Below are 61044 nucleotides of genomic sequence, written 5' to 3'. Positions count from 1 at the left end.
TGAGGTAAACCTTGGCATACCCATTTATTGTGAAATCACGTGACCAGGATATCAAAACTAAATACTAAGCTGTCATCAATGTAGAAAACTTCAGTATTTTTAACAACGTTTTATAAAATGTGGGAAAATAAAACTTCGATCGAAATTCATACAAGTTGTCTGTGTGTGTTATTTCCCTTGACCCCATTCGTTATCAGATAGTAAACCGACTACGACCTAGTTCATCAAAACGCTTAGTTATCTTACTGAATAATGAAAACATGTTTCTGTATCCACAAGTTTCTTAAAAAAAATTGTACATATATTCAACTTGTAAATGAATGATTTAAGAATTCAAATTATATTCTTTTCTTCATTTTTTGAGATTTTACCAATAATTTATCAGTCTTATATTAATTGTTTTACTTGTTAAACTTACGTATGTACCTGAAACCAGATGTGCGCGATAATCCTTTGCACCTGGTTACGTGGCAGTAGGACACTCAGGACATGAGTAAATTCCAGGTTCAGGCCGTCACATGCATTTTACCTGTTATCAGCACTTCGGAATTTAGCTATAGATGAATCACATCTAAATGACGTCATAATGACATTAGATATTATGACCTGAAGATATCGTAGATATTATTGATTTTGCTATCTATAATAAGATATCCATCTGTATTAAGATGCATGATATTCTCTTAAGAAAGCTAAAAAATATTCGAAGCCATATACTGATAATTTCTTGCCGTTTTCAAATAAAATCATAGACTATTTCATTTTGTTTATTCTGATGTTTTTTATACATTTTTTATACATTCTCTGTATCCATTTACATCAATCCTATTTCCTGTGCCCTGTTACCCTACTCTATAGTAAAATGTCTTGCCTTTTTGTGTTTTCAAGATGGCTGCCACCCAGATCACTGTGAACAGCCATTAGTGCGAACTTTAGGTAAAACGTATGATAGTCATACAGCCCATTTTTTAGATGGGTGTCATAGAAGTAATCTTCATCTGTGATAAACAAAATGGCTGACCTATGCGGCCATTAAATATATATTGTGTGACCTTATACAAAAAATATATTTCAAATTAAGTTATGTTAGAAAATCGATGTCATGTGTTAAAAGGCAACATATGTGTTTACATAAGCTGTGTCTATTGACTGTATAAAACAATCAGAAAGAATATTGATTACATGTTGGAGAAAGATCAGGAGGGGGAATGTGGCGTATGTGTGTGTGAAAACATGTCTTTGTAATTGTATCATACATTTGAATATAATGAAAGAGGTATGGCACGTAACAGTCTGATTTGCCATAAGTAAGTCCAATACTGAAACTGATCAGTACATAAAGAACACGTGGTCCAACACTGAAACTGATCAGTACATAAAGAACACGTGGTCCAACACTGAAACTGATCAGTACATAAAGAACACGTGGTCTAACACTGAAACTGATCAGTACATAAAGAACACGTGGTCCAACACTAAAACTGATCAGTACATAAAGAACACGTGGTCCAACACTAAAACTGATCAGTACATAAAGAACACGTGGTCCAACACTGAAACTGATCAGTACATAAAGAACACGTGGTCCAACACTGAAACTGATCAGTACATAAAAAACACGTGGTCCAACACTAAAACTGATCAGTACATAAAGAACACGTGGTCCAACACTGAAACTGATCAGTACATAAAGAACACGTGGTCCAACACTTAACCTGATCAGTACATAAAGAACACGTGGTCCAACACTGAAACTGATCAGTACATAAAGAACACGTGGTCCAACACTGAAACTGATCAGTACATAAAGAACACGTGGTCTAACACTAAAACTGATCAGTACATAAAGAACACGTGGTCCAACACTAAAACTGATCAGTACATAAAGAACACGTGGTCCAACACTAAAACTGATCAGTACATAAAGAACACGTGGTCCAACACTGAAACTGATCAGTACATAAAGAACACGTGGTCCAACACTTAACCTGATCAGTACATAAAGAACACGTGGTCCAACACTGAAACTGATCAGTACATAAAGAACACGTGGTCCAACACTAAAACTGATCAGTACATAAAGAACACGTGGTCCAACACTGAAACTGATCAGTACATAAAGAACACGTGGTCCAACACTGAAACTGATCAGTACATAAAGAACACGTGGTCCAACACTAAAACTGATCAGTACATAAAGAACACGTGGTCCAACACTAAAACTGATCATTACACAAAGAATACATGGCCAGTGACATAAAATATAAATATATATTGGCGAATGTAAAGAAAGACAAATGTCGCGAGCGTTTGGCTAGGGTGACGAAAGACAAATGTCACGAGCCTTTGGCGAACGTGAAGAAAGACAAATGTCGCGAGGGTGAAGACAGACAAATGTGGCGAGGATGAAGAAAGACAAATGTGGCGAGGGTGAAGACAGACAAATGTGGCGAGGGTGAAGAAAGACAAATGCGGCGAACGTGAAGAAAGACAAATGTGGCGAGGGTGAAGAAAGACAAATGTGGCGAGGGTGAAGACAGACAAATGTGGCGAGGATGAAGAAAGACAAATGTGGCAAGGGTGAAGAAAGACAAATGTGGCGAGGGTGAATAAAGACAAACGTGGTGAGGGTGAAGACAGACAAATGTGGCAAGGGTGAAGAAAGACAGATGTGGCGAGAGCGAAGAAAGACAAATGTCGCGAGGGTGAAGAAAGACAAATGTGGCAAGGGTGAAGAAAGACAAATGTGGCGAGGGTGAAGAAAGACAAATGTGGCGAAGTTGAAGAAAGACAAATGTGGCGAGGGTGAAGAAAGACAAATGTGGCAAGGGTGAAGAGAGACAAATGTGGCGAGGGTGAAGAAAGACAAATGTGGCGAGGGTGAAGACAGACAAATGTGGCGAGGGTGAAGAAAGACAAATGTGGCGAGGGTGAAGAAAGACAAATGTGGCGAGGGTGAAGAGAGACAAATGTGGCAAGGGTGAAGAGAGACAAATGTGGCAAGGGTGAAGAGAGACAAATGTGGCAAGGGTGAAGAGAGACAAATGTGGCAAGGGTGAAGAGAGACAAATGTGGCGAAGTTGAAGAAAGACAAATGTGACGAGGGTGAAGAAAGACAAATGTGGCAAGGGTGAAGAGAGACAAATGTGGCGAGGGTGAAGAAAGACAAATGTGGCAAGGGTGAAGGAAGACAAATGTCGCGAGTCTGCCGAGCCACTATTGCCTTTGTCCCGAGCACACAAGTAATTGCTTCGCACGGCAATATAGTCCCAAACTTCATCTGATAAAACAGCGATTTAATGAATTTTCATAGATCAAAATGTCCATCACAACATGTTAAATCGCTGATATCAACAACTATAAATATTTCTACACGGACGTGCCAGTCGCAGGATAAATATGAATACACATCGTACCTTTCTTTCTCAAATCATCGGCCACATCTTACGGGAAAGCATTTCATTTAATTACATACAGAGATAGTAAGTGATCGGGAACATCTAGGGTAATGTTGAGGTGGTGTCTCTCTATAAAAGCTGGTGACTTTCTCATGGAATGTCATGCAGGAGGCCCGTCACATGCAATCTATCGCAATAAGAATATCTGTCGTACTATTTATAGGGCCTTGGAGTTAGCGGATAAGGATCTTTTCTATTCTGTACAATATCTTTGATGTTTGTTTTGTTTTGGTCGGTGAAAATACAACTCTATATGTCTTTTGAAAGACGAAACACTTTAACCGCAAACTGCTTAAGAAAATGCTGCGGGGTAATACGATGCAAGCCTTGAATCGATTATAAATATAGTAATTATAGTGAGGTAGTGTTGATGTCACTTTCATGGCCAGGTGCAGTTGACGTCAAAGCGGCCACCTGGATAGTGACAGTTCGTACCAGATGGGAATATCTATACTGTGTATATAAAAAATGTTTGTTTGATTTCAAAATATCCTAGAGAAGGTTCAACAGCAATCACATCATATTTAGAGTATACTCTGTTATGTTAACATTTCATCAGTATGAAAACATGATTTGATTTAGCCGAGGTTTTACATGTAGCCTTCCTATTGCTCAGCTGAAACTTTCAGGAGCGAAAAGTTAGAAACATTTATTGTTATATAAAATAAGAACGATATAAAATCATTGAAATCAATAATAAAAAAAAAACTTGGATGGTCGGGTGGCGCAGTGGTAATGCACTCGCCTTTCATCTAACCGTCCGATGTTCGCGTCCCGGAACGGACCTGAAAAAGTGAAGCGCCTGTTACACCTACACATCCTTGCATGGCGTTCGTACCACGTGTTAATGGTGGGATGGGCTGTTTGTGGTCTGCTCAAGGACGGGGTAGAGCTTCACAAGGACGCAGTATGGGTTACCGGCAACCCAGTTTACGCATAAAAATCAGCGTTCTTGCGTCGTCCTAGTCATTTTTTGAGAACTTCAACACCAGCACATGAACAACATACGAAAACGTGTAAGTGTGACAGGCCCTTAAGGAGTCACCAGCCCGACCATGTGGGTCTTCCCAGAATACGCCGGTTTCCTACCACAAGAAGACCTCTCGCGCGCTTACATTCGGTCCGACAGGTGATAAGTACTGTTTCGCAATTGTAGTAAAATAAATAACTTTTATATATAAACTTGGAAACAGTAATTAATCAGAATGCTCAATGACAATATGTGGCAGTTTCACTGTGGGAGTTACAAGACGTTGAAATCCAAATGCTCACCATTATCCTACTTTGGCCTATACAATAACCATATTCCGAAATCCACGATTTTACCGCCGAAAGTTTTACCTACGTGTAAATGTTGTTTGTTTAATCGTTAACAGTGTAGAGTTTATATCTACATCACAGGACATCATATATTATTACATTCTGATACTATTAATCCAAAACTGATCAATTTTAACTAAAATATTTATATATTACATCTCTTCTTAAAACAACGTACAGTCTTAAAAATGAGTGTCAGTTGTATGTCCTGTTTGATCGTGGGCCTACTTCACACTAAATAAGTGTATGCCGTTTCGGTGTTGATCAGAAAAATCTTTACAGACTATGATTTGCTTTGTTCTAATCAGATAAACCTTGAGATACTGGACGAAGTACACTCGACACAATAAAATCACAGTGAACGTTATGTTTCATATTACAAAACGACAAATTCACATGGCGTAGAGACAAAAGTTTTAGGTATACATGACTTTCACAATTGTCTCTGTATATCAGGTATATTTTTCAGAAGCCAAAAATTCGACATAAAAAGAGAGAAGATGGGAAAATAGGAAACATGTATTTTTTGTTTTGTCTAAACTTGACTACAATTGTTGAATGAAGTATGGACTTGTGTGTGAATAAAAAACGTCAGTCAATATTTAGGCTATCTTCCATCTGTAGTTTTTTGTTTATACAGATCTTGTGTGATAATGATAGCATCTATATACAATGTGTGTCGACAGCTATGTGTAGAGACTATAAAAGCTTACAGAACTGAACGTGGCGGCAATGAATGAGCTTACAATTTTTGCACAATGTTTCGTACACAGGTCAAAGTGACATAGATCGGACATCAATGTTCTTCCCATAAATCAAAGACTCGTCAAAAAGGGGCCAAAGGATTTCCGTTAACCCCTTCTGTCTGTATCGCGAAACAAATGTACTTTTAACCCACTTTAAATAAACAAAATATGAGCGTTGTTGATGAAAAGTTTGTTTTGGGTATTTTAGAGTAACAGTACACATACATGTTCCCATCAGTTTAATGTCGTGTAAATGTGTAATTGACACCGTATTTATCCTGAATAAGACCAACAGGTCAGGAGGCCAGGAGAAATCTGATGTAATACCTTTAACGAGTCGTGTCTAACACGACAAATCTGAGGTTAAAAAAAAGGCTTAGGACAAAACAAACGGAGGCAGCCATTTTATTATGTTAATTTCAATTAATGACGTAAGTGTTTGTATTTTGACATCACAATCGATTTCTAACTTGAACATCCAATAAGAAACACGCCAGGATATATTATATTAGTGACGCAGAGGAAACAAGAGGCCCATGTTCATTAACGATCATCTGACTATATACACACACATATATAACTGTAGTGAGAAAAGTTATTGAAACAGTTCGAAACGTTTTAGTAGGGACAGGAGAAGTAAAAAGTTCCTTGTTTCTCAACATTCGCTTAAAATTCCAGCTCATTGACATAATTGGAAAAAAAGGAAAAAGTTCAAAATGTGTTTTCAAGATTGCGGCTTTATTTGATTTCAAACCGACACGAAAAATAACAAGACTTGGTAAGGATCATTTCATGGAACTTGAGAAGAATTGGAAAAAGATATTGTTTAGAGAATAATTCTGCAATTATGTTACAAAATGGTTTCCATGGCTACCATATCTATTTGATAAGGCCGAAAATACCATATTTTGTCGGTTTCCATTCCTTAACATTCAAAATAATAAACTGGGAAAGACATTTATTCAATTATTTTTGTCAAAACGGTGAACATGGCGGACGGCGGATGGTGAATTGCGCAGAATAATAGTCGACCTGAAAAATATCTCATCGTTGGAATTGACCAACTTTTTAAAAACAATTATGCACTGTAAATTTCCATCCATTTCAAAATTACAACATGGTACAGTAAGTCACGTGCTGCATGTGTATATATTGTACCGTTTAGAACACCTCGGCTGTTTCTATCTATTGTTGAAATGGAAGAGTTACAAAAAGTAGGAGAAAACCACAGGCGTTTGAAATTCTGCTTGTCATGTAAAAATATTGGTATCATTTACACAAGGCCCAATGAGTCTTCCACTTGTTATACAGCCTACGCAGAATACTTTGTCGGTTTTGAATGTCAATTTCTGTTAATTTGAAAACCTTTTCCTCAAGTATGCTATTATACAAATACCATGACCTAAGAACTTTTCCTTGTTCAAAAATAATTCTTAAGTTCTGACATTTGATCTCTGTGAATTTAAAATGGACCAAAAGAAAAAAAGAACTTATTAGCCTTTCATCCAATGATATTAAAGGACCAGTATCAGTGCCTGGACCTTTGGTTATTGACAAGTTGTTTGAAGATCTTAATACATTTAACCCTTATGATCTTGAAAATGGGTCAAGTTCATTCATTTGAACAAACTTGGTACCCAACTACCCAAGCATGCTATAGGCCAAATATTTGTACTCTTGACCATTTGGTGAAGATTTTGACACATCTAATCTCTGTGACTAAGAAATTGGGTCAAGGTCATTCATGTGGACACACATTGTAGTGCTTCAACCCAGCATGCTGCACACCCATTATTAGTACTCTGAGGCTTTTGGTTTTTGAAACGAAGTCATTTGAAGACTTAACATGTTTTACACCTTACCTTGAAAGTTCATTCCTTCAACAAACTGGGTAACCATTCACTCCAGCATACTACATGAAAAATATCAAAAGGCTGGACCTTTTGGTTCTTGGGGAGAAGTTGTTTGAAGATTTTAAGATATGACCCATGTAATCTTCACAGAAGGTCATGGTCACTTATCTGAACAAATTTGATAGCCTTTTATCCCATCATACATCAGAACCAATATCAGCTACCTGATAATTTTAGTTATGGAGAGGTCTCTTCAAGACCTTGTTTACACATATGACCCCTGTCACATTGGGAAGTGGGTCAAAGGTCATTAATTTTAACAAACTTGGTACCCATACATTCCAGCATGCTACCAGCTCAATATCTGTTACCTTGACCTTTTGGTTAAATAAGTCATCTGATTGAAATGCTTATGCATAGCACCTGAACAAAACATTATGGCTATAGGTCGACCTGACAAGATGACCTAGATATTATATGGAAGAATCACCAGATAAGAGGAAGGTTTTGTGATTAACTGAGTAATGACACACCTATAATAATATATGTCCCATGTCAAATGAGTCAACTTCAATGAACATACAATGGAAACACCAGCATATATATTTTTTAATTTACTTTAATAAAAGCTGTTTAATTAATCAACTATAACTTAATCAGATTATCTAGAATACGACGTTTATTACATCAACACTCATCCATGATTCAATCATTTTTCCTTTCAAAATTTGCAAATTTTGTAACAATCAATCACAGCAATAATAAAATGCATTCTTTCCATTCCATCCAGTGATCACTCTTCCAAAGCCTTAAAGATGGGAGACAAATTCAAATGACCCAAGAACAACAGAATATATATATGTGTATACCGCCCATGATACAACAACCGAAATCAGATACATTGATTTAATATGCAATGTTTAAAGGAAAACTCTTAGAGGTTAAAAGTTATATCAATATTGCCTGAACATATATATACATGCCAAGAACATTTGTACTTTTAACTGAAAAAAATTTAACAATTCAATATGAAGGGTCAGAAACGGTGCTCAAGCATTTTCTCTTTCATTTTATAAAATTACTTAATGATCATACATTCCCTCACATTTTTGTCATAATTCAATCCTTTACTGTACTTCATTCATCCAAACATTCCTTATTCACAATAACAAAATTAAGAGAACAGTATTTACATTAAATCTACCCTCGGAGGAAGATTTCTTTCACTTAGTGTTCCCCTTTTTGTTTTTGGTTTTTCATAATTGTACCCCAAGCAAGGTACAATGGCGTCTGTGAAAACATGGGATGCAAGTCGTAATTATAAGTGTTTTATATATGTAACACAATGTCATGTACTGTGAAATAATGCTTTTTGGTCTATTCTCCTACAAGATGGTCACACAAAGGAGACAATCATTCAATGGACCAATAGTTTCCCAATAATAGGAAAAGTGAGAAACACAAAAAGCCAGACTGGATGTAGAGGATGGGCTTATTACAGGACAATGAATGAGCATTGGTTGGTTATATTACAGTACAAACATGTGTATAGGTGTTATTACCATGTATCGTCTTATTGCCAGATAATATACATTTACACATATATCTTTTACAAGAACAATTAGCAAACACTGACATCAACACAACAATGAGAGAAGTACCAGGTACTACAAACAGTCAAAGCCTCTAGATCTGGCAGGAAACATTTTCACTGAATTAGCCCCCTGTGAGGGAAACAATCAAAGGTAATTAAAAAGACACAACCTGGTTATTTGTTTCTGGTTAGTAAATAATTACGTATCAATAAAACATGTTGGGAAAATCAAACCTGAAAAAAAAAAGAAGAAAATAAAAACAAAAGCGTGTAATATCTCCACTCAGATTGCGTAAATTGTGTAAGATTTTATATAACGCACCCACGACCATATTGATAGCACTAATATACATGGTCCCATATATTTATTGTTTAGCAGAAGCAATCGTATTTAGACACTGATTACATACACAAATATTACACAACAACAATACCTTTAAAAAAAAAATATCTAAATTCTAAAACTTTCATAGAAATGGGTCAAGAACAAGAAGTGGACTTTCCAAACATGGTAAAAATGTTTACAGTATACAGGTAAAGGGGAGATGTTTACAGTATACAGGTAAACGGGAGATGTTTACAGTATACAGGTAAAGGGAAGATGTTTACAGTATACAGGTAAAGGAGGGATGTTTACAGTATACAGGTAAAGGGAAGATGTTTACAGTATACAGGTAAAGGAGGGATGTTTACAGTATACAGGTAAAGGAGGTTTGTTTACAGTATACAGGTAAAGGAGGGATGTTTACAGTATACAGGTAGATGTTTACAGTATACAGGTAAAGGAGGGATGTTTACAGTATACAGGTAAAGGGGAGCTGTTTACAGTATACAGGTAAAGGAGGGATGTTTACAGTATACAGGTAAAGGAGGGATGTTTACAGTATACAGGTAGATGTTTACAGTATACAGGTAAAGGAGGGATGTTTACAGTATACAGGTAAAGGGGAGCTGTTTACAGTATACAGGTAAAGGAGGGATGTTTACAGTATACAGGTAAAGGATGGATGTTTACAGTGTACAGGTAAAGAAAAGATGAGCAATGGGGCTTCATATGGTTTCAAAGACACAAATGAAGCTTTGATACCTTTTGCAAGTCATAACAATTGAGAAAGAAAAAGATGGTGGATTAAGTGTCGAAATCACTTTCCACAGCATCTACATGAGTTCAAGGTAAAATTTTGCTAGAAGAAATTTCCAATGATGCTTTAAATATCTTGATAAAAATGATCACATATTTACAATGTAAATTCATCTGGTTAGTTTGCATAGTAAAGAAACAAGCTATGCAGTTCACTGTTCAGGAATTCACAAATGTTCATTACATGTATGTAGTAGTACTTCCAAGACTGTCATTATCTTTTTGGTTTTCTTGAATCAAAAATTTTCTTTGGTTTAATACTTCTCTATGACAGCATCACTTTATAGAGATTTTCCAGTTAATTTTTCAAAACTTTAAGAAATTTCCAACATTTCCTACTCCAGATATATTCTAAGATAACCTTAAAGGACATCCTGCATCAACGAATTCCAATCAAGTGCAAGGTCAAGGGAGACAACCATTTTGTACATCATCACGTTGACCACAAATAGAAATAGATTCTCTGCCAGGTAGGAAGATACTGAATCAGTGGCCCTGCAAAAATATACAAATTTTATATGAGTAATCTTTATATTTTCAGTATACTGAAGTAATTTGATCTATACTGTATTTTGTTTGTGCTGTTAAAGATCTGGAATTGTTTCATTTCATTGTAAAATAAAACTGTTGGTATAACCCTAGCCTTCTCCTCCACTTTGATAAGACATAAAAAGTATATTGAACATGGGATACTGAGGATGTGTTGACATTTATTTGCTTAATATTTAATTGTGATAATTTTTTCTCTAACAAAATAATTTCATACTAAATGAAACAAATGCTCTATATCTACCAGATATGACTTCTATAACTAGTAACCTCCAAATGATCATTCATGTTAGTTTATAAGGTTTTGTTTCTTTTTCTCGTTGGATGACTGAAAATTTTAATATGCTTATATTACCATAAACAATACAAGGGAGGTAAATCTGTATACTTCTGTACTGTGTAATACTTCCTTTCATGCAAAAATATTCTTTAAGAGACTACTTACGTAAGATAATCCCAACCAGTGGAATGTTTTCTGCCAGCATGTGTAGAGCAAAGAGGATCTTCATTCTGTGACACAACAATCATTCAAATCAGAATAAGCGATCACCAATGTCATCGATATAGGGGTGACATAGGGGTGTATACTGATGACAGTATTATATAGAGTTACTAGGAGTCCTAATTGATGATCTGTATACTGATGACAGTAATATATATAGTTACTTGGAGTCCTAATTGATGATCTGTACACTGATGACAGTAATATATATAGTTACTTGGAGTCCTAATTGTTGATATGTACACTGATGACAGTAATATATATAGTTACTTGGAGTCCTGTTGTTGATCTGTTTACTGATGACAGATCTATATACTCACTTGGAATATTGGTCGTAGAACGGTGACCTGAGTAAGTAGTACAATAACATGATGGTACGTTTCTTCACCTCCGTCTTCTCATGTGGATTAAGGTTTTCTGTGTCACCCATCATACACAAACTATAAAAAATAACACCAGAAGTGTTATTATCAAAGGGAGATAACTTTTATAGACCTTACAAACCCTTTATAGATGAGTGCTCTATTATGAGGACAGTAGAGTGTTACATTAAAACAGCATGATGGATAGACCTAATCTTGGCATGTGTCAACAACTCTTTCAAACTATCTCAACAAGCACTATCATGTATTAATCTGCAATTGATATAAATGACATTGTATACAATTTTCTCTCATTTCTACCTGTGTAATATTGGTCTGTCCATGGGCAAAACACCCAGGTTCACTGTTCTTGTATTACACACCCATCCATGCAATACAGGCATGCATGAGTAGAAATATAATGTGTTCCTTACTAATTGACGTCATCACCTAATACAATTTGTACAAATAGTTATTTTTAGTGACTATTTACATTTTGTTTTAATTTTCTACAGCAAACTAAAGGTATGGAGAATTCATTTTCTATGTCAATTTGTTGATTGAGTGCATAATAAAAAACATGATTTTTTTTTTGTAATATGGCGTACTTTGTAGTACACTGTCAGCGTCTGAAGCTATTTTTTCCAAAATCATAGAATGAGTAATGAGAGGAAAAAACTCATTGATATGTCAGAGTGAAAGATGGCATATTTCACCCTCAATGTAAAAAAATATGGTAAGACCCTACTTGTGACTCCTTGGGTGGAATATCCCTTCGCAACGACCCAACACATGAAAGAGTCTTATATTGTACATTTCAAAAAACAAAATGTAGAAACCCTGACATATCATCAAAATATCTTCATTCAAACTCAAATTTAAAGAAACTGAGGCAGTAATTCAACATTTACACATGGTGTACACATGTAAACAGTGCAAAATGAACTACTAACATGTCAGAGAGGACTATTTCGCTTAATAATGTCAAATATTTACCACTTAAAAATGTAACATTTGACCATGACATTTGACCAATAACCTTGAACTTTGTTCTATTTTGCTACATAATGTCATAACAAAATATCTACTTCCTTACAATTGTAACATTTCATCATGGCATTTGACCAAATAAACTTTAGCGTTGGTCAGTTGAAGCCTTGTCTGATTGTGAAGAAACTTATTTAACATTTGACCTAAACCTTTCAACCAGATGACCTTGAGCTAATTTGGTTTCATGACAAAATATCAACCAAGAAAAGAAATGTAACATTGAACCTTGACCTTTGACCCAACGACCCTGATCTTCAATGCCAGGCCCTCATAAGACCAAGTGTTGTGAAAGGGTAGAGGCAGCGCCCACAATGATATAGACAAGTGTTACCAGTATAACATTTGGCCTAATTCAACATCTACATATCAACAGTCAATATATCTTATCATATTACAATGCAAAACGTAATCAAAACTTAAGGACTCAAAGTATGTCTTTGGGGCCAATTAAATACTGCTGAATACAGTACTTACCTTGAAATGTCTATGCCGCCTGAAATGAGCCAAGGTTTCCAAGACTTTACTCCAAATAGATACATCGCCAGTACTGGTCTGGTTAAGGTTATAACAGATGTTTACATGATCTGTGAATTCATTACAAACCAAAGATAAAACATTGGTATCATGTAGTAGCTTCCCTTGGTCCCTTGTCAGAATTGTCTCTCCTTGAACAGCCAAGGTCAGTTTGAAGAGGAGTTTCCGAGTAGTACCAGATGGCTACCTCACAGAACAAAATCAGCAGGACTGTTGTATACCATACAGAACTAAGTACAGGACTGTTGTATACCATACAGAACTAAGTACAGGACTGTTGTATACCATACAGAACTAAGTACAGGACTGTTGTATACCATACAGAACTAAGTACAGGAGGTATGTTGTATACCATACAGAACTAAGTACAGGTCTGTTGTATACCATACAGAACTAAGTACAGGAGGTATGTTGTATACCATACAGAACTAAGTACAGGAGGTATGTTGTATACCATACAGAACTAAGTACAGGTCTGTTGTATACCATACAGAACTAAGTACAGGTCTGTTGTATACCATACAGAACTAAGTACAGGTCTGTTGTATACCATACAGAACTATGTACAGGACTGTTGTATACCATACAGAACTAAGTACAGGTCTGTTGTATACCATACAGAACTATGTACAGGACTGTTGTATACCATACAGAACTAAGTACAGGTCTGTTGTATACCATACAGAACTAGGTACAGGAGGACTGTTGTATACCATACAGAACTATGTACAGGACTGTTGTATACCATACAGAGCTAAGTACAGGACTGTTGTATACCATACAGATCTAATGGGGTAAAGTGTCTAGCTATGGACACAACTCTAACTTACTGTGTAACAAAAACTGCTAAAGGTAGGAAACATCAAACTACACAGCTCAGATCTTCACCAGACATGTAGCTTTATCCTGGACAAGACACTTTACCCCAGATTTGGAGAGTATGTGACAGGCCCCCAGTATATTAAGTGAGGTAGCCATTAGGCAGCTAACACAAGGAGACTCTGCCTCACTGGCATATTGAGAGCAAAATAAACCAAGCAAACATGCAAATGAAAATTTCCTAGTTAGGGTTAAGATTTAAAGGATACAGTGTGCAAGAGGGCGTGTGATATACAGAGTCTCCGCCCACATTCTTTGAGATGACAACACAGTAGGTGTGTACATTGTAAGCTTGTTATTGTGGTTATCGTCCTGTAAGGCAGCATGCTCTTTTGGAACCTTCCACGATCGAAAATTCATAGGCGGTGCTACAAATCAAAATCAGAAATCTATAATAACATAGGTCGCAACAAGAATTATAAACATTTTGATCATAGATGGCACTGTGAGTAACAAACAACATATTATTCGGAACACTGCTCCCCTTCCTGACAGTCTAATAGAATAGAATTAATTAGCAATTCAGCTCCCATCAATCACTGCTTGAAAGGCATTGACTGGAATGGGATATACAGGTATTTTTACTTTGCAAAAAGATAAAAGAATAGATGATTTTATGCAAACACACCTCTCATCTCAACATTTTGAAAAAAGACCATAAGGATAAAATCAATCTCTAGGTAGGCATACTGGAAGCTACAACTTTCTTTAATAAACATCAATCCGACATCTGTTTACTACAGGCGTATGTATATGTATTTTCAAAATCAAAGTCTGCAGTTCAGTTAACATAAATGTAATATGAATTTATTTGTAATCAATATAAAGAAAACAAACCATGCTATTTAAACAAAGTACCAAATTTACCTGCAGACAATTTTCTTATCTGTCTTCCGGATCGTTTCAAGCTGTATGTTGATCCATTGACAGACTCTGACTCCGTCTCCAGATTCTCCTCAAATTCATTCAGTTCCTGAAATGTCAACCATAAACTGATACACACACTTACAGAACAAATTGTGTAATTAATTTCTAATCAAAAAGAATGGTGTGGTTGCTTGTTGAAGTATCCAGAAAGTATTTCGCAATGAAAGTAGATAAACTGATCATTAAGGGATTACTGTGACAAGTCAGTATGTTTGTCTATCTCACCTTCGCTGTACTTGTCTTGTACTGCATCTGTATCAGTGCATCACGGTCCAGCGCTTGTAGGGGAGGTGATGGCTGGATACCAGATTTGTTTACCCATACCATCATCAGTCGTAACACAGACCTTTAAGTTAAATTTACTCAGTTTTGTTTACGGTACTGTTGAACCTAGCTAAGTTTGCATTGATAACTCAAATATATGTAACAAAGTCATAAAACAGTGATACAAAAATTCTTTATCATTTCAGGACAGAAGCAGTAGTACAATGTATTTCTTACCAATATAAAGGACTGGTTTATTAACCATTAATTAGGTATGATATTTAATTATAACCAGATTGTGTTGCAGTCCTCTATGTCTTATATTACTATTATTGTGTTACTTGTAGAATGCTATCATCATATCGTTGAGCTACAGCGCAATAAGCATGCATAACATGGATGACAGAAATATCTTATATCTAAAAATTAGAACAATATCAGACTCAAAAACAATATAATCAAAAGGCTGTTACTTTGTTATCTGTAGAGCAACAATTAGGACCCAGCGACCAGTTTTACCCCAGTATTTTGCAGCAGACATCTCAAGGAAAACTTCAGCATACTGAAGCACTGTAAGAAGCTTCTGTATCCTTTCTTGTGACAATGACTGAAAACAGAAGTATTATTTCTATACGAACACTGATTTTTAGACTCTAACAATTCAGTCTATTTTTCTTTTTCTTTTGTACTAAAAATGATGCTATCAATAACATAACATTACTTCAAACAGTTTTATCTGTTAACTATAGAAATCATTTTGTTCCATTTGTGTACAAAAAGTGATCACAAAAGTTTATCAACAGTTCCAGTGATTTTTGGGACTCAGATATTTGAATCTCTGACTCCTGCTTTTCCTGTCAGACTCACTCAAATTTTGAGAACTGACTATGTCTCTTAGTATTGGGATGCATCAAAAGTTTGGAAATGATGTTCTGGACTCACAGGAAAAAGTCCTAAAAAAATTATTGAGTTCTTTACAGGATTCCAATGTTACTAAATATATCCTGTTCTGGGGACATATATAATCTGTGGATTTATGTAGGGGGATGGGCTTATAAAAAAAAACAAGGAGATAGGTGGCCATATTGACTACAATTGCAAAAGAAACAAATGGGCTTTTTACCAGGCACGGGCTTAATAGATACACACATCATACATCATACCATCAATATTTTATTCAATAAAACAAAACATCCCAGATATTTACCAATTTTGGAATTAGTTTGGCAGAATTCTTCAAGATCTGGTCATTGAGGAAAACCAGGAGATTGGAGGAAAGGTAAACTAACTCAGACAACACCTGAGAATCATCGATCCGACCTGTGATAGAAAAAAGGTGACAATGTATCAATAAATATCTAATAGATATATTGATATAATGTTAATAATTTTGCTTCATTTCATTATGGCCAAAAACTTTGAGCTTTGGGAAACCTGATGTTACTATACAAGTTGTACAAAGACAGGTAGGAAACACTACACATGTGGAGCACCAACACCAGGGATTCTATCAACAGTGACTTTCTTTAATTGTTCATATGTTTTGCATGACTAGGTCATCAGTTATGGTTGCAGAATCCTTCTTATTTACGTTCCTTAGGTGGAGCTCAACTATAATTCCTTCAAGGTCATCTATCCATCTCGAATTCCTACACCGGTACACTCACTTATTATTTTCCATAAGATGTTGGATCACCCAATAATTGTGCATTTATTGTTATCTAAATTGCATAAATTGTTGGTGAGAGAATGCCTTGAAATAGGACAAGTCAAGAAGAAGCAAAACCTGTAACCAACCAACCAGTCAACCAACTGGCATGACTCTTCTTTTTTATAGAAAATGCTACACTTTTTCAAGGATATGCCTTTTCCATTTTAAAAGGTATTTTCTGATGACACTTTATGTCGCATTTTCATATATCTGTATCTCATTTGCTTTTGTTTTTTCCTCACAGACACAAATGAAATTGTTTTATATTCAAAAATTGGCCTATGAAATGTATTAAAGTTGTTGACAATTTTCAATTGTGAAATAGTTTCTCCACACATTTAGATATAGATCTACATATACACCACATCAAATGATGATGTGGTTCTACTGTGGATAGTGTCATTATGAGTGCAAGACAGCCATTCCCTAACGAGACTAATAGGATCTTTCCATAGCTGGAGAGTAGGAGATTTTATGTTTTTGTACAAACTGACTAAAAACATCAGAGTACACATAGCTAAATTTTAAAAAATAATGCCGAGAAAAAACGTATAAAACATCAAGACTACTGGTCGGATCCCAATACATACTGCTTCAGTAAGGTAAAACGAAAGTTGGAGTGAAAAGACTAGAGACCAGATAAACAAGGCGACCTTGTTGATTAGTAGAGCCAAAATAGCATTGCTCACCTGCAATAATGTAAGACAGTACGCGAGACGTCGTTTCAATTTGACTGACAGTCTCCGGATTATCGCTTATGAGTTGTTTGTATCTTTTCCAGCCATTCTCCACGATATGCGCCATTTTCCCCTCTTATCGGAAAGGCCTCGATTGTGTGATATCTGATGTTCTAAAAACTAGAGGATACCCGAAAGTATTAGGGATATACTAGTTTCAGGAATTATCCAAAAGCTCCTTAACTTTAGAATGTAGTATTAGATTAATCTTGTAGTTTCTTTCAAAGTTTTGAGATTATATTATTAGTTGTTATTTTATAAGAGTCTTGAAAACTTCCAAAATACCTATCTATAACTATTGAATATATGACAATACTTTCGGATGTTCATATTCATCTCAATAGTGTTATATTTAAGCTTTTAAAAGATTCAGATTTGTTGTCATCGTGGAGTGTCACGTCAATTTTGCTGTTTTGGCATGGCAGATTTTAGAAACAATCGCAATGGTAAGTTATTATCAGAAGGTTGGATTTGCTTTAGCGGTTGCTGTATGTTATGATTTACAGTTAGAAGAACACCTGTCTTTGCTGGGTATTGATTTACACATGGCCGAAGCATAACTATAAATGTCTTGATTCTCTTACCTTTACTATTTAGTGTAGACCTGTATACGTACGTACCTACTAAAGACTATAAACTGTACTGGTTCTGCAGCGCATATGCCTAAATACTAATGTCTGGTTATGTTTTCCTTAATTCCAGCTGATAAGTCTATTTTGCAGGGTTGATTATATATAATGAACACATACGGTATACTGATGGATATACTTTGTCAAATTTTAGTATTAGGATTCTAATATCTCTCTCAACTTCTTCTTAAAGAGAATGATACCTATATCATAAGATAACAGAACTAGTGTAACTTCTTTAAAGTGAGATCCTTTGATATCATGACATAAAATAGAAATCTGGAATATCAAGCTAGTGCAAGATTTTAAAGAAATTCTAAAAGAATGTTTCAAAGATATATTAAAGGAGAATAACCCTTTGATCTACACGACATTTACTTCTATTTAAAAGCCAGGGCATGGTTTACTACAGATAAAGATTAATTTGTTTGTAATAAATTTGTATCACTGAAATAAATGTATGAGTCAGCTTTTTTTTATAAGGAATAGCAGGGACGAACAGATCTGTATTATACGTCCCTGGGAATAGGCACATTCCAAAACGATTGTTATCAATAATCAATTCTTTTCATTTATATTTTGTAGGGTTGGCCCGAACTGAAGAGATGCTGGATGCTGAAAATCAGCAGCGGGTGGAGATGTTATCCTCCAAAGTTTCAAGGCTGAACAATGTTAGTCAAAGTCATTTATTGTACCTTCTCTGTGTCATGTCAGTAACTGTATTAGCTACTACAGAAAGAGCTTGTCTGGGAAAGTTAACTGCTATTCTTGATATTATGAATAAGTTTTTACCAGCACTAAGTAAGAACTGTTTTTAGTTTATCATTGTAGACCTACTATAAGGTGTTGGGAGGAATTAATTCTATATCCAAGAACTAATATGAAAATCATTGTAATTTTACAGATTGCTCTGGACTTACAATCTGAAACAAAAAACTCCAATCTCTACCTTGATGATATGGTAAGTTTCTTATGTATAGATATAACAATTTTAAAATGAGCCTTTTTTTTCTTTGTTTGAGAAAATGAAACAGTGCCATTTGAAAATGTAGAATGTAAAATTTTCAAAGATGATGAATGAACCAAGGATTCTTTTATAATTTCACTGAATCTTAAGAATACCTGGTAAAGTAAAAGAATAAACTAGAATACAAAAATTAAATGAATAGATAAAATTGAGATAAATGAAAATAATAATAAAAATATATGTAACAGAGGTCATTATTTATTTCAATGCCTCCGCTAGGAATCGAACCTGGGAGCCCTGGCGTTCTCTCTAGCCGAGTGGTATATTGCGGCCAGTATTTTACCAGGGTTACATATATATGAAAGAACAACAATTTCTTAATTTCAGGGTGGAGATTTCGAGTCTACTCAGGGTCTTCTCGGAGGAACTGTCAACAGATTATCCCACATGGTCTCCGCTAACAAGGGAAACCGTAAACTCATGTGTTACATCGTCCTGGCTCTTGTATTATTATTCTTCTTCTTCTACTATGTCATAGGCAAAGTGACTGGAGGATGATGGGAAAGTTGGACAGCTAGGGCAGGGTCATCTGGGAAGGGGTAGGGAGTTGGAGTATTTATTGAATGATTGTTTTAAGAGGCATTGCATAACCCCTATGAAACGATTATGAATATTTCATGAAAGTTCATGAAGAGTTTATGAGGGGTATTTGATGAATGAACTATCGGTATGATTCATGAACATTCATTAACTCATGAATACCATCTCACAGGGGAAGATTGTGTATTATTTTGTCATGCCATGATAATGTATATATTTTTTTCATTTTTTTTTTGTAAATCTTGTATTCAGTATAAAACATGAATGTGAATATTAAATGTCAGATAGATTTGTATGGCATACAATCCCAGAGTTATGTTGATAGCTGTAATAAATACATCAGTACTGGACCAATTTTTTACAGCTTGGTACATATCCTCAGAAATTAGATAAGATATACTGTGTTTGTTTAGTTTGTTGTCCAAAACACTTGAAATATTGATGATTTTGAGGAATATGTAGGAGAAAAAAACAAAACAAATTTACTGTTTGTGTTAATGTCCATTTCCTAAAAATCCATGTGGAACTGAACTTTTTGGCAGCATCAAAAAAATCTTGATGCAAGAAATCTGCTATATATATAATGCAATTGAAGAGTTGTAACATAAAGTGTAATTTAGTAAGCTTATGAAGAAGTATGAAACCTGAAACACAACATTTATATTTATCGGCTTATCAGGTGTGGATCAATTTGTTGGAATTTGAATCATAAAGAGGAACACCAGATCATGGTCCTGTTGTTATGTATACAAGATAGTTTTCAAGAAAATCTTGCTTAAATTAAACATTACTTTTGAAAAATTCATGTTAATATACACATATATGTTACAACACAACAGACTCATGTGTTATGTGTTATTGGTTTTACTTGTATTGGGTGAAAACCAAAGGTGAGTTCATTTAGATAAATGTTAATTTACAATGGACATTATCAATATGACAACAAGTTTCTGTGTACAGTAGTACCCAGGTTTACAGATGCATGTGTATTGAGAGATTTGTTCAGGATTCTGTACTTCACTTCTATTTCTTCATTTAACAAAACCCACTTCAATTAGTCAGAATATCCTTGTAAACTTTGGTTCCATTGTATATCAAAGGTTGGAAGACTTATCTTTTCAGGATTTTACTTTTGACTTTCACTGTGATTTTCATTTATAGAAAATTTTATGTACCGGTATATGAATACACATGTTAGTCTTTGAATAATGAAGGATTAACTTTGCAGTATATCATTGTTATTGAGCCTTAGCACAAAAGCAAAGTGTACTTTAAGTAAGCCCTATATGCTTAGAGTACACTCTGTTTTTGTGTTATTGATTAATAATTAAAGATAATTAATCCTTATGATTTAATCACAGATTGCAATAGTTTGGACATTTATAGTGGAACTTTTTCTTTGACAATTTTTTACATTGACTCATCAAACGTGACACTATATAATGAAATCAATTTTTTGTATGTTACAGTGTGATAACAAAGTAATTGGTCCATGAAAATGCTGGTCTCATAGAGGATAAAATGATTGTATTATGATGGACGATACAATGGGATTACAGACATATCAAGGAGATTTGTTGTTTGAATTTCTCCTAAATCTGTGTAACAGATACAATACACAGTGGTGGGAATTTGTCCCTGTGTGAATAACTGTTTTCTGACAGGTGTATACCATTACTTATCATCTTGTAAGGTTACAACGGGTTTACATTGTGGTATAGATATATGAATATTTTGTATAGTCAAATTAGTGATTCTACCAACATGAAATAAAAAAATTAAAAGATATGAAATTTGATCTTCTTTCTTTTAATGTTGAATCACTTTATTTTTGAATTTCAATATTACACTGAATATTCATTCAGGTGTCCTGTCACTGCATTGTATAGATCAGAAATAAGATCTGATATGTTGGGGAGATCTGGTGTTCAGTTTTGGTGGAATACAATGCCAAAGGAATGAGAAAACACAACAACTAGAATAATGTGACTAGAACTTGTTTTGGTCAGGTGATGCAGTGTTAACACTGTTGCCTTTCTTTTAGTTCTGTTCGAATCCCTGATCAGATGTGAAAACTTGACATTTTTGTATCGGTCTGGAGTAGATGAACTCGGCTTTATACTCAAAACTTCCCAAAAACACTCCTCCTGCCCAATTTTGAAGTACATTATGTAATGCGAGATCACTTAACCAATTTCTAGACACTTTTTAAAGATAATTTTACATAAAATGATTCTCTGCCCTAAGAAGTCAAGAGACTTTGATTGTCCAGTCGGTAGAACTTGGTTTACACAAACTCGGGTAAAGGACGGACAACACAAGCAGCAGTATGCCGTAAAGTCACTTCGCACTTTGAGCCAGGTCAGCGGGAAAAAACAACAACTTGCAAAACCAAAATGTCTGTTGAAACTTTTTTTATTGTCTGCATATCATTTTATGACATTATGATATTGTTATTTACTATAAATATTGTTTACCACTTGCATATATAAACATAACTCAATTCACACATGATAGCTACAATAAAACATGTTTATTATAAACATGCTGTATAACAACCGTAATCGGAAACATGGAGTGAATTATGTAACAAGTGTTTACCAACCAATGCATCAGTAATCTTGTTAAGGTCTCTAAGTTAAAATTTTATAGCACTTTTTCCTGCGAGAATAAGTGGATTAAAACCATTCAAACCAGATAGATAAAAACTTTGGTTTAAGGTTTCATATTGAATCACTTATCCTATCGTTTCACAACCTCACCTGATTTTGTCAGGTCAACCTGATATTGGCCACCTCCTCCTCTGCTTTTACTTCTGATCATTGTTTCCAAATCGGGAAATTTATTTTTGAATTTACATGTAATACAATCAACATAATGTTCAAACATGACGTCATCTAGATACACAAAGACGTGATAACTATACAATGTGGTTGGTGATAAGGTATTTCTCCTTCATGACCCTTTGCATCATCCTTGATTTTGAACCGCTATGACCAGATATATGACTAACAGTTATTGGTGTGCTGCTCCTTGTCAAGGAAAGAATCCATTGTTTACCCAATTTTAACATCAAAAAGCAAAAGAAACAAATCCATTCAAATACTGCTAAATCAGCATTTGATGGCTGATTTGGAAAATATCAGCAGTAATCCAGATGCAACAACAAGATATGATTTTCCAGCACCAGTAGACTATGGAACATCTGCCTGCCTGAGTGATCAAAAGGCAATTTATTTCATTTGATTGTTTTTCTATCGCAACTTTGAACAAAACAAATATCTCAGCATCTTCAAAGGCATTTGAAGGACAAAGTATATAACACATACCTGTCTATAAAGGTCACATCTCTATAGCAAATACCAGTATGTAAAGGCCTCCTGTATGTAACAAATACCTGTCTGTAAAGGCCACTTGTTACCAGTCTAAAGTAGTGATGTTTAGACAATTGAACATTGATATCAATACTACCTGAGGCGTTTACTCTGCTCCCATGATTTAACATCTATAAACATGTTTGACTGAGGTGCAAGTTTAATTTAACCTTTTCTGTTAATGCAAATTTTTGTTGTTTTTTTGATGTTATAAAATTCTTAAAATTAGATGTTACATAAAAAACAATGACGAAGTTTAAATGGTCTGGTACCCACTTCGCAGAGTGAGGGATTTGTTTCTAGCTTTCTTGATGCTAGATCATCCTTTCATAATACATGTATAACTGTATTATATTAAGGAGAGACATAAATCCCAAAATATAAAAGTGTATGTTTTTGGTTATAAAATTTAAATATGAACAAGAACTAGATATCAGTATTTTTTTTTTTTTTTACAAAAAATAGTCTACAGACAAAGTTTAGGACTAGATACAAATCTGAGTGTTTCATATCAGTGTAAGATATTCAACATTTTCATAAAATACTTTTACAACACCATGAACTTTTTATTTCTATAAATAAAAGTTTTCTCCCTCTCAGCTCATTCATACGCACAAGAAAAACGTCTCAAAAAAATATCAAGGTTTCTTCCAAGCCAACATTTACAGCTTTCATCAAAATATCTCTCTCATTCGACAGTCCCTGAGGTTAAAAAGAAAATTAAATCTCCTTTTTTAATTCAAGTTTTAATTTGATGCCAGTCTTACCAACCAGCCTTTACCTCACACAGCACTTTTAACATAGTATTTTTATTTCCCTAAATAGTTACTGTAAACTTACTTATTTTGGCAGAATCAAATTTTAGTGTAGTAGTATTTGAAACAATTAGTACAATGATGAATTTGTACATATGCAATAATTGGTATATGAAGAACATACAGAAATGGCAATTAGCACAATCATATTTCAATGAAATGCCTTTTATGTGAAAAGTGCTAAAATAAGATTACTCCAAAACTATGTATGTTTACAGTATCTTATACATATACACCATGTAAAATGTATCCTTTTCCATGCATTCCTATAAAAAATAAACATTTTATACATGTTTATGTACATTTCTATATACACATCACCACAGTAACATTAGGTGATTATCTACTTCTACTGCCCTGATCATTAAATTCCAAGTCTTCAATCAAAACCACAGAAGAGTTATAGGATAGGACAGACTTGTGGATTTCATGATTATCAACACATTCCATCACTTTAATTGTTAAAATCAATGAAACAATGGTAGAATTTGGGATTTAATGTGAAAGTATAGCTATAAAATTTAAAATCGCTGAATAAAACTGCCATTTGTAAAACAGTATGACGATCATATTGGTAATGGGATGTTCTAAAATGTTTGAATCTTTGAGCATCATGTTCATCAGATCACATTAGTTTGATTTTTCAATTCTAAAAAAAGCATTTTTAAATTTGCCTACAATAAACTGTGTAGACTAATCATTCACATACAATGACAATCTGCAATGCTTCACATATTTAAAAATCACATTTTTACATATTGTCTTCAAAGTGCAATACAACAAAAAAACACAGATTTAAACTTAAAAAGTGTGAGAATCACATGCACATAGAATGTTTAATGCAAAGATAATACTGACATTTTTTAAATCTTAATTTTGGCTAACTCTGTGATTAAGTGCCCTATGAATTTATTTAGGTATAGTATGGTTTCAAAAAACAACAAGTTTTCTTGATAAATGTCACATATATGTGATGGATCCTACCGCTCCACATTCTTCCCATTCACAGGAATGAGCTTATATAATCCCTTACTTATCAGATATTGCTTTTAAACTGAAACAAAATTCTGATAATGTAATGTTCCAACAGTGTCTCTACAGCAGTACTGGCTGCTGTGAAAATTACATGACAAACAGCAGAACACCGATCCCACTGCATTCATAGTACAATGTATTATGAATACTGCAGGACTTTGAGTCAGTAAATAAATATATTATATTAAAATGGTTATGTAAACATACATATTCATACACATTTTGTAAACGAAGGAATCTACCACCATTGAACAATTTCATTTGAAGAAAACTCTATAACAGTCAGTTCTGTATAACCCTTACAGAGGAATATAATCTGAAGGAAATATTTACAATTGTATATCATAAAAGGTAAATCCGATTTAACACATGACAAAATGATAAAGATGATAATTCCGTCAGTAAGAGTAAAAGGCGTGGAAGTCCAATAATAGACCTACATGTATGCCTCTGAATACTGCAAATATCTTAAAGAGTGTAAATATCACAGGGACATAACAAGAGAATTACTACTTCTTAAATGAAGTCCCTGTGATAATTCACAGAGTATCCTGCCATCTGTGGTGGATCACTAAATGATCACATCTATATTTTCAACCCGTTTTTTTTATTTCAACATCTGTTTTTAAAATTTTGTGGAATAAAACATTAAAAGAAAGAAAATAAGAAATTCAACTCACAACTGTTGAAGTGCACATAAAAAGGTCATTAATGACAAAAGCAAGGGAAATCACATACACCTATGTCTTGTTCTGTTGACAATATAATGTTGGTGATAATTGATTTTTACATTATATACAGTTAAATATATACAGCAGTTAATGTTACATAAAAAAATTACACTGTTTTATTGAGTAATTGGAAAAGGGAATGTAGAATTAACTAGTATTTCGATGTACTGTTAACTTAGCCAGGTAGTGTTAATTTTTGGGAAAATTTGGCATCTGATTCAGGAAAACATTTGTGGATCCCATCATTCAAGATAAATGTGAGTCAAAGAACATCTTTACCAAGACTTATATAAACAAGAGACCCATAGGGCCTGTATCACTCACCTGATAGAAATTGATTGATTTTAACTAAGGGAAAAGTATCTAAAACACTTGTATCTATTTACCCGTAATAGTCTTGACCCTCCTCCAAATGGGAATTAGATGTAGCTGTTTGTAAAAAAAAAGTTTTTTTTTTCCCCAAGAATATCTTTAGTTAAAACATTATAAATATTTTAAAGAATTTGCCGTGCTTCCAATATTTGGCCCACCCCTCTAACCCCAATGGACCAGAAATCGCTGTTCATACAAAATTGATCTACATTACCAAACAGGTCTTTCACCAAATGGTGACAGGATCCAAGCATTTCTACTTAAGAAGAATGATATTAAATAACATGTCTTCTTCCCTTGAAGGGCCCCACTACTCCCACCTAAAAAACTGATTCTTCTTCACCCAAGCATGCTTCAGGCCAACTGGAACATCATCTAGAGAAGGCAAAGGATTTTAAAGACTTTACCTTATTTCCTCTAGTGACCTTTCCCCACCCACCCTAAAGGACCTAAACTAAAACTTTATGCAAAACTCTCATCAAATAGAAATTTGCTCTATTTCTCCTATTGGGCCCTGCCCCTCTGGTTCCAGGGGACCGAGACCCATCGTTTATAAAAAATTGATTTCCCTTCACCAATGCTTCAGACCAAATTTGGACCATGTCCTGCAATTCATAAAGGAAAAGATAAATTTTCAAAAATTTGATAGATTTTCCTTATTGGGCCCTGCCCCTCTGGCCCCCACCCCCAACCCCCACTCCCCAAGATGCTTGGTTTATACAATGCTGATTTCTCTTCACCAAGTACGCTTCTGACCAAATTTGGACAATATCCTGCGATTCAGGAAGAACAAGTTAGATTTTAAAGAAATTAATAGATGTTCCCTATAGGGCCCCGCCCCTATGACCCCAGGACCCACCCTTTATACAAAATTGTTTCAGACCAAACATCATTAAAATCTGCTCAGTTGTTCATGACTAGCTGCAATTTATAGAAAAATTTGACAGAAGATGGATGCTCTTCGGATCAGGTGAGGTAATACGTTGTTTTACAACAATTATGAAACAGGTTTTATTAAATTTAATCACTGTTATCTATCTAGATGGATGATGCATGCAAGGGTCAGATGACAAAATACAAATGTACAAAGAAGGCATGAGGATGTCAAAAGAAAACTCACTAACTCCAAACATTCTCACATCCATTTAGTACAGCAAATTCTGAGACCTCTTGGTGAGAGGGATGTGCTTCATCACCACATGCACTAATCCAGATTCCCATTATTATACCCAATCTTACTTACATAACTTCCAGCACACTATTACTACAATACTATAGGCTTCCCATCTGGGGCCTGTTCAATAAGTATGTGGAAGATTTGTAAACTGTGGTTACAATCCCAACAAAATGAAAAACAACAATACTAATCAAGCATTAACTGTAGTGGAGCTTGTTACATAAATTTTAAGTCTCCCATATTTAGCAATCCATTAAAAAAATATCAGAATGATATCTTATATGTGAATTCCACTCATAACAAAATTAAAAACACCAGTTGTAATTACAAATTGAGGCTTACCACACAGAATAAGTATCAAATCGCGAGTGAATTTTGAAGGATACGTTGTATCAAGTAAAAGATAGCATCATTATTTAATTAACATAGCAAGACTTACATAACAAGAAAGAAGTTGACTACCAGACAAAATATAATCTGGAATGTTATATACTGACGTATAAAACTGAGAACTGAATTAAAAGATGGCAAGTCATCAGACTCGTTACAATTCACATAGTGAACAAACAAGGATTATACATAAAGCTTCATACTGGTAATTTTCTGGTTGTAAAACCATGTTTGTAAAAGGTCAAATTGTAATTCAGTCAGAAGACTGCATAACTTGTGGCTAAATTTAACAACCAAATAATCAGACACATAAATTCCCATGGGGAGCCACATATTTGACCCAGTGACACGAAGAAAAAATATACATCTTTTATTTCATTTAATTTGAAATTGTAAAATAATGTAGACAAAACAATTAAGAAGTTAATATTTAACAAAGTTCTGAGCCAAGTTGTTTGTTATCTTTCAGCGTGTTTTGGCAAAACACAAATGCCCATCATATACCATCTCAAAAAAGGTTAAATTTTTAAAAAATTGAACACATGAAATAACAAATTTATTGCAAATCTTAAGAAAAATTTAAATCAAGAAATTTGTGTCCATTACATCATTGAGTTCCACATAAACAAGGCTTTGCCTGCTCACATCTTGTTTTATATGACAAAGCATTAAGGCTATGTGAGCAGGACATGCATATCTAAAGCCATATTACCATCAATAATCAAATTAATAAAAATTCAAAAATACCGGTACCATAGTGTTTTGGGATTTATAGTGATCGTTACTTAAAGCATCACAAATGTGATGACAGGATGGCTTCATTCTTAAATTTTTTTGTTTTTTTTTGTTACACCATTTTTGCTTTCAGTTAACCATGAAGCAAATGGCTTGTGGTTAATTCCAAACGACATATATTTGATGATATACAAAATACAATGTAAATCTATTTGGAATGTAGCTCAAAAACTATTCAAAAAAGATTTTTTTCATTTAAAGAAAACACCAAACAAACAAATGACATACAGACAAATATTTGTTCATGTTATCAAAGAAAAATTAAGCAGTACTGCATTAACATGTCAACATTATCTTCCTGTTCAAATGTTACTCTTGAAAAACTAAGGCATTGACAACAGATTACTCTTCAAATGACTTGAAAAAAATATTAATTATGTAATTTTACTGAAATCACTATGATGTAATATTCTTGAAAATTCCCAGAGATTTTAATATAACTATCAGTATATCTTTTCATTCTGGATATCGTAACAGTTATGTTGATAATTAAATTCCTTTATAATTTCAGTAATTATAAATGCATCCATTACTTCTACTATCAGACGTCGTTCACTTGATGCCTTCAGGGAGGACCATGAGATTGGTCTGATATCTTCTGTTCTAATGGCTGAAGAAGTAGAAAATACATTTTTGTGTTTATCTATTCTAGTTGATGAGAACAATGAACTAGGATGGGTATTTCAGTGTCACACAGTCCCATGTGAAGTAGGCTCCACCTCAGGGGCATTGGACAGAGATGACATCTGTACACCTTCTCTTGAACTAGAACTGCTATTTTTTTTCTTCTTAGGTTTCTGGGAGCAGCAGGTATCAGGATGACAGGTCTTCTCCGGACCACACTCCAGTCTACAGCTTCGTATGTTCTCTTGGTTAACCTTAATCAAAAAGATTTTAAATGTAGCGCTAAATCAACAATTTTCATTTAATGTTTTGTTTGTTTGTTGTAAATGTTATTTTATTGCAGAATTCTACACTTATTTCTATTAATGATATGAAAATCAATTGTACTAATGATATGAAATATTGGTGCTGTATTTTAGTTACAGTAAGAACACTGACAGGCCAGCTAGGGAAACACTGTCTGTTCTTCTGTACATGTGTACACTGACCAGTCAGCTAGGGAAACACTGTCTGCCTGGCTGTACTTGTGTACACTGACCAGTCAGCTAGGGGAAACACTGTCTGCCTGGCTGTACTGGTATACAGTGACCAGTCAGCTAGGGAAACACTGTCTACCTGGCTGTACTTGTGTACACTGACAGGTCAGCTTGGTAAACACTGTCTATCTGGCTGTACTTGTGTACACTGAACGGTCAGCTAGGGAAACACTGTCTGTCTGGTTGTACTTGTGTACACTGACCAGTCAGCTAGGGAAACACTGTCTGCCTACTGTCTGCTTGGCTGTACTTGTGAACACTGACTGGTCAGCTAGGGAAACACTGTCTACCTGGCTGTACTTGTGAACACTTACCAGTCAGCTAGGGAAACACTGTCTGCCTGGCTGAACTGGTATACAGTGACCAGTCAGCTAGGGAAACACTGTCTGTTTGGCTGTACTTGTGTACACTGACACGTCAGCATGGTAAACACTGTCTGTCTGGTTGTACTTGTGTACACTGACAAGTCAGCTAGGGAAACACTGTCTGTTTGACTGTACTTGTGTACATTGACTGTCAGCTAGGGAAACACTGTCTGCCTGGCTGTACATGTGTACTCTGACCGTCAGCTAGGGAAACACTGTCTGTTTGACTGTACTTGTGTACACTGACCAGTCAGCTAGGGAAACACTGTCTGTTTGACTGTACTTGTGTACACTGACCAGTCCGCTAGGGAAACACTGTCTGTTTGACTGTACTTGTGTACACTGACCAGTCAGCTAGGGAATCACTGTCTGTTTGACTGTACTTGTGTACACTGACCAGTCAGCTAGGGAAACACTGTCTGTTTGACTGTACTTGTGTACACTGACCACTCAGCTAGGGAAACACTGTCTGTTTGACTGTACTTGTGTACACTGACCAGTCCGCTAGGGAAACACTGTCTGTTTGACTGTACTTGTGTACACTGACCAGTCCGCTGGGGAAACACTGTCTGTTTGACTGTACTTGTGTACACTGACCACTCAGCTAGGGAAACACTGTCTGTTTGACTGTACTTGCGTACACTGACCACTCAGCTAGGGAAACACTGTCTGTTTGACTGTACTTGTGTACACTGACCAGTCCGCTGGGGAAACACTGTCTGTTTGACTGTACTTGTGTACACTGACCACTCAGCTAGGGAAACACTGTCTGTTTGACTGTACTTGCGTACACTGACCACTCAGCTAGGGAAACACTGTCTGTTTGACTGTACTTGTGTACACTGACCAGTCCGCTAGGGAAACACTGTCTGTTTGACTGTACTTGTGTACACTGACCAGTCCGCTAGGGAAACACTGTCTGTCTGGCTGTACTTGTTAATCTCCTCTATAATCATCAATAGCAGCCATTTCAACCATAACATTATATTTCACTAAGTTTGATCTTCTTTAAATGCAATATTGTGTATTAGTGTATTATAGATGGACATAATGAACTGTATAGGGCAGATACAGTTAAATTTCTATGTTGGGTTCTAATAAAGTTAAATTAAAATTAAAATTATAATCTTCAATGACTCAACAGCCGCAGTATGCTACTGAAATCCATTAGGTCTATGAAATCTTACCTCCCCGAATTCAGGCTGTATTGTACAAGAATGGATCCCAACTGTATGTAACAAAGTTTTGACTTTTTGTGCCATGACCTCAAATTCCTCCACATTATCAGTATGCATTGATATGTGGACAGAGGCAATCAGCTTATTACCACTTAGCTGCCATACATGGAACTCATGCATTTCTGTGACGCCATCAATCTGTAACAGATACAAGAGGCCCAATGGGTCTACATCCTTCACCTTGTAGACAATTTTCATCAAAAATAGAGCCATTGTTCATCAAAAATACATAAACATACATAATTGAATATGGGTCAAGGTCATTTCTGTTTCTTTGTCAGACTTCATCCTAGGGACCTATAAGCTAGCTAAATGCACCATGCTTCTGCACCCTTCCATTAGTCAGAAGAAGTTGTTTTAATGTTTTACCAAATATGACATCTGTGACCTAGAATTGAGGGTTAAGGCTGTTTCTATTCACACAATTTGAAAGGCTTCATCCTAGGAACCTTATAGTTTAATACCATGCTTCTGTGCCTGTTGATTAATCAGAATAATTCATTTTAATGTTTTAAAAAAAATGTTAATCCTTGTAACCTTGGATAAGGGTAAAGGTCACACACACTTTGTTGGCCTTCTTCACAGCAACCCACAACCAAATGCCATGACATTTGATATGTTGCTTATTGAAAAGAAGTTTAAATGAAAAAGTTTATTCTGGACAGACAGACAATGGAAGACGGACGCCACATCACAGCATGGACTCAGTAAGGCCTTTGGGCCAGGCGAGCTAAAAATTGGGAACTGGAGAAAGAAAATTATTCAAGAGTGATTCTAGAAGTAAAATGGGCTCAGAGGAGGGTTTAAGGGATTCTACTAAAACCCCATGCTTTCTTTAAACAATGATGGTATAATACTGACATCAGTAAATCAATGCTCCTACCACCTAATGTTGTCAATATCACAACAATATCAAAATTAGAATAAACATCATCACCTTTGAATTGTGTAGTTTGATCTGAGAATAACTGTAAAAATGATAACTTTTTTAATGCAGTTGTATACAGTATGTATCAATGTCCTCCCACACTGTCAGCTTTCCATTAAGTTGACGTTCGGTTCTTTTCTTAAAATTATGATCAACATAGAATATTACTACGTCTGATTTCAAGAGTGAAATATTTGAGGCTCTTAACAACATATTACAAGACAAGTATAAACTGTGGTAAGTAGCTAAACACAGCAAAATCAAAGAGTTTTTAGTTTGTCAAAAAAGGACATGTGGTAATGATATGATAAAGCACCACTTCAGGTAAATTACCTTTCTGATTTTCTTCTCGATTTCCTCCAGTTGTATATGATCTGGCACAGCTTGTAGAAGTATATACCCCGATTCTTTCACTGAAACAGTAGAAAATTGACCAAAGTCTGATTCATTGCTAAACACAACATTTCAACATGAACCTTTCATTGTGTTTATATGATTATAGTAAGATTAACTGTTGCCAAATGATTTCCATGTCAGGATAGATCCTGCATGATCTTGAGAGTTAACAAAGAATTTACCTAAACCTGATATGGAATTGTTATTTGTATGTGATCCTTATTAGACTGAATCAATTTTATACACAGAAAATTGGATAGGTTGTTAGTAATTGCTGTAAAACTGAATATTGTTCACTCTAATCAAAATACGATCATCAATATACACTGTTATAAAGATCTGACAGTGGCCAGTAAGGGGCCACGTATAACATACATCAATATACACTGTTATAAAGATCTGACAGTGGCCAGTAAGGGGACACGTATAACATACATCAATATACACTGTTATAAAGATCTGACAGTGGCCAGTAAGGGGACACGTATAACATACATCAATATACACTGTTATAAAGATCTGACAGTGGCCAGTAAGGGGACATGTATAACATACATCAATATACACTGTTATAAAGATCTGACAGTGGCCAGTAAGGGGACACGTATAACATACATCAATATACACTGTTATAAAGATCTGACAGTGGCCAGTAAGGGGACACGTATAACATACATCAATATACACTGTTATAAAGATCTGACAGTGGCCAGTAAGGTTATAAAGATCTGACAGTGGCCAGTAAGGGGACACGTATAACATACATCAATATATAAAGATCTGACAGTGGCCAGTATAACATACATCAATATACACTGTTATAAAGATCTGACAGTGGCCAGTAAGGGGACACGTATAACATACATCAATATACACTGTTATAAAGATCTGAAAGTGGCCAGTAAGGGGACACGTATAACATACATCAATATACACTGTTATAAAGATCTGACAGTGGGCAGTAAGGGGACACGTATAACATACATCAATATACACTGTTATAAAGATCTGACAGTGGCCAGTAAGGGGACACGTATAACATACATCAATATACACTGTTATAAAGATCTGACAGTGGCCAGTAAGGGGACACGTATAACATACATCAATATACACTGTTATAAAGATCTGACAGTGGCCAGTAAGGGGACACGTATAACATACATCAATATACACTATATGTTATAAAGATCTGACAGTGGCCAGTAAGGGGCCACATACAACATACATCAATATACACTCTGTTATAAAGATCTGATAGTAGCTAGTCTGACATTGGCTGGTCAGACTGGCCAGTCTGATGGTAGCGGGTAAGGGACCAAGTTCTGGTGATCTTAATCTATCAATCACATATAATAGGATTTTCTAAGCAAATCAATACTTGGCTTTATTAGAGCTGTCGTCCTGAAGATAACTACTAAACCCTCTTAGATGCAAAAACCTCTAAATACCATATTTTATCATACTGCATGAAAAAAGTAAAAACAGCTGAAAATTGAATTTCAGATCCCCAATATTTCTATATACAAAATTATTTAAATTTTATCAAATAAGTGGCCACAATTTGTCTCAACATAGTTGTTGTGACATTAAACATATACAGTGATATTTGGCATTCCCAAAGCCCCTATTAAACCAAATTTTGTCAAAATCAGGCAATATTTTAATTTCAACCAATCAGGCTACCATTTGTCATAGTATGGTTGTCATGGCATCATTTTATATATATTATCTAATTTTTTACCTATCAGAGGTCAGGATAATGTTGCCATAGTAACAATTTCTAAAACATGTAATATAACCTACTATAGGTTTTACTAGATATACCATTTGACCATGGGTCAAATAATGAAATCTATTGAATGACCAAAGTGTAACCAGTATTTCATGTTAAAATGTATTGTAAAGAGAATGTGTGAACCAAATTTTAAGTCAGTTGGATGTTCAGAAAATGGCTATTTCTCAAAATGCAAAACCATACAAAATTGTGTTCATTTTCATATAAAAGGGAGATAACTCTCTGTTAAGGGGAGGAAATGTAAAATCACTTCCTGGGGCCGTATTCATGAAACCATTTTCATGCTCAAGCATAGTTTTTTTTTTCTCAAGCAAACTTTTTTATAATTCGTCTAAATCATATGATATAATACAAATGTCAAATATAAACATTGAATATAACTTTAACTTTAAGTCCTTTCAATTTTTTTTGAAATCTTTGGCAAAATCAGTATTATTTATTAATTTTTAACTTAAACAAGACATAACGGTTGAGCACAAAATCCTTGTTTGAGCATGAGAACGGTTTCATGAAATATGGGCCCAGCATACATCATCATATTGTATAGCCATTCCTACTAAATTTTAAAAAGATTTGTTGTAAATCTGGTGGGTAGAGGGAAAAATATCCTCTAAAAAGGGGTAAAAATACATCACTTGAGGAGGCATATCTCTGTATTGAACATGTACTGACCATTCCCACAAAATTTTGAAACATTTTTAAACTGTGCAAATGCATGTAAACAGCCAGACAAAGTTTATCTATGGACAGGCAGACAATACCAGTATACCCCTTCCCCAACCACTATCTAAGTTCCTTGCTGGGGTATAATAAGTCAATTCAAATTTCTGTTCTTTTCTTTCAGAGGTTATTTCAGTACCAACAATTGAGAAAACACATTTTCATCCAACGAACACACTCTTTTGAGTGTGTGTTGTGTGTGCAACCATCTTAGTATGACTGAGATTCAAGATACTCGAATATCATCAATGGAAGTACAACCAACACATGATAAGTGCCAAAATGTAACACACTTTGGCAAAACTTTGCCAGTTGCATACAGATTGCTTGGTTGAAAGGTCATCTGAACATGACCCTTTTCCGGCCACATCTACATCATGTACTGTAATAATGATGATATGTAATTTAATCAAATTAATTTTTGTTTAATTTTAAGGGCCAGGCTTCATCGAAGGACTTCATCGACAATAACTTCCAATATTGCCATGCAATTGAAAGGGTTTTGGCCACAATTTTTCTTTATGCTATATTTTAGCCTAAAATGGTGCAATAATGTATACAGGCCATTGTATCCTGTCACTCTCTGCACACTGGTGACTGAAAGCTGGCCACGTCCCCTTTAGTTTAGTCTCATATTTTGATTTCAAAACAAGGTCATGTGATGCATGAAATCAGTGTTATTTCAGCAACAACGATACTCTATTCACCTACTATGCCACTACTACACAGGTCATGCCTAAATTCATTTACAAACATCCAAAATCATTTCAATTTAAAACTAACCTTTGTACATAGTGTATTGTTTACATAATGATGTATGACAGTAAAAAATAAAGTGAGTTTTTTTCAATTCTATTTGTTCTATTTTTTTAAAAAAATTTTCTTCTATTTATTTTGAAAGGAATGCAACAACCGTACATGGCTATATACAGTTATCTAAGTGAACAACCTTGTTCAAGATATTCATAGCCTATAATTAAATACATTTCATTGTTAACTTTAACTAATTCTTTTTTCATGATATGAAATTTGGTAACAGCAATTTCATGAAAATTCCAGTATTGTTACAGAATGTACGTTATTGTGTTTCAGCTTTCCACACTTTGATAAACACCTATTAACAACACCTCAGAAGCAAAGTCAGGACAATCTAAAGAACCAGAAATCCTGTAGAAAATACCGGACTTTGGTCATATTTTAATATATGTCTTATAACTTCAGTGATGGTAAAAAGAGATAATTAGAGATGTCTCTGTCTTAACAAACCCTTCCAGATAAACAATAATGAAACTGATAGAAGATTACAACTTGCAATACAGTTTAGCCTTTGTGCGTGTTGAACCATACTATACCATTTCTAAAATAATATCAAGGTTATTATATTAGTAAAATCTTGTATTTTGTATATCGTCATTATGCCCAAAGGCTATAGGCAGATTACATGTTGCCTTAGGTAATTATGTCAAGTAACCAGGTATAAAAGATATCAATATTATATCATTAATCTTATATATGTTCGACAAGTTAGACATGTTCAGTATGACTACCTTGATCATTCATCATTTTATGGATCACTCATCCTTGTTAGAAATGGTATATAAACCCTTCCTGTATCTTAATACTGAGTCGGTCTCCGGATACATACCCTCTGTTGCGTATCTCAACACATACACCAATAAAAAATTACACTACACTTGTGGACTTTCCTTTCATATTTCAAAAGTGTAATTAACTACAGGTGTCAAATAGTTGTTTGACTCTTTTAAGGACCTGTTGTTATCACAATGTAAACAAAATGGAACGTGTTCAGGGACCACTGTTTTGACATGTGAAAAATAAAGTGTTTTTTTTCCAATTTTATTTCAATTTATTTTGAAAGGAATGCAACAAGCGGACATGGCTATATACAGTTATCTAAGTGAACGACCTTGTTCAAGATATTCATAGCCTATAATTAAATACATTTCATTGTTAACTTTAACTAATTCTTTTTTCATGATATGAAATTTGGTACGTTATTGTGTTTCAGCTTTCCACACTTGGATAAACACCTATTAACAATACCTTAGAAGCAAAGTGAGAACAATCTACAGAACCAGAAATCCTGTAGAAAATACCGGACTTTGGTCATATTTTAATATATGTCTTATAACTTCAGTGATGGTGAAAAGAGATAATTAGAGATGTCTCTGTCTTAACAAACCCTTCTTGGATAACCACACAATTCTCTTGTTTACTTTACGATTGTTGACACATGTATACATGACTGGACTGAACACATATGTAATGTCTACATTTGTTAATACTTCTGTCACAAAATAATTTTATATCTGCGAAATTGACGAGCCTAAATCAAGAAAAATCTTGAACGCCTGAGTGTATAATCACATTCCATGTTACATATCAAAAGTTATTTCATAACAGTAACAGCAGTTCTCATCTTGATGATCTATTAATAGATAAACATAGATGTATAATTGTATATTGCTGTCTCACAATCCTTTGATTTGGATTTTTCACTAAGACGACTTAATATAAACAGTTTTGTTTCCTGAAGTTTTTGTATGTAGATATATAGTCTTTTGTTCAAGTAGAATATATCACTTTCGGTCACGGGTATCTCAGAAAAACAGGATCTTATGAGAAGTATTTGCCTTCTACACTACTATTTACATATTAGACACGGTCAGTCTAAGTAACACTTTGACGTCACATGTACCTTATGACAGGTCACCTTATCAAAATTTCTCACTCATGCCTAACAAATACTTTTGATTATCTAAAAACAGACATCGAGATATATTTGACTGTGCCAGCTGTAGTGCTATTTAGATTGTGATAGGAGAATTAACAAAAATTGAAATTGTGACGACAGCCCTTCAATATCATTGTAAGGTAATATCAAATTAAAAGTGAAAGTAACCTTGGTCCCCGATTACAAATCTCTGAGTAGTACACATACAAATTAGTAAGGAACAGTAGGAGACAGAAATGTCAAAAGTGCTTTACTTACGTAATGGTATGGTTGTGAAAAGGATGATTATGACCATGACGACACTGTAAGTATTAAACATAAATCATTTTAGACATATCATCACATCATGGAGCTTCAGAACAATTTGGACTAAAAAGACACAATCAATTTTTTGTTAATGGATTCTGATACATTTTATTTTCTTATTAATCTCAATCTCCAATTTTATACATATGGCTATAACCAATTTTTTTAAAGTTCAATATCTATATGCTGGTCACCTGGAAAAACTTAATTGACCATAACCAAATCACAGCTTGTATAGTATCATACCAAATTACATTTTTGTATTGATCCATTAAAAGTAAATGAGTGAAAATGAATTTATGACAGAATGTTGAAATGAAGGGTAATACATGATGTCCCTGACCACTATTTCTATCATTAAAAAATTGACAAAACCAGGCAGGACAAAAAATTCTTGTGATACGTCCAAAAAGAATTGGTTCCACCTCATTACATCTTTCTTTATATGAAAATAATAACATCAGTTATCATTATCTATTACTGATGAACATGTATCTATCTTCACATGTAAAATAATCCTGAACCTAAGACTTACCACAAAACTTTTCTGCCTTTTTAAGCTTCTTCTACCTGAAAAGCCAAAGAGGGTAGAAACGCCTTGCTGACTAAGTGTTTAAGTTGTTTTATTTCACATGTTTATAAGTGTTTGTGAACCAGGTGAAATCACTAACCTCATAGCAGGGTCCACATAATACTTCCATTCAGCCTCCACAAACCAGATGACCAGTCCAGACACCACTACAACCACTGAACCTAATGCGTCTCCCAGCACGTGTAGAAACACACCTCTCATATTCAACTGAGCACTCGATGGACCAGCTACACAAAATATATAAGAAAAGATCTGTGAGGTCACTTTATCAAAGGGCATAAAAATTAAATATAAAACTTAGAGCTGTTTTAAGTTAAGTCACTGATTTTCATGATCATTCACAACACATTTTGATACATAAAAAAGAGACAATCAAAATGTGCCAACAGAGCACTCCTGTGAGTCAACGGTGAGTTGATTTACCAGAAACTAAATATGGTAGAATGGTAGAAGTACGCTAAGAAGTGATAAAGGGGCGTCTGTGGGTCATTGAACATCAACAGAACATTAGATAGGCTAAAATGTCATACAAACGAATTGGCACCTTTAACACTAACAAGACACTAGCTTTGTCTCTTACAGTGACCAATAAACATAACCCAATATTAAACACCAGCTCTCACCATTGCCATTCTCTATAGACACAATAGACATGTTAGATATATGACTATTGTGTGGTACACCAGGTTCAACAGCATCCCCATTAGGTGTAGAGTCTCCATCCTTCTTTACAAGAGATTCTTCTTCTCGTTGTTTGCTCTTTCCATGTGAGTGACCATGTCTTCCTCCTCCACCTCCGTGTGAGTGACCTATGAAACAAGACACAGTATGTTTGGTTTATCAGTCATTAAGAAGAATTGTTGAAACAATCACAGTGTTCATATCTAAAAGCCAGTTGTCTGTGAAAAGAGACTATTATTCATTAAACTAATTTTTTTTCAACATTTTGACAGTTAATATCACAACAAAAGAATGTGTTTTGAATATCGGTAAGAAAAAAAAATAAAGTTTCTTCACAAAAGGATGCTTCAGATCAAATTTGGGCAAAATTGAATTATTCCAACAGAAGAAGGATTTTTTTTAAAAATTACTGCATTTCCACTATTAGGCCAAACCCTCCCCATCCCCAAGGGGCTAAAACTCACTTTCTTTCCTACATGTGGAGTAGGATTGGGCAAAGATCCAACGTTTACACAAATTGATTGCTCTTTACCAAGGCATGCTTCAGACATAATTTTTGCAACATCAAATCAAACTACAGGAGGGATAGAATTTAAACAAACTTGCCAAATTTCCCCTGTTTGGCCAGCTTCCTCATGCCCCTAGACCCACTGCTTGTATAAAATTTATTCCCCTTCACCCAAGGATGGTTATGACCAAATTTTTGTCAAAATCTGCATGGTTGTTTATGACTAGTGCGATTCATAGGAAAAGTTGACAGACGTTGGACGTTGCAGTATGGCATAAGCTACTGGTCCTACAAACTAGGTGAGCTAAAAACATGTCAGTATATATATCAGATAGATATCATACCATGGTCATGGAAGAGCACCAATCCAATTAAATTTACAAGTAAGCCCACTCCACCAACGATGAGCATCAATTTCGGATCATCTATCTTTTCTACATCCACCAAACGTTTGAGTGCCTCGACAAGGATGGAGAAGCACAGAGCAATCAGAAACACTGCATTAATTAAAGCACCTAAAACCTCAGCTCTAACCCAACCATATGTGTTCCTCTCTGTTGTCCACTTGGAAATCTGAAACAAAAAATTAATATTGAGTAACTTCAAATTTCCTCAGTCAGATTCAGGCAACAGTTGAGAGAATGTATAATTATTTATGTGTCTACTGCAGTGCTAATATGCTTATTTCAGACATGTAATACAACTATGAATGCCCTTCTTGGACGCCTTTAATGGAATTACAAATTAATACACTCACTAGTGAAATAGTTTTTGGGATTCAGTTACAAGCATCACGTGTCTAATTGATAATATTGTCATCAATCGACCTTCTTAATTGGTTTAGTTAAATCATGAATGCTTTAAAAGAAATATAACATAAATACTTACACGAACTGCTGCAAATCCAACTATAAGTGAAACTACATCTGAAAGCATGTGGAAGGAGTCGGCAACTAGAGCGATGGAATTGGTGACGTAGCCAACAATGATTTCCACCAAGAAGAAGGAAGCTGTCATTGATAACATGGTCAACAGACGACAAGTCTTTCCTGAGTAGCGACCCATTCTCTAGAAAATAACATCAAGTCTGAAGGGTTAAGCATTAGTTTAATGACATACATTTGTACTGCTGTATTCCATCCTAAAACCGATATCATTACAAAAACAGGAGTGTTTGGTTAAAATGCATTTCTTTATCTCGCAGAAATTCCTTGTCAGGCCAATTGATTACTGCAAGATAATAAGTTGATTGCTACTAGCTTTGTTTACTTTATATATGAAGCCCAAAACAAATGTGTCTAATATTTATCCATCAAATAAATAAAAAAAAAAACAAAGAAAATCTTATGTAAGCTTATTAACAAGTTGCAAACTTTTGATGATAAATTATCAAAACCTTTTACATGTATGTAAATACTAGGTTTCTAAACCTGATCAAATTTTACATACTGGTAACTCAAAAATCTTCCTCACTGGTCATAAATAACCAATTGACATTGTAACTAACACTAAGCTACACATACTGTATATTTTTCCTCATATAACAGTATTGATAATTTCAAATAATATCAAACTCTTGATACAGCAGTGTGCTAACAGACAAGATGTTTTCAGAAATTAATGTCTGCAGTGTGATAATCCACAACTCTACCAACTGCACTAAAGGAGCATGCATATGCATCCTCAGTTGAGTGACAGAGTCCTTATTTAACCACATATACAAGCCACATTGACTCGCTCCTTTCACAAAACAAAGAAATCTTTCAACAAGTATGGAATCTATGATTAGAAAACACTCATATGACATAAGAGGCTGCTATTTGTCTTATTTAATATTTGATATTGTGTTGACTGTAACACTGCATCTGTCAAAAGTTTTTCTCCATGTAAATAAACTTTGATTGTGGTAGCAACATCTTGTCAACCTAAATAGAGTACAAAGACAGATCTTTTTAGAAATAAGAATACACTTGCTAAATACAGGACCCCCACTAATGAGAAATTTGGTCTATACTCTGTAATATAATTGGGGTATTTACCAAAATGAAGTTGAATTTACCGAAATGGAGGGAAATTAGATTAGTATAAATCATATTTTAAGAGAATGGACCTAGAATCGTGTTCTTTACTGACCTGTTGGTTAGAATGTCAAAAAGAATGGGTTAATTCCACTTAGAAACAATTTTATTCGTTATTTTTTAACAATACATGCTCACGGGCGGACTGTCGCCCGACCTGAATTACCGAAATGATGGAAAACAGACGTTAAATCAACATTCTTTCCGGAGAATTGACTTATCATAGATTTAACGTTAACATCAGTAAATACTACATAAAACGGACCGTCTGCAAATGGGGTTTCTCGTTACCACTTCACAAAATCAGCTATGTACGTGACGGGGGCAAATCATAGCCCTTTCAAATATTCTCTTTTTCTTGTTCTGGGTATAGCTGGGGTGGGTTTTTTTCTGATCAGCTGATCCAGATTTCAGCATGGATGCGTACTTAATCATAAAATGAGTTTACAAAGATCAAAATTACTCACATTAGTCCTATTTCAGCAATCTCAACTAGGTAATGATGCTGATGCAGTCCGTCATTCATAAATTTATCAAATGGTATGCAGTTTTGCACTCATTCCAACGTGTTCACACTACCCGTAAATTTTGTTTGCCTTCTAATTGAGAAAGCGACTTCCGCTGTCGCTGTCTAATAGACTCTTGTTTGAGGAACCGATCGCAAATGTTTTTGTAGCTGCGTTGATTAAATGACCAAATTTACTATAAACAATTTACTAAATTTCACTATCACATACTTTATTTAGGATAAGTCTCAACACGGTCCGGTGGTCAAGACACAACAGAGCGATGCACCGGAAGGGCTAAAGACCCATCAATGTATCAGAGATGCTTGATTCGGGATCGTTTAGAAAACAAAAACTATTAAAGGGATCGTATCAAAAATCCTTCGTTATCACAAGTGAAGTCATGAGTCAGCCTATCGATGGTCTGGCTGTAGTACGGCGAGAAGTGCAAGTTAAAAGGGCAAACGGCCCTGACCCATATATAGTGTTTCACGTCAGCTGAGAGGCCGCTGAAAGGCCGAAAGATCATAATATTGGACGTAGAATCCGTCATTTAAATAAATATGTAGTGTTTCATGATGTCATGACTATTCTTATAAAATACCACATTGAGATGTTGTTAATTTTGAATTTAAGATGTTAGGCCTACAAAACATTGTTTGGGCTACCGTAGCTTGTTAATTTGAAATAGGCATTGTCTAAAAGCGAACGCAAGTTGGTCAACAAGATGCAAATTTTGAACTGGCTTATCCATGTCTGCATTGAAGCGTGTTTTAGATTGTAACAAAACATCGGCACATACACGTGTACCAATGTAACATCACCATCACCATGTTTGATCATAGCCGTCCGGTGTTCGATTCCCAGAAGGGATACGGGTTTCCTCCAACAGAAAGACCCCTCGCATGCTTATACAAAGGTGATTTTTATAACTTGAAATAATACAGTTTTCCTATACAAAGTAGTCATGCACATACAATCATACGATATGAAGACAGACAAGAACAACAAAACACAAGACCAAGATAATACAAAGCGTCTTATTATCCCCGCCCCCACACGCTGTTTAAAAGACAGACACACAATCATACATATACTAGCTTGATGCCTGTACAAAGTATTGAAATGGAGAACTTCTACTAGAGTACTATCTTGATGCCTGTACAAAGTATTGAAATGGAGAACTTCTACTAGAGTACCAGCTTGATGCCTGTACAAAGTATTGAAATGGAGAACTTCTACAAGAGTACCAGCTTGATGCCTGTACAAAGTATTGAAATGGAGAACTTCTACTAGAGTACCAGCTTGATGCCTGTACAAAGTATTGAAATGGAGAACTTCTACTAGAGTGCCAGCTTGATGCCTGTACAAAGTATTGAAATGGAGAACTTCTACAAGAGTACCAGCTTGATGCCTGTACAAAGTATTGAAATGGAGAACTTCTACTAGAGTACCAGCTTGATGCCTGTACAAAGTATTGAAATGGAGAACTTCTACTAGAGTACCAGCTTGATGCCTGTACAAAGTATTGAAATGGAGAACTTCTACTAGAGTGCCAGCTTGATGCCTGTACAAAGTGTCGAAATGGAGAACTCTACTAGAGTACCAGCTTGATGCCTGTACAAAGTATTGAAATGGAGAACTTCTACAAGAGTATCAACTTGATGCCTGTACAAAGTATTGAAATGGAGAACTTTTACTAGAGTACTAGCTTGATGCCTGTACAAAGTATTGAAATGGAGACCTTCTAGTGGAGTGCTAGTTTCATGCCAGAGCAAAGTCTGCAGTAACGGGTAATTACCCTGAACGGTTTGAGAGAACTGGTCTAAAAAACTGAATTTTGTGATTTGGTCTATCTTTTTCCATGGTAATAGAAAAAAAGTATTTAAATGGCGAACTTCCACATAGAAAAATATACTACTAGCTTAATAAATGTGAAAAGTTTTGAGCAAATATCTTGAAAGGTTTCTGAGCATTGGGCCAGAAACACTGAAATTTGTGACGAGGGTTAGCTGTTTTTAAGGTCACAGAAAATGTATTAATAAAGTCTTTGACAACATATCTAAACTATAAAGATTGTTAAAAAAATATTCAAAAAAATGTACAAGAGTCTCCCTTTCAGAGTTACAAAGATTGCAGAGAGGACTACCTATCACCTTTGCTTTAAAAAAGAAATGAGTTTGTAGTCAAGATATGATGAAAGACAATATAGTTTTAGTCGGATTTGTAAAGGTGGTGCTTCTATGTTTAACCATTTTTCATTATTAAAATCTGAATTTTCATTCCACCGTTTTTCTTTTCTCTTTGCTATTGAGAGTTTTCGTTCTGTTCATTAACAAATCATAAAATGCTTCAGAACCTTCAGTTTCTTAAGCAATTTTGACTTGTCTTGGTAGAAAAAAGAGGGCAAAGTTGCAAACACTGCTGAGACAACCAATATAATTATATATATATATATATATATATATATATATTTAAATAAATTTGTCATGAAAAATTCTTATTAGAGTCACCAGTATTACATAAACCGCCTTTTTTCTGAAAGAAAAAAATCATCACTAATAGTTATATTATCATTGTGCCTTATCAGTGTTCACTGAGAAATTTCTAAACATTCAAATACTTTATCATAATTGTAATTTTTCAATTTATTTGTCGTATGCGTTTCAAACCATTAAATGATATGTTTGTTAAATTCATTTGAATTATTTTAGACTTTTAATATGATTTCATCTCCACATGAAAGCTTGAAAAGATAATTTGTATATCAAACTTATTTTTAATCCATTCAACGGGTCGGCAGTTCTCATTGCGTGCTGCGGTAAGTGTATTGTGGGTATTAAGTTACAGCCACACTTCCGTTTAAAGATGATCGCATGGGCAGTTTGTTGGAGTTGAATTACCACATATGATAGCATAAAGCGCTCGCTATAAGTTAATATGAATCATAAATATATGAATCACCTACTAAATATAGATCTATATCTAAATCGGCGTGAATGGATTTATAAACTTCGGAAATTCAGCATTTACTCTAAATCTGAAAAGAATAAAATAATTCTGAAATGGTACATAAAAAGCATTGTCATGCATATTGTGTGTTATGTATGTTTGAATATGTTGTTTATTCGAACGGAGTACCTCAATAATACATGTACCGCCATTTATGTGATTGATCTGAGTTAAGTTTATAAAAAAGGCCGTGATAGTATGTAGTATAAACAATCACTGCCCTTCGTATAGGGACTCCTCGCACTATCTTTGCACTCATGATCAGCCAAGCTTGACAAAAGGCCTAAGAATTAAGTACTTAGCAGAGGCGTCCTTTACTGTCGGATGTAACTGAGTGTGTTCGTTAGGGTCGTGACACAAGGCAACATTTTCAACATACCAAGGACGAACAATACTGACTGTATTATACGTCCCTGAATATACCCCATACACGAAGAAAAATACTGCAATCATTACACGTCTGAAACCAAATTAACAGCATTTTTATATTCTTCCTACTACGTTTTTACCTAATTAAACAATTAATTATATTTTTTCTTCAAAATAAATTGTTAATAAAAGCCTTCTTGGCGCCTTCCCATAACGTTGGTCAGCTACACGCTAACATCAGAACGACTGGTGTCCATGGGTCCACCAACATCACTCTCTATATATACCCATACAGTAATAGAAAAAAAGAACACTTCATAAAACCTCTGGACATCAAGTTGCTATACTTGTCCGCTAAAAGACCGAAAGGCCATAGTAGCAGTCGTAAAACCCGTTAGATAAGTACATAGATAAATAAGTTACTCTTGTGATGTGCAACTGGCGCAGCATGTTCTGCACTGCGATGGGTGCTACAGAATAATGACAAGGGGCGTAACTCCCGAGAAGGAAAAACTTCACATAACGTTTTCAATTATTGGTCGCAGATGTTGATACCACATAAATTACAGGATAATAGATTTATACGTTGACGACGACGACGATAGCGATGATGACGTTGATTTATTTATACATACATTAGTACAATAGGTCCGAAAGGTTCCATTAAAAACCTCTACCGCCCACGTGTTCCTTCAGAAAGCTTTTATACTGATGTCCAGGACACAGGATGACGAAGCTGTAAGTAGTTGACATGTAGTTGGTACTATATATATCTTTATAGCGTAAAGTGTTTTCTCATCGATCATGATAATAAACGCCAACATATACAACATGTCGTAATAATTTGATTGAATCAACAAAGAGTTATTTATCTTATAATATTTGCTCGATTTAAGGTGTTCCAGAAGTTGAGAGATGCCGGGGTCTGGCATCCATTCAGGAATTAGTCGGGTAAGTTTCACGATGTATAGGGTTATGAGGACAAACGTTCCTTAAATTGTAACTTATTTTTTAAAATTAATGTATTGGGAAACTAAGATTTTTTCACGATGAGTTTTATTATCAAATAAATTGACTATTGCAACGGAAGGGAAGTGTATCTGTATAATTGTTATAACAGCCTGTTTTACAGCGATCCAAACGGAGCTGAAGCCGGGATGTTCCTTCCTACTGGGCCGAGGCAGGCCTTCGTAAGCTCGGCAACCTGGGATTGAAGCCGTCTCACGACAGACGAGAAAGTAATAATGAGATTATATATAATTGTAGAATAGATTATGAACGATTAAACGTTGAAATTGTGACGAAATGAGAAATGAATGATAAATGTTTTATCTTGTGTTAACATTCTATATTTCTATTTCTAGGTGTCCACCAGTCCCTGAAACAACTTCTAGCACTGCATTTTCTTCATCCAGCATACAGTTTGTCAGCGAGGACCACCGGAACAGAGCTCCGAGATCTCGTTGGTTACGTCAACACCCGGTGGATTCAGAGCAGAGTAAGGACTCCGACGAACTGGTGTATGCATCGTCAGCCTGCGAGGACAACGATGTTGATGATATGATGATTGATACATGAAAAGAATTATCATTGTGTACAGGATACCTACCATATTGTCCGATTATGGTTTTTGTTGCTCTTTTTTAATAGTTCTGTTCAGGCCTTTCTCGTTCTTAGAATTTGTATAATAATTATGGAAAAAAATAGTTACTGATACAATTATAACGCATATACAACTATACATTATCTTTATTGTAATAATTTATTTTATGATGGCATCACCTGCTTGCCGTTCTGTTGGTCCTGCTCCTCCTAGAAGGAGGCTACCTGGTGACCATCCAGTGGCGGCTGGTGTCCGAGAACGCCCTTCACCGCCACCAGAGGTTTATAGAGCCAAATGCTGTCCTATCCAGCATTGTGTGGACAGAGGACGTTTGGGAAACAGAACTTTGAAAAACTTGCACGTTTTATTTGGATTTATTTATATCTAAAGCCTATTTATGTTTCCATAATGATAAATTCGCGCGGCTCTTGCAGAGGGAGCTTGCACGTGGAAAGAGCTGGACAGCAGTATAACCATCAAACTATGGAGGTCACATCATTAACAGAAGTCCGCTATAAAAGAATATTCTTAGATAATTGATTACTTACTTTAAAATTGTTTATCAAACTAGCAGAAACGATCAATATCTTATGAATGTATTCATATACCATTTTATTACACTGTCAGGTGGTTTTGACTAGGGTCATTTTGCAGGGAGACCGTTTTAACTTGTAAAAACCATATAACAGCGAGGGATATCTCGAATGTACAAAAACAATAACAGATAAAAAGAGTAAGCGTTCACTGAGCATTTTATTAGCCAATTTCAAAAGCTTTTGAAAGGACATTGGAACTCAAGTCGACAACTACTTCAGCAGCACACTCCATCCATACCTTTCTGCGTTCAGGAAGAGATACAGCATCGGTCGGATCAACGCTAATGACACTTACTGGAGAGTATTGACTGGACAGAAACAAGTGTGTTGCAGCCATATTAATGGACCTGTTCAACGCATTCTATTGTGTCCCCTTGAACTTTTACTGAAAAATTTGTCGGCGTATGGACAGGGAGATGTCGCTGTAAGGCTAGTCGAGAGTTACCTGGCTGGTAGAATCAATGTGTTCAGGTAGGCTCAAGTATCGGCCCTTTCAGAAACGAAACTTAATCAAAGGCGTAAAACAAGGATCAATATTAGGGCCATACAGTTTTAATATCTTTTATTAATGACATGTTTTACTTCACTTAAGAATCCAAACTTACAATGCAGATGACAATAAATTTTCTTTTTTTTTTAAATTTAACATTTTAAGAAATTCTTCAAAATGTATTATTATGATTGATTGGTAAACAAACAATAAAATGAAAGCCAACACAGATAAATTTTAAGCAATTATTGAAGGCAAGGAAACAGTAAAAGGGGACATTATCTTTTGTTTTAGTGACATTGTGACAAAATGCGAAGATACTATAAAACTTTTGGATGTGAATACAAATAACACATGAGGTTATGCCTGACATTTCTTACAGATATTCTGTATTTCCCTGAGTTTAATCTATGTTTTCAAAAAGTGTAGGTTGTCCCAAGCAGTATTCCTCTTCAAGAGCATGCTACATAATTTTCTCCATGCAGGTCACAATTGTATAATAACATTATGAATATCATATTATATACAAATATGTAATCATGTGGAACGGTTGTTGGATCTATTCAAACCCCTGTGCCCCATCCCTCTCATTCCCGCGCCTCCTACAGGCCAAAGCAGCTCCTCGTCATCGGCCTATAGTATTTTGTATAGAAGGAAAATATATGGTATGCATAATCATCTGCAATATGCTTGTCATGGAATAGATAATTGTTTATCAGGGAGACATAGCCTGTGACGTCATTTATGTAAGGAAGGTCGACGAACTAGGATATTATAATTATCTCTGTCAAACTGACCTATAAGGTTATGGGTCTTGTTTCATGGTCGAAGAGTGTGTAAGCCTGCGTTCTACTCAACCATACCTCCTTTTGTGGGCAGTATCGAGTTTTGTGAACTCATCGTGTGTATTATTGAAGTATTTGCTGGCCTTTTTATAGACGGAATATTCAGTCTCTCCACTAACGTTATATTGACTAAGTTTTAGAAGGTGTTATGATTCTTTTAACACTGATTATTTGCCGTCTAAAACAATAACAATTTTTGACTGGGGTCTATTTGCAAGTAGCCAATTCATGGCTTCGTTTATTACGTACGATGTCTGTTCAGGTATAGTATATAGTAAATAAAGTCATATTTATCTTGCAACAAGCACCGCCATTGTCGGAATACACCTGCCACATTTATTTTTTGCTGTATTCGGCAGTGACGGAACACCGCTGTATTTAAGCACGTTCGTTGATTCGACAGAAATAACTTTTAAATCACCTTGAACAGTAAAGATAACTATTGAAATCAGCAATTTTATATGTTGTAGGGAACAAGGTTATGCACAAAAATTCATAAAATCGCTGTCATATCTGTTGAAGTTTTGAACAGTATTTCTACACGGAGCAATTATCATAAGTTTGGCGGAGGTCATCAGGCAAACTTCAGCATGACGTCAACGTCAGGTTAACAAAGATTGAACAACAAAATTGTTAAAGTTTTAATTGTCTGATTTTCGAGCAATGTTATATGTTAGATATAATAGGCTACATGAGCAGTGTCTTAAAGATTCAGCAATTTTATGTTTTTGACACCTTCGCCAAAATATTGTAAGACACTGACCTTGTATTCTTAATGTAACTGTTGATTTTAATCAGATTAGGCTACACATGACTGACTTCCCTCTGATGGCTTATTGTCAACGTTTTGATCACCTGGATTGAGAGGAGAAATATTGGATTAACTTGGATTTGTAGATAGGCCCATGACCTCTATCGGTTATTCGAAGTCGTGTGTATTTATAAAGGTGTTAAGATAGCAAGATAGCAAATATGTACACACACCTGTGGAACGAGGTCCGATATCAAAGTGTAAGCTGAGTGTGAATGACATCCAAGAGAAAATCAGCTGGAGTGATATCCAAGGGAGAGTCAGCTGGAATGTAATCCTATGGAAAGTCAGCTGGAATGTAATCCAAGGGAAAGTCAGCTGGAATGAAATCCAAGGGAAAGTTAGCTGGAATGTAATCCAAGAGAACGTCAGCTGGAATGAAATCCATGGGAATGTTAACTGGAACGTAATCCAAGGGAAAGTCAGCTGGAATGAAATCCAAGGGAAAGTCAGCTGGAATGTAATCCAAGGGAATGTCAGCTGGAATGAAATCCAAGGGAATGTTAACTGGAACGAAATCCAAGGGAAAGTCAGCTGGAATGTCATCCAAGGGAAAGTCAGCTGGAACGTCATCCAAGAGAAAGTCAGCTGGAATGAAATCCAAGGGAAAGTAAGCTGGAATGTAATCCAAGAAAACGTCAGCTGGAATGAAATCAGCTGGAATGAAATCCAAGGGAAAGTAAGCTGGAATGTAATCCAAGAAAACGTCAGCTGGAATGAAATCCAAGGGAATGTTACCTGGAACGTAATCCAAGGGAAAGTCAGCTGGAATGAAATCTAAGGGTCAAATGTCATCCAAGAAAGTCCAAGAGAAAGTCAGCTGGAATGAAATCCAAGAGAAAGTCAGCTGGAATGAAATCCAAGGGAAAGTCAGCTGGAATGAAATCCAAGGGAAAGTCAGCTGGAATGTAATCCAAGGGAAAGTCAGCAGAAATGAAATCCAAGGGAAAGTCAGTTAACTGGAACCAAGGGAAATCCAAAGGGAAAGTCAGCTGGAATGTCCAAGGGAAAGTCAGCTGGAATGGGAAAGTCAGCTGGAACGAAATCCAAGGAAAGTCAGCAATGTCCAAGGGAAAGTCAGCTGGAATGTCCAAGGGAAAGTCAGCTGGAATGTCATCCAAGGGAAAGTCAGCTGGAAAGTAATCCAAGAGAAAGTCAGCTGGAATGAAATCCAAGGGAATGTTAACTGGAACGTAATCCAAGGGAAAGTCAGCTGGAATGTAATCCAAGGGAAAGTCAGCTGGAATGGGAAAGTCAGCTGGAATGAAATCAAGGGAAAGTCAGCTGGAATGAAATCCAAGAGAAAGTCAGCTGGAAAGAAATCCAAGGGAAAGTCAGCTGGAATGAAATCCAAGAGAAAGTCAGCAGAAATGAAATCCAAGAGAAAGTCAGCAGAAATGAAATCCAAGGGAAAATCAGCTGGAATGAAATCCAAGGGAAAGTCAGCTGGAATGAAATCCAAGGGAAAGTCAGCTGGAATGTAATCCAAGAGAACGTCAGCTGGAATGAAATCCAAGGGAATGTTAACTGGAACGTAATCCAATGGAAAGTCAGCTGGAACGAAATCCAAGGGAAAGTCAGCTGGAATGTAATCCAAGGGAAAGTCAGCTGGAATGAAATCCAAGAGAAAGACAGCTGGAATGAAATCCAAGGGAAAGTCAGCTGGAATGAAATCCAAGAGAAAGTCAGCTGGAATGAAATCCAAGGGAAAGTCAGCTGGAATGTAATCCAAGAGAAAGTCAGCTGGAATGAAATCCAAGAGAAAGTCAGCTGGAAGGAAATCCAAGGAAAAGTCAGCTGGAATGAAATCCAAGAGAAAGTCAGCTGGAATGAAATCCAAGGGAAAGTCAGCAGAAATGAAATCCAAGGGAATGTCAGCTGGAATGAAATCCAAGAGAAAGTCAGGTGGAATGAAATCCAAGGGAAAGTCAGCTGGAATGAAATCCAAGAGAAAGTCAGCAGAAATGAAATCCAAGAGAAAGTCAGCAGAAATGAAATCCAAGGGAAAGTCAGCTGGATGGAAATCCAAGGGAAAGTCAGCTGAAATGAAATCCAAGGGAAAGTCAGCTGGAATGTAATCCAAGAGAAAGTCAGCTGGAATGAAATCCAAGAGAAAGTCAGCTGGAATGTAATCCAAGGGAAAGTCAGCAGAATTGAAATCCTAGAGAACGTCAGCTGGAATGAAATCCAAGGGAATGTTAACTGGAACGTCATCCAAGGGAAAGTCAGCTGGAATGTAATCCAAGGGAAAGTCAGCTGGAATGAAATCCAAGGGAATGTTAACTGGAACGAAATCCAAGGGAAAGTCAGCTGGAATGAAATCCAAGGGAAAGTCAGCTGGAATGTAATCCAAGGGAATGTCAGCTGGAATGAAATCCAAGGGAATGTTAACTGGAACGAAATCCAAGGGAAAGTCAGCTGGAATGTCATCCTAGGGAAAGTCAGCTGGAACGTCATCCAAGGGAAAGTCAGCTGGAATGTCATCCAAGGGAAAGTCAGGTGGAAAGTAATCCAAGAGAACGTCAGCTGGAATGAAATCCAAGGGAATGTTAACTGGAACGTAATCCAAGGGAAAGTCAGCTGGAATGTAATCCAAGGGAAAGTCAGCTGGAACGAAATCCAAGGGAAAGTCAGCTGGAATGTAATCCAAGGGAAAGTCAGCTGGAATGAAATCCAAGAGAAAGTCAGCTGGAAAGAAATCCAAGGGAAAGTCAGCTGGAATGAAATCCAAGAGAAAGTCAGCAGAAATGAAATCCAAGAGAACGTCAGCAGAAATGAAATCCAAGGGAAAGTCAGCTGGAATGAAATCCAAGGGAATGTTAACTGGAACGAAATCCAAGGGAAAGTCAGCTGGAATGAAATCCAAGGGAAAGTCAGCTGGAATGTAATCCAAGGGAATGTCAGCTGGAATGAAATCCAAGGGAATGTTAACTGGAACGAAATCCAAGGGAAAGTCAGCTGGAATGTCATCCTAGGGAAAGTCAGCTGGAACGTCATCCAAGGGAAAGTCAGCTGGAATGTCATCCAAGGGAAAGTCAGCTGGAAAGTAATCCAAGAGAACGTCAGCTGGAATGAAATCCAAGGGAATGTTAACTGGAACGTAATCCAAGGGAAAGTAAGCTGGAATGTAATCCAAGGGAAAGTCAGCTGGAACGAAATCCAAGGGAAAGTCAGCTGGAATGTAATCCAAGGGAAAGTCAGCTGGAATGAAATCCAAGAGAAAGTCAGCTGGAAAGAAATCCAAAGGAAAGTCAGCTGGAATGAAATCCAAGAGAAAGTCAGCAGAAATGAAATCCAAGAGAAAGTCAGCAGAAATGAAATCCAAGGGAAAATCAGCTGGAATGAAATCCAAGGGAAAGTCAGCTGGAACGAAATCCAAGGGAAAGTCAGCTGGAATGTAATCCAAGGGAAAGTCAGCTGGAATGAAATCCAAGAGAAAGTCAGCAGAAATGAAATCCAAGAGAAAGTCAGCAGAAATGAAATCCAAGGGAAAATCAGCTGGAATGAAATCCAAGGGAAAGTCAGCTGGAATGAAATCCAAGGGAAAGTCAGCTGGAATGTAATCCAAGAGAACGTCAGCTGGAATGAAATCCAAGGGAATGTTAACTGGAACGTAATCCAATGGAAAGTCAGCTGGAACGAAATCCAAGGGAAAGTCAGCTGGAATGTAATCCAAGGGAAAGTCAGCTGGAATGAAATCCAAGAGAAAGACAGCTGGAATGAAATCCAAGGGAAAGTCAGCTGGAATGAAATCCAAGAGAAAGTCAGCTGGAATGAAATCCAAGGGAAAGTCAGCTGGAATGTAATCCAAGAGAAAGTCAGCTGGAATGAAATCCAAGAGAAAGTCAGCTGGAAGGAAATCCAAGAGAAAGTCAGCTGGAAGGAAATCCAAGAGAAAGTCAGCTGGAATGAAATCCAAGGGAAAGTCAGCAGAAATGAAATCCAAGGGAATGTCAGCTGGAATGAAATCCAAGAGAAAGTCAGGTGGAATGAAATCCAAGGGAAAGTCAGCTGGAATGAAATCCAAGAGAAAGTCAGCAGAAATGAAATCCAAGAGAAAGTCAGCAGAAATGAAATCCAAGGGAAAGTCAGCTGGATGGAAATCCAATCAAGGGAAAGTCAGCTGAAATGAAATCCAAGGGAAAGTCAGCTGGAATGTAATCCAAGAGAAAGTCAGCTGGAATGAAATCCAAGAGAAAGTCAGCTGGAAGGAAATCCAAGAGAAAGTCAGCTGGAATGTAATCCAAGGGAAAGTCAGCAGAATTGAAATCCTAGAGAACGTCAGCTGGAATGAAATCCAAGGGAATGTTAACTGGAACGTCATCCAAGGGAAAGTCAGCTGGAATGAAATCCAAGGGAAAGTCAGCAGAAATGAAATCCAAGGGAAAGTCAGCAGAAATGAAATCCAAGAGAAAGTCAGCTGAAATGAAATCCAAGGGTAAGTCAGCAGAAATGAAATCCAAGGGAAAGTCAGCTGGAATGAAATCCAAGGGAAAGTCAGCAGAAATGAAATCCAAGGGAAAGTCAGCTGGAATGAAATCCAAGGGAAAGTCAGCTGGAAGGAAATCCAAGAGAAAGTCAGCTGGAAGGAAATCCAAGAGAAAGTCAGCTGGAATGTAATCCAATGGAAAGTCAGCAGAAATGAAATCCAAGAGAAAGTCAGCTGAAATGAAATTCAAGGGAAAGTTAACTGGAATGTAATCCAAGGGAAAGTCAGCTGAAATGAAATCCAAGGGAAAGTCAGCAGAAATGAAATCCAAGGGAAAGTCAGCTGGAATGAAATCCAAGGGAAAGTCAGCTGGAAGGAAAGCCAAGAGAAAGTCAGCTGGAAGGAAATCCAAGAGAAAGTCAGCTGAAATGTAATCCAATGGAAAGTCAGCAGAAATGAAATCCAAGAGAAAGTCAGCAGAAATGAAATCCAAGGCAAAGTCAGCAGAAATGAAATCCAAGGGAAAGTCAGCAGAAATGAAATCCAAGGGAAAGTCAGCTGGAATGTAATCCAAGAGAACGTCAGCTGGAATAAAATCCAGGGGAAAGTCAGCTGGAATGTAATCCAAGGGAAAGTCAGCAGGAATGAAATCCAAGGAACAGTCAGCTGGAATGAAATCCAAGGGAAAGTCAGCTGGAATGTAATCCAAGGGAAAGTCAGCTGAAATGAAATCCAAGGGAAAGTCAGCTGGAATGTAATCCAAGAGAAAGTCAGCTGGAATGAAATCCAAGAGAAAGTCAGCTGGAAGGAAATCCAAGAGAAAGTCAGCTGGAAGGAAATCCAAGAGAAAGTCAGCTGAAATGTAATCCAATGGAAAGTCAGCAGAAATGAAATCCAAGAGAAAGTCAGCAGAAATGAAATCCAAGGGAAAGTCAGCTGGAAAGTAATCCAAGGGAAAGTCAGCTGAAATGACATCCAAGGGAAAGTCAGCAGAAATGAAATCCAAGGGAAAGTCAGCTGGAATGAAATCCAAGGGAAAGTCAGCTGGAATGAAATCCAAGGGAAAGTCAGCTGGAATGAAATCCAAGAGAAAGTCAGCTGGAATGAAATCCAAGGGAAAGTCAGCTGGAATGTAATCCAAGAGAAAGTCAGCAGAAATGAAATCCAAGAGAAAGTCAGCAGAAATGCAAGGGAAAGTCAGCAGAGAAATCCAAGGGAAAGTCAGCTGGAATGAAATCCAAGGGAAAGTCAGCTGAAATGAAATCCAAGGGAAAGTCAGCTGGAATGAAATCCAAGGGAAAGTCAGCTGGAATGTAATCCAATGGAAAGTCAGCAGAAATGAAATCCAAGAGAAAGTCAGCTGAAATGAAATCCAAGGGAAAGTCAGCTGGAATGTAATCCAAGAGAATGAAATCCAAGGGAAAGTCAGCTGGAATGTAATCCAAGGGAAAGTCAGCAGGAATGAAATCCAAGGAACAGTCAGCTGGGATGAAATCCAAGGAAAAGTCAGCTGGAATGAAATCCAAGGGAAAGTCAGCTGGAATGTAATCCAAGGAACAGTCAGCTGGAATGAAATCCAAGGGAAAGTCAGCAGAAATGAAATCCAAGAGAAAGTCAGCTGAAATGAAATCCAAGGGAAAGTCAGCTGGAATGTAATCCAAGGGAAAGTCAGCTGGAATGTAATCCAAGAGAACGTCAGCTGGAATGAAATCCAAGGGAAAGTCAGCTGGAATGTAATCCAAGGGAAAGTCAGCAGGAATGAAATCCAAGGAACAGTCAGCTGGAATGTAATCCAAGGAACAGTCAGCTGGAATGAAATCCAAGGGAAAGTCAGCTGGGATGTAATCCAAAGGAAAGTCAGCTGGGATGAAATCCAAAGGAAAGTCAGCTGGGATGAAATCCAAGGAACAGTCAGCTGGGATGAAATCCAAGGGAAAGTCAGCTGGAATGAAATCCACGGGAAAGTCAGCTGGAATGTAATCCAAGGAAAAGTCAGATGGAATGTAATCCAAGGAATAGTCAGCTGGAATGAAATCCACGAGAAAGTCAGCTGGAATGAAATCCAAGGGAATGTCAGCTTTAATTACCAAAACTTTGCAAAGCAATGATGAACGAAAGTATTGTGGTTTTCTTGATGATCAAAAGACTTTAGATAACATATCACATGTAATTCATGCAATTCAGATGTTAGAGGTCTAGTGTTGATGTCATAGAATTTTTTTGTAATAATGTTAAATCTTGTGTCAAAATGAACTAAATCTATTATTTTTTTTCAGTAAAAAAATCAAAGTGTTTTTCCTAATGTCTAATGGACATATAACGGTAGGTATATTGAAATAGTGGATACATTTTGAGATATAACGGTAGGCCTACTGAAATAGAGGAGACATTTTGACATATATCGGTAAGCGTATTGAAATAATGGATACATTTTGACATACAACGGTAGGTTTATTGAAATAATGGATACATTTTGACATATAACGGTAGGCTTATTGAAACAGTGGATACCATCTGACATAAAACGGTCGGCCAATTGAAATAGTGGATACATTTTGACATATATCGGTAGGCCTATTGAAATAGTGGATACATTTTGACACATAACGGTAGGCCTATTGAAATAGTGGAGACATTTTGACACATAACGGTAGGCCTATTGAAATAGTGGAGACATTTTGACATACATCGGTAGGTCTATTGAAATAGTGTATACCATTTGACATATAACGGTAGGCCTATTGAAATAGTAGAGACATTTTGACATATATCGGTAGACCTAATGAAATAGTGGATACATTTTGACATATAACTGTAGACCTATTGAAAGAGTGGAGACATTTAGACAGAAAACGGTAGACCTATTGACATGGAGAAAATGTTTTGAGATATAACGGTAGGCCTATTGAAATAGTGGAGACATTCTGACATATAACGGTAGGCCTATTGAAATAGTGGATACATTGTGACATATAACGGTAGAACTATTGAAATAGTGGAGATATTTAGACATATAATGGTAAGGCTATTGAAATAGTGGATACATTTTGACATATTACGGTAGGCCTATTGAAATAGTGGAGACATTTTGACATATAACGGTAGACCTATTGAAATAGTGGAGACATTTTGACATATATCGGTAAGCGTATTGAAATAATGGATACATTTTGACATATAACGGTAGGCTTATTGAAATAATGGATACATTTTGACATATAACGGTAGGCTTATTGAAACAGTGGATACCATCTGATATAAAACGGTCGGCCAATTGAAATAGTGGAGACATTTTGACATATATCGGTAGGCCTATTGAAATAGTGGATACATTTTGACACATAACGGTAGGCCTATTGAAATAGTGGAGACATTTTGACACATAACGGTAGGCCTATTGAAATAGTGGAGACATTTTGACACATAACGGTAGGCCTAATGAAATAGTGGAGACATTTTGACATACATCGGTAGGTCTATTGAAATAGTGTATACCATTTGACATATAACGGTAGGCCTATTGAAATAGTGGAGACATTTTGACATATATCGGTAGACCTAATGAAATAGTGGATACATTTTGACATATAACTGTAGACCTATTGAAAGAGTGGAGACATTTAGACAGAAAACGGTAGACCTATTGAAATATGGAGAAAATGTTTTGAGAAATAGTGGAGACATTTTGACATATAACGGTAGGCCTATTGAAATAGTGGAGACATTCTGACATATAACGGTAGGCCTATTGAAATAGTGGATACATTGTGACATATAACGGTAGACCTATTGAAATAGTGGAGACATTTAGACATATAAAGGTAGACCTATTGAAATAGTGGAGACATTTAGACATATAACGGTAGGACTATTGAAATAGTGGAGACATTTAGATATATTACGGTAGACCTATTGAAATAGTGGAGACATTTAGACATATGATGGAAAGGCTATTGAAATTGTGGATACATTTAGACATATAACGGTAGGCCTATTGAAATAGTGGATACATTTTGACATATATCGGTAGGCCTATTGAAATAGTAGATACCTTTTGACACACAACGGTAGGCCTATTGAAATAGTGGATACCATTTGACATAAAACGGTCGGCCTATTGAAATAGTGGATACATTTTGACATATATCGGTAGGCCTATTGAAATAGTGGATACATTTAGACATATAACGGTAGACCTATTGAAATAGTGGAGACATTTTGACATATATCGGAGGCCTACATTTTTAACATATAACGGTAGGCCTATTGAAATAGTGGATACCAATTGACATAAAACGTTCGGCCTATTAAACAGTGGATACATTTTGACATATAACGGTAGGCCTATTGAAATAATGTATACATTTTGATATATAACGGTAGGCCTATTGAAATAGTAGATACGTTTTGACACATATCGGTAGGCCTATTGAAATAGTGGAGACATTTTGACATAGATCGGTAGGCCTATTGAAATAGTGGATACCATTTGACATAAAACGGTCGGCCTATTGAAACAGTGGATACATTTTGAGATATAACGGTAGGCCTATTGAAATAGTGGAAACATTTAGACATATAACGGTAGGCCTACTGAAATAGTGGAGACATTTTGACATATATCGGTAGGTCTATTGAAATAGAGGAGACATTTTGACATATAACGGTAGGCCTATTGAAATAGTAGATACCATTTGACATAAAACGGTCGGCCTATTGAAATAGTGGATACATTTTGACATATATCGGTAGGCCTATTGAAATAGTGGATACCATTTGACATATAACGGTAGGCCTATTGAAATAGTGGAAACATTTAGACATATAACGGTAGACCTATTGAAATAGTGTATACCATTTGACATATAACGGTAGGCCTATTGAAATAGTGGAAACATTTAGACATATAACGGTAGACCTATTGAAATAGTGGAGACATTTAGACATATAAAGGTAGACCTATTGAAATAGTGGAGACATTTTGACAGAAAACGGTTGGCCGATGGAAATAGTAGATACATTTTGACATATAACGGTAGGCCTATTCAAACAGAGGAGACATTTAGACATATAACGGTAGGCCTATTGAAATAGTGGAGACATTTTGACATAGATCGGTAGGCTTATTGAAATAATGGATACCATTTGACATATAACGGTAGGCCTATTGAAACAGTGGAGACATTTTGACATAGAAAGGCAGGCCTATTGAAACAGTGAAGACATTTTGACATATTACGGTAAGTTTATTGAAATAGTGGAGACATTTCGACATATAACGGTAGGCCTATTGAAATGGAGAAGACATTCTGACATACCACGGTAGACCTATTGACATTGAGAAAATGTTTTGACATATAACGGTAGGCCTATTGAAATAGTGGAGACATTCTGACAAAAAACGGTTGGCTATGGAAATAGTAGAGACATTCTGACATATAAAGGTAGGCCTATTGAAATAGTGGATACATTGTGACATATAACGGTAGACCTATTAAAATACATGAGTCATTTTGACAGAAAACGGTTGGCCTATGGAAAAAGTAGATACATTTTGACATATATCGGTAGGACTATTGAAATTGAGGAGACATTTAGACATATAACGGTAGGACTATTGAAATAGTGGATACATTTAGACATATAACGTTAGGCCTATTGAAATAGTGGAGACATTTAGACATATAACGGTAGGACTATTGAAATTATGGAGACATTTAGACATATAACGGTAGGCCTATTGAAATAGTGGAGACATTTAGACATATGATGGTAAGGCTATTGAAATAGTGGAGACATTTTGACATATAACGGTAGACCTATTGAAATAGTGAATACATTTAGACATATAACGGTAGGCCTATTGTAATAGTGGAGACAATCTGACATATAACGGTAGGCCTATTGAAATAGTGGATACATTTAGACATATAACGGTAGGACTATTGAAATAGTGGAGACATTTTGACAGAAAACGGTAGACGTATTGAAATAGTGGAGACATTTAGACAGAAAACGGTATGCCTATTGAAATAGTGGATACATTTAGACATATTACGGTAGACCTATTGAAATACAGGATGCATTTTGACATATAACGGTAGGCCTATTGAAATACAGGATGCATTTTGACATATAACTGTAGGCCTATTGAAATAGTAGATACATATTGACATATAACGGTAGACCTATTGAAATAGTGGAGACATTTTGACGGAAAACGGTAGACCTATTGAAATAGTGGATACATTCACGGTTGGCCTATTGACACATATCGGTAGGCCTATTGAAATAGTGGAGACATTTTGACATAGATCGGTAGGCTTATTGAAATAATGGATACCAT

The 61044-nt window shown here is 35.8% G+C and overlaps 4 protein-coding genes across 5 annotated transcripts; 2 read left to right on the top strand and 2 right to left on the bottom strand.

Annotated features, from left to right (window-relative positions):
• The first annotated feature begins 888 nt into the window (after window positions 1-888).
• On the top strand, window positions 889-1714 carry LOC132547036 (pol-RFamide neuropeptides-like). The gene is made up of 2 exons (XM_060210785.1): window positions 889-909; window positions 1313-1714. Exons 1-2 carry the CDS (start codon window positions 889-891, stop codon window positions 1712-1714), a joined length of 423 nt encoding a protein of 140 aa, XP_060066768.1.
• Window positions 1715-7978: 6264 nt separating this feature from the next.
• On the bottom strand, window positions 7979-17694 carry LOC132547021 (peroxisomal membrane protein PEX16-like). Its single transcript, XM_060210756.1, has 10 exons — window positions 17580-17694; window positions 16387-16499; window positions 15653-15786; window positions 15141-15261; window positions 14856-14961; window positions 14198-14356; window positions 13050-13122; window positions 11484-11603; window positions 11107-11171; window positions 7979-10607 (listed from the first exon to the last, which is right to left on the bottom strand). Exons 1-10 carry the CDS (start codon window positions 17692-17694, stop codon window positions 10546-10548), a joined length of 1068 nt encoding a protein of 355 aa, XP_060066739.1. The 3' UTR covers window positions 7979-10545.
• A 333-nt stretch (window positions 17695-18027) lies between these two features.
• LOC132547025 (BET1-like protein) lies at window positions 18028-21585 on the top strand. 2 transcript variants are annotated; one of them, XM_060210761.1, is made up of 5 exons: window positions 18028-18073; window positions 18842-18927; window positions 19161-19217; window positions 19611-19822; window positions 21293-21585. In XM_060210761.1, exons 1-4 carry the CDS (start codon window positions 18046-18048, stop codon window positions 19779-19781), a joined length of 342 nt encoding a protein of 113 aa, XP_060066744.1. In that variant the 5' UTR covers window positions 18028-18045; the 3' UTR covers window positions 19782-19822; window positions 21293-21585. The 2 variants fall into 2 exon arrangements, with proteins under 2 accessions (XP_060066744.1, XP_060066743.1); XM_060210760.1 differs by having other exon boundaries at window positions 19611-21585.
• Window positions 21586-28789: 7204 nt separating this feature from the next.
• Window positions 28790-42582, bottom strand: LOC132547029 (proton-coupled zinc antiporter SLC30A1-like). Its single transcript, XM_060210776.1, has 9 exons — window positions 42505-42582; window positions 40848-41027; window positions 40304-40532; window positions 39394-39579; window positions 38850-38997; window positions 38131-38174; window positions 32537-32616; window positions 31225-31413; window positions 28790-29390 (listed from the first exon to the last, which is right to left on the bottom strand). The coding sequence occupies exons 2-9, from the start codon at window positions 41022-41024 to the stop codon at window positions 29202-29204; spliced, it is 1242 nt and encodes a 413-aa protein (XP_060066759.1). The 5' UTR covers window positions 41025-41027; window positions 42505-42582; the 3' UTR covers window positions 28790-29201.
• Between the last annotated feature and the right edge of the window lie 18462 nt (window positions 42583-61044).

The sequence above is a fragment of the Ylistrum balloti genome, unplaced genomic scaffold (genome assembly GCF_031769215.1).
Source record: "Ylistrum balloti isolate Yb309-2 unplaced genomic scaffold, AGI_CSIRO_Ybal_v1 Utg369928, whole genome shotgun sequence".
Lineage (NCBI taxonomy): Eukaryota > Metazoa > Mollusca > Bivalvia > Pectinida > Pectinidae > Ylistrum > Ylistrum balloti.
Note: the sequence above shows the minus strand (reverse complement) of the source record. Positions and strands in the feature narration are given on the sequence as shown.

Excerpts from the sequence above, each read along its gene's own strand:
- LOC132547036 (XM_060210785.1), top strand. The coding sequence starts at position 889 with ATGGCTGCCACCCAGATCACT. Across the intron at positions 910-1,312 it reads TGGCTGCCACCCAGATCACT|TCCAATACTGAAACTGATCA; the intron begins GTGAACAGCCAT and ends GCCATAAGTAAG.
- LOC132547021 (XM_060210756.1), bottom strand. The coding sequence starts at position 17,694 with ATGGCGCATATCGTGGAGAATGGCTGGAAAAGATACAAACAACTCATA. Across the intron at positions 14,357-14,855 it reads GATAAGAAAATTGTCTGCAG|CACCGCCTATGAATTTTCGA; the intron begins GTAAATTTGGTA and ends TTTGATTTGTAG. Across the intron at positions 11,604-13,049 it reads GGCGGCATAGACATTTCAAG|TTTGTGTATGATGGGTGACA; the intron begins GTAAGTACTGTA and ends TATTTTTTATAG.
- LOC132547025 (XM_060210761.1), top strand. The coding sequence starts at position 18,046 with ATGGCAGATTTTAGAAACAATCGCAATG. Across the intron at positions 18,074-18,841 it reads TTTTAGAAACAATCGCAATG|GGTTGGCCCGAACTGAAGAG; the intron begins GTAAGTTATTAT and ends TATATTTTGTAG. Across the intron at positions 19,218-19,610 it reads ATCTCTACCTTGATGATATG|GGTGGAGATTTCGAGTCTAC; the intron begins GTAAGTTTCTTA and ends TCTTAATTTCAG.
- LOC132547029 (XM_060210776.1), bottom strand. The coding sequence starts at position 41,024 with ATGGGTCGCTACTCAGGAAAGACTTGTCGTCTGTTGACCATGTTATCA. Across the intron at positions 32,617-38,130 it reads TTTCACAACCATACCATTAC|TGAAAGAATCGGGGTATATA; the intron begins GTAAGTAAAGCA and ends CTACTGTTTCAG. Across the intron at positions 29,391-31,224 it reads TACAGCCTGAATTCGGGGAG|GTTAACCAAGAGAACATACG; the intron begins GTAAGATTTCAT and ends TTTTTGATTAAG.